Source organism: Rosa chinensis, chromosome 5, assembly GCF_002994745.2.
Source record: "Rosa chinensis cultivar Old Blush chromosome 5, RchiOBHm-V2, whole genome shotgun sequence".
In the NCBI taxonomy this organism is placed as follows: domain Eukaryota; kingdom Viridiplantae; phylum Streptophyta; class Magnoliopsida; order Rosales; family Rosaceae; genus Rosa; species Rosa chinensis.
The window spans coordinates 20208424-20266082 of record NC_037092.1 but is presented as its reverse complement, the minus strand read 5'-3'; the positions used below and the strand labels follow the sequence as shown (position 1 = coordinate 20266082).

The following is a 57659-nucleotide window of genomic DNA, read 5'->3' as shown; positions in this document are numbered from 1 at the left end:
TATATATTTTTTTTGTGTGGACAATACATGACATGTATAGCTAAAATGTTTCTAATTAACTACCAATTGGGATTTGATTTCTGATTAACAATAAATTGGAAAGTTTGACTACCATTTTGAAGTATCTTTGTGTATCGTTAGATTTAGTATCGAAAGCGGAAGGCCGGCCCTAGACGTAGGTCATTTAAGATATATGAGTTATATGTTGTTGTTGTGTTAGCCCAAGTTAGATTTTATTAAATCTGCAGTTAAGGATTTAAATAATCGAACTAAAAAAAACTTACCAATTACTGTATAAAATGTTTCGAAACCAAGAATGCAGATGTTTGACCTAAAGAAAACAAAAATGCAGATGTGAGTAATGTTAAACTGATGCATGCACCTTGCTTTGGTCCACTTATGGTTTGTTTTGTATGCCATTTTGTTTGCTGTTTTATTGATTATAATAATTTCTGGAATACTTAAACAAGTACGTGACTATAGAGGCTAGGGTTGACAACCCCATCCATAGTTTGCTTTAAAGCCGGTTTTGAAATCTACAAAGACGCTTCAATTCCAAAATTACCACTTGTATCAAATTACCACTTGTATCAGAATAATTAGTAGCGATTAGGTCATCTTAACATATGTATCGTACATAAAAACTCTTATGAACACCAAACCACCGGGATCCATGAATTTTTGGTCAAGGTGAACAAAGTTGAGCTCGAAATACTTTGGGTAGAGGGGAATATTTTTTTTTTTTGAGAAGTAGTAGAGGGGAATATTGATTAGTAGTACTCATTTCATTCTTGAGAAATTTTAGGGCAAAAGACCCACTCATTGTAAATTTTGAGTCATTTTATCAAACGGATTACTTGAGATAGAGTTTAAGAAGCAAACCAATGATGAAAAATCAAGTGCAAAGAGATAGAGTTATCTATCCACATGTTTGACAACTTGACAGAAAATACAGTATAAGCTAGGGGGAGTGTTGAGCGCTAATATAGAATGGACCAAGTGTCCGGCAAGACTATCTATTTTATGTTCTTTTTTTTAGGCAATCCATGTAGAAGCTCGTTGAGTATCATTAGGCCGCCTGGTTAAGAGAATCTATACCTAGATTCCTACAATTAGTTTAAGTGCAATATAGATTAGGTCATTATGCATCATGCTTAAACTTAATTAACGATAGAAACTTCTTTGACCCTCTTTGGCTTTGTTGAGATTGGAAGCGATATTATACACAAAAATCGGATAGAAACTATCCAAATTCCAACTGCTTAACGATTCAAGAAGGGAACCATGACAAAAGAAGGGACTCACTCAACTTAGCCACGTGATTTTGAAATTTTGACATAGATGACAATAATAATACATATAATATGGGTACCTAGCTAAAGTCTACGGACCAAAATATACCCATGAATCAATCATCAATGATCATTATAATTACCTGTAGAAGAGGGTATATAGAATTGACTATAACTCTTACTTTATATCTGTTTGGAAAGGACGAAATTGCCACTATGCATGCATTGTTGTATTACAAGAAATTATGCGGAAAGGATACAAGAAGCCGGAATTCCACTTCTAGAAGTTGCCATTCTAGAAAGTAGAAATGAAGTCCTCACACTTCTTCATGAATCATGATGAGTGCCCTAAGTAATGCCTCATTTCAAAGAAGCAGGAAGTGTGTAGTTTGATTATTATCTAAACACTTATTTGATTAGTCTTCTAATATGACTTTTACCGTGTTAGAAATGACTGGACATGAAAATCACACTTATTCATAACGGTCCTATATGATAAAATTTTAATGGTTGAAAATATCGATAATGATTTTGAAATTAATGAGTAGAGATATTTCCAATTAATAGATTTGGTCAAAAATATACATTACATGGAAAGATTTTCCATGTAATGTATATTTTTGAACAGTAAATATCCGTCATCTTTCCCATTGAGGATACAACAATAGGGTAAACAAAAATCACAACAAGGAAAGCTTAGAGACCCAATTGCCAAAAGCCATGACATGAAAGAAGGTGATGCACGCACCCAAAACCAAGCTCTACATAGATTCTGAAGGAAACGTGCTGAAATGCGTTATGGAGACATTGCTACTAACATCTTGGTGCTGATCAAAAGAGAAAAGGAAAAATCAAAAGTTCTATTTCCGGCATTTTACTGTCGTCAATGTAATAGAGAGTTCCTCTTCCGCGTGTTCTGGTGATTTGGGATAATGCGGAAATGAGGAGTTTTCTTCTGAAGTTTCTTCATTTAAAGCAGATGAGATTTTTTGTATTGTCATTTTCACAATTGGATTAATGAATGAAGTCTCTAATTTTCTAAAATAAAATATAAAAAGGAAGAAAGTCGGTAGTACGCATTTCTTTCAATATCGATCTTTGTCAAGATTTCCAAAATGTTTTTGTAGATATATTTGTACGTATTTTTAACTTCCTTCTTTTAACATGTGCTGTTTGCAAAAATTTTATATGCATGAAAGTATGTTTTAAAATTTGAGCCGTCCAATAAAATACCTTAGCCTCCTCAGCATATCCCTTTTATAAATAGATAAAAGAAATGCAACTACAGAAACAAGATATAACGCCTATTAAACATTACAGGGTTTTGGGTCTTCTGACTTTGCCATGGCAAAGGCAAAAGAGTGACTGACGTAGTGACGTTCATCTTGACTTCAAAGTTCAATAACCCTAGACACTTGACATATTTATGAATTACTTGCATTTCATTTCTCAAAGGAAGAATAAATCTAGAAGCACAGCTTAATTAATTAAAAGCCACCAGCTGTGGGAAATAATGAAGCATATTGGATCCTTCAGGACCAGGAATGGATCAAACAAATATCAATTAGATTTTTTTTTAATTCAGAATACATGTACATATATGGCATATATGGTATATACACACGCACAACAGTTTTATAATCATCATTAATTTCAATAATTGATTCTGCATCGATCTGTCGAGTGTGATTGACAGAGATGTATATATGAACAAAACAAAAACAAAAAGGGAAAAGAAAAAAATAAATGAACTGTCTAAATCATGTCAGTCTCATAATCCCTGATTAGAACTACAAGTACACGCTAGGGTTATAATACGTATTTATATTCCCAGATCACGGCCTACTCATCTCTTAATTACTTAAAGAGTCTCACGCAGTTCCTGAAAGGACTTGACGCTTCTGAGAGGGCAGCTGGGAAGACCAAGATGAGTTGGCTAGTTCAATTTATATCTAAAGTGCTTTTCCGTCTAGTTAAAGGGTCTAACCCTAGACCACAAAACTAGGAAGAACACAGAAGAAAAAGAATCTATCACGCATGTGTGTTCAGATTGTTGTTGTTGTTCTTTGAAATGCTGGCTACAAAGCATTCTCAATTAAATTTAACAACTCACTTTTCATGAGGAACGCAACAAGAAGGTCATTATGTACGTAAACTCACACTATTCTGCTAGTCATAGCCACAGCAAAAAAAACATATAACACTTGGTAACATAAATGTTTTTTGGTAAAAAATTTATAGTTGTGCTATTAACAGTGAGATTAGGTGAGATTATTTAGATAATGACTATTTTTGTCGTGTTCCGTGTTGATTTATGTTATTTCAATCTTATTAATAACATGCTTTTTAACAGGTCGTGACCATTTACCCAATTTCAGCTTAGAAATTGCTCATTTACTTCACTAAGAGTTTTTTAACCTCATTTACCCAATCTAACATTTATTGTCAGTTTTGCCCCTATTGATTAAATTGAAACTCATCGCTCTCTCTCCTCTCAGACTCTCTCTCTCTCTCTAGACGACGCCGAATCTCTCCCTCCCTCCCTCCCTCCAGCAGGACGCCCACGACACCGGCTCTTGCCATCTCTGCGTCGAAACTCATTGTCGTGCTCTCCGTGGCCAGGCTCGATGCTAAGCCAACGGTCCTCGTCGCTGAGAAGCTCGGCGAGGCCGGGCTAGACCTTCTGAAGGGGTCGACTACCGCCAATAGAATCGGGTATGTCTTTGATTTGCTTCTGTCTCTCTCGCCGGCGACTGATCATCACGGAAATCGCAACTTGATTGTATCTCTGGTCCCGGGCTGCAACCGGAGTCGTTGCAATCAGAGTCAAATCAGTGTGAAGGCAAATGGTCAACCGGAGTCGTTGCAAAATGACTGAAATTGTGGGCAAAATGGTCAATCGGAGTCGAGATTAATATGTTCTGGCCGTTTTCGAGATTTATCAATTTGACAACTGCAACCGGAGTCTTTGCAAAATGGCTAGTGAAGACATAGGTGCCCAAATCTTTTTTTTTTTTTTAAGTAATAGGGTAGAAGGAAAGAAGAAAAAAAGTTTGAATGTCTATTCGGAGGCTTGGGCTTCGTTGGCAGGGCTCATACGACGTCACTTTGTTGGACGGCGTCGTTTTGTTTTTTTTTTTTTTTGGTAAATTTGGCAGAAGGTTTATAAGAAAAGAAGAAAGAAGAATGAAAAAAAGTTTTATTGAGTAGTTATACATGTCTATTACGGGGCAGTAATAAGATTATTGGAGGCAATAATATTATTATTGGGAGGCAATAATATGAGTATTGGGGGGCAATAATATGCATATAAATTGATCAATTATGCATGTAGTGTATTCATTTTGGTTTTGGGAGTTTATGCAATTCACTGGAGGATAATAATATGATTATTGGGAGGCAATAATATGAGTATTGGGGGGCAATAATATGATTACTTGGGGGCAATAATATGGTTACTGTGTATTATTAGGGGGCAATAAATTCAGACGCCGGAATTCAGTCATCAGTGCGGTAACCAGATTCTGGATTCCTGTGATCGGTCGCTGGATTCCGGTCACCAGTCGCCGGAGTCCGCCACCGGAGTCAAGCAATGTCTCTAATGACTTCTTTCTCTAAGTGACAAAAAAGGAGAGGGCAAAATTTTCCCAAAAATAAATAAAAATGAATTAAAAAAAAACTTAAATGGGTATTAGAGAAATAATCTCATAGAGTGTTTGGGTAAGTGGGCAATCTCTGAGTGTGTTTGGGTAAATGGGCAATTTTTAAGCTAAAATTGAGTAAATTATCATTTCCCCGCTTTTCAACCCTAGGTCGGTATATAACTCGGTTGAAACCCAACCATTATTAGTAAAGTAAAGTATAGGGGTTGGTTCAACCCTGACTGAGTATACGAAAATTAGTTTTAGTGAAATATTAATAAATAAGAAAGAATCTTTTGAGCATAAGATGTTAAAGTTATTAATTATAAGATTGAAATAACACAAATCATGATCGATGATCCATGCAACTTAAAACTGTGTATTTGTTTTCAACCGTCAAACTAAATTGTCTCTCACACTCCCTTAAAAACTATCTCTTAAGTAAGCAGACCTCTATTTGATCTATTGTTGTTACAATAAGTTTCACAGTATTTATTGATCAATATTTAGATAGGACAAGTCTGAGATTATTTCTTAATGGAGATAAAAACTGAAAATCATACCTTAAAATATTCTCAACGGAGTTAAAGACGGAAAACCCTAATTAAAATATAGTAACAAGAGGCGGCATGACAAATGATTTTCGGATCCAAACGCTTTCATGATCCTTATTCCTAACCTGCTACATTAATTTGTCATATATCTGAACCTCACGATGCAAGGAGGAGTTTATCGAAGACTGCAAAATACATAATCAAAGGGACATTAGCCTTTGTTGGGTTTCCAGCTCATGAATCTTTCCTAAGACAATTGTCTTAGAGTATGAAAATTGTTTACCCAGTAGATTTTGGATTCCTAATGATGAATGGAGTTCCAATAAGGAAGGAAAATCCTTATTGATGTAGGATTACCTGTAATCCTTGTTGATTATAGAGAAGGAGAAGGCATAATTGCCTACCACCAATAGGAATAAGCAGGGCCGGCCTTGATGCTGGGCAGCGTTGGCGACCTCACAGGGCACAACAGAGAAGAGGGCCGGGGCACCATATTTTTTAAATAAGATTTAATTTATATATATATATATATATATATATATATAAGTAAAGATAAGTAAAGAACGTTTAAAAAAAAAACACAGATTTCTAGACGCAATCTGCATCTCTTCTTCTTCTTCCAACTGCACACACGACATCATTATTCCAGTGCCTCTTACTCTCTCCAAACCTTGAAATCAAGCAAATTCTCTTTAAATTGGTTTCATTGGTTATTCAATCCTTCAATTTCTTCTCATCATTTATCATCACCCACTCTTTCTCTTCTCTATGCTTCTGTTCTTCTACTGTGTTCATACGAATTCTTCGACATTCCATCAATGTAGGCTGAAGTATAAATCAAAATAGGTATTGGGTGTTTTTCAATTTTGATAGTGGGTTACTTGATTTTTAAGTTCTATTGATTTCTAACAACCTGCTAATTCGTTTTCAATTTTCAATATTAGGTGCAATTGGAAGTTGGAGTTGCAAGTCGATCTCTATCAGAAAAGGAAAAACAAGAAGGAACAAAGTTGATTCCATGTTTTATTGTTCTATGCAAGTATTTACATTCAAAGTTTAGTGGACTTATATTTGGCTTCTCATTAGAGATCTCAATTATTGAAGATTTTTTTTTTTCATTTCATTTTATTGATGAATATACAAGTTATGTTATTTTTCGCCCAGGGCCTTAAAAAACTTAGGACCGGCCCTGGGAATAAGTTTCCTAATAAGTGAAAAAAGCTGATATCCTTATGGCTATATAAGGAGGGGTTCTGCTCTTAGTTTTGCATCACAAAGACAGAGAGCAAAGTGTATTCGATTCTCGGAGTTAGAGAGTGAGAGAGGGCAAAGAAGAGAGAGATAGGAAGAGAAGAGAGAGTCCTTGTTTTCTTATTCTTTCTTGTTGTACCCATTATAAATACAGTGGAAGATCATTTTTCTGCCCGGTGGACGTAGGGGCAAAAGTTTTGCTAAACCACCTTAAATCTATGTTCTTGTGCTCGTATCTTTGTGGTTGTTTCTCTTAGTGTGCTGTGCTTATTTGTGGTTTTCAACTTCACATATTGACCGATTCTCAACAGCCTTCCCCGCTTGTGTCCAAAAGCACAATATCAACACAAATTTTTTTGACTAGCTAGCATAAGTGCAACATCAGCAGAAAATATGGAAGTAGCTGAATTAACTATGAAGAAAAAGAAAGCAGCCAGAAGGAATTTAACAATACGAAAAAGTCCACGCGTGTGGACGAAACACAGGGTCCCAGAAGCAACCAAGTTCGTTGGAGTATAACTATCCAGTACAGAAAACTTGTTCTACTTGTTAGGTTGCATAGTCAAACAGACAGAGATGGATCATTGATTCTGATCGATCCTGATTTGAAAATTGCATGGAATGTATAAGTCGGACTGACTTATCTCAGAGCCACGAAACCATGTCAGAATAAGAAGGACGACCAACCAGAATTATTGCCAACTAAAACTTGGCCAGGTAGCAACACAGCTTCAGCTTTGGTCATGAGCCATTCAAGTCCGGTAAAACAAAGACCCCCCTCAGACCCTTCATTTTGGTCAGAGTCTTCGGCTGCTTTGGTATGTGTAACTCTCTTGCTTTTAGGTTCGGCTTTAATTCTCCTAGAACTGCAGAGCATGCAGTGGACTCGAACCATTAGAGACGTATGAAAATTTTGACAAAAATTTCTGGTAGACCAAAATATTGATGATCGCGGGTAAATATTAATATTCAAAAACTACTTTTGAATGTATTTTAGATATGTTCAAATATTAGTAAGGTCAAGTTACAAGAATTTAAATCCACCGAGTACAACCTAGTATCAAGGAAAAATTGTTATAGCGCTCTTCAATCTTCAACCGTTGGATTTCAACAAAGGGAAAAAGAACAACCCTGGGTGATCAATTGGAATCCAAATGAGGTGAGCATTGAAGCTCTGGAGCACTGTAGTCTGTAGAACATGCCAGCCAGTGGTACAAGCATGCAGCATGGTTGAGTCAGACTTTGATACATAAATATCTATCACAATTATTTTTTATTTAATTCCAGTATCATATCATGAAGCAGGGCTGAACTAGAATTTAGAAACACTTGGCACGCCAGTGAAACAAATCATCGTATCATATTCAATTCAAGTATCATATTATTGAATTCAAAATAATTGCCCAGACAACTCCAAGCCAGAACAAGCCTACGATTTAAACCTACACGAAAATAATACAATGTATACGGACTTAGTGAGAACACACATGTATCATGTATAGTTGTATACTATCAAGTTCTTTGAGAGGTCTGTCAGTGGGAATCCAAATCCTTGTATACTACATAAATCCAAATCCTTGTATACTTGCATAAATCCAAATCCTTCTGTAACTACCTGTGATGATAGAACACTACATTACTTTTTAGATTGGCTGCTCCATTCACATGTTTTGACGCTAAACTATATTTGGATGTACATCTTGTCCTACTTGAAGCCACAAATCATCATCTTTGTCGTCACCATCCCACCCTACAATGCTTTTTTCGTATTTCAGCAGTATCCCAAACAAGATCTTTCCCTGCATTTCTCGGAAAGTGAATTTATATTAATTCTTGTTGATAATGATGAAATTAATTAGAATAACATCAGCATTATATAACTTTCATGGCAGACCTTGACTCTCCTATATGATGCTAGAGTCACCAAAGGTTCATTTGACTTCCGCACTTGTCCAGCTTCATGAACAATGTTGATCATCTGACAACGGTTGCATCCGCCCAAGGACTAGGGAAAAGAAAGAAAGAATCACCTCCGAAATCAGGAAAAGTAAAACATGTGCGCCCACACACAGAGTGAGCATATAGAAAACGATATGAAGTGTAAAATTTATCATTGGCTATAAAAGCTCAAGAACTTATTTAAGATTTGCACACTATCTGCCATGAAGCCATGTAGGCCAAATAACTATAAACTCACACCATCATCATCCAACATATCTGATAGAGTTGCCAACAAGTAAAAGTAGGCAGTCATTGGTAAAAGTAATCAGCGTTTTTATGTCAGTCCATGAACTTACTGTGAAATACATATTCCCAATTTTAAGGTTTCTCCATCCATCTTCAGCATATGGTTCACCACCAGATATGACAAGGTTGGGCCGAAATCTCATTGGACTGATTAGACCTCCTCCTGTTCCTTGAGCGCACTTTTGTACATCTGCTATCAATTATTGAGTTGCATAGACTTTCAATATATATATCGGGGGGAAAAAGATTCTTAATACAGAAAATGACAACTCAGTTGAAAGGAGCATAGGCATCAATTGTTCCTTATAAATGAAATAGAAGCATACACATCAATTATTATTATTATTATTAGAAAACTCTGATACATGTAGGTGACTTGGGACTTCGTTAGATAAGTTTGTGTCTTCAGCTAGCTATTGCTTGCTGGGATTCAAGTTTTAGCCTTAAAGAAGAAGTGTTCGACACCTGTTGACATACATTCACAGTGTATTGGATGGGCTTAACAAAGACTATGAGGTTTGATTATAATCAGGGAGGAGAGAAACAAAAAAAAGGAAACTGGTAACTTCTCTAGGATTCCAAGGGACACTTGTATTGCATTTGCATTCACAATAGGAGATAACCCAATACCATCAACTCAAAAAGGTTCAATGTTCCGCATCAAAAGTGCTATATTTAACTCATTATATGACTCAAACAGTACAATAGAAAAACATACTTGTTTTTATTCTGTCGTTGAGGTCAGATACGCTTTCCTCCGATATCAATAAGAACTGAGCTTCATTAGAAAAATTCAACACGCCCTCCATCCTTCTGCACATGTCCGTACTTTTGCTCTTATTCAAGCAAAGGTTGTAATTTGAACTAAAATGACGTAATAAGGTGCATGGGCGACCAATGGCATTGCTAAACCACATGTTGATTTCCTTTTCGTAAGCGTGTACTTCATATCTAAGCCAAAAAGAAAATACGATATAACCATGACAGCTATGTAACTGTTGTACAATGTACACGATAACAACAAAAAGAGAATGGTCTAAACAACTCCGTAACTAGATTGCATGGAAACCTCAACAGAACTTATTAAACATGTTTTGGTCCTGTACAGCAGATCTTGACGTTTGCTATAAATGCAAAAACTAGGCAATATCCACTTCAACAAAATTGGAAAACTTCAAATAGAAGAAACCAAGTAATTTGCTTTGATTCATAGATGACTTACACACTGCTAATTTCAACATATATCTACATCAATCTGTCTAACATCCAGTAAGCTCTGGTTATATATATATATATATATATATTTTTTTTTCTATTACATCATCATGGTTGGTGCTATTTATAACTGTAGAATAAATTTCCTATGGTATCTGTGAGTCTGTGACTTAAACCTGGCCAGACAAGCTGAATAACCATTCTATATCCCTCCTCCAAGTCTTTAGGTCCACGCAACATATCATAAACAAGGCCACTCTAGAAGTAAAGAGTAATAATATATAATTGAATGACAAGCAATTAAAGAAACCAAGTTTAATAATTTACCTCTGGCCATGTAAATTAATCTCTTCTCTCCCACCATTACATGAATTTAACATAAAGTTGATGGGCAGTCTCACTTGGCATCGGGGTGACTCAACAAACAATATTCCCTTATTGAGGTCAATAAAAGTACTTATGAAGCACATTTCAGGGACCTACAAAACGAAATTCAGAAGAGTTTAAAACTTCAATAATAATCATTTCGCACCATGATTAAATAATTGACCAGGACCCACAAGAATGAACTAAATAAACAAACTGGACTAGCACATCAAACCAAATTTACATCCATCTCCAATTCAGTTCTCCCTACAATGGATCAAATCAGTGAACATGGTAGCTTTATAACTAGCTTGCATTTTAAAAGCTGGACATGAAGACTGACACATGGAAATAAGTGGATCTACCACTGTAGTGTCTCCATTGGTCCATCAGTTTGTGTGTGTGTGCGCGCCAATCTAGTTTTGCATCAAAAAACTACTAAATTGGTAGTTCACCTTCTTTTGTGTAAGGATTTCACCACTTAGGCTTGTAAGAACCCATTCCCGATCATGACGCAGACCTGCTCAAATCACAGAAAAGATAATTCAAAATCCTGTTTCTAAAACTCATTCCTAAAAATTAACTGACTAGGCAAGTTGAATAAATTAAAATTAAGAAATATTAAATAATGGTACTTAATGCTATTAATCAAAGGAAAGGAAAAAAAAAAAAAGGTTCTTGTTATCTGATACAGCAAAGATTACCAGAACTGCTCAGAGGCCAACTTTCCACATTGAATCCTGCACATGATTTTATTGGGTAGATAGTAACAGACTTCAAAGAGTAACTTCCTGCCTCTAATCTGCTTTCAGGACCTACAATTTATTAAAATCAAAGAAAATAAGATTTCCTGAAAAGTGCCTGTGCGTGCAACCCATGTACACAGGAAGAGAAAAGTTCAGAGCAAAGAATCCCTGTGAAGCAAACTATTCCCTCTTTTATTTCTCAATATGTATTACTGTGCAGAAGAAACAGTAAAGAAATTTGGTTCAATAATGCATAGTTATTAGTACTCCCAGTTCTTTTCCTCCCATATTACCAAAAAGTGAATAGAAGGCACTCCAGGGATCTGTGAGGTAACAGAAATTATGATTGATACAAACAAAGAGAGAGCTCAAAAATTTGACTTCACAAGACACGATGGTAGGCAATTCAAAGTCAAATTTACACCATATCACACAAAAGCACAAAAGCAGTATATAAATTAACCTTATTCAGAAAGGGGATGAACCTTGCTTTATTTGATACCCATTTCCAGTCCCATTTGATAATGCTACAAAGGAACTTGTCACAAAATCAATAAATATCTGCATACCATCAAAATAAGAGAAAAGAAAATTAGAGGACTAGCACCAAAGGGCCAGTTTAGTTTTATTTTTTCTTTTCTTCTCTCTTTTGCTAAGTGTATGACAATATTTCTTCTCAAAAAAAAAAAAAAGAAGAAAAGTGAATGACAATAATATATCTCCATCTAAACATCGAATATGAAAGACAATTCTTAATTTTAATTTTACCGAAAAGAAACATGTTGTGGTGAGGTCTTCACGGTAGCTTATTCATAAGATTGGAAAGACATGTAGCATCACTATTTACTAAAATTTTGACTGAACCCTGTTTTTCAGTGTGGCTTAGAACATACCTTAACATCTTCAAATGTTGACATATAACCAAAGGATACTCTCACAGCTCCTGTAGGTTTTCCATGAATAATGTCATTATCATCCCAGCAAACATGGCCAGCCTGATAAAAATATTTCATAATCTCAGCAGAATCCCTACACATAAATGCCATATAGTGGAGCAGTCAAATTGTATAAGTCATTGACTAAATGAACAGTAAGAAGGACCTCAATGTTCGAAAGAAGTTCAGAGTGAGACAAGCCTAGATATTTAGCACATGCACCGGGATTGCAAAAGCATCCTGTCTACAATGAAAACAAGATACCAAAGGCAGAGTTCCATTAGTAACCTCTCTCTCCTTCAACCAGATTCTATATCAAAAATATCTAGGATATGCATGCAAAATGTGAAATAACAATAATTAATGTGTGTATATAAAACAGAAGAATAATTTTGAATAATTCAAACTAGAAGTCTGTTTTAGCGAGCTTGATGCAAAAAGGAAAAATATATATTCCACGGAGTTGAGACCCCAAGGAACTGCAAAGAGATGCTGGATGCAGTTGGTGGTAGATGAATGAAAATCTATAGGATACATGATCAAAGAACAACATCACAACATTATAAAAGTTTCACATAAAGTCCAGATATCTGTTGTACCAGAACTGAACACCGAATCACTCCTGCGGTTAAACACCAGTCCACCAGAATTCAAGTCTCAAGATATCCAGCAAGATATTTAAGAATAGCTATACCATACTTTCCCCCTTGAACATAACAAGCATAACCACCCTCCACAGCTAAGTTCAATAATGCACCACTCCCACCTTTTGTCTAATGCTAATACAGAAAATTATATGAAGAGGTCGTGACCACTGTTTACTTACTAGAATAAAGCTGGTCATCAACTTATTGAAATCCGAACTAATTTATTTTATTGGAGAAGTAATGTTAACTGGTAAGTTGTAACAACTTTTGTGGCTCAGGGTCACCTATCATTCGTAACTAGAGATAAAAAACTAATCCCATCTTGTCACTTCTTTCGGTAGGCCATATATTTTTTCATTGGCATGCAACAATAAAAGAATGACAGAAGTTCAACTGTACATATTAAGAAGAAGAAAATAATGCCTACAGAACATCTCTTGAATTTTACCCGTAACTGAATTCCAGATAAAGATGCCAGTTTTTCAACTTCACGGTATCCATACCAAGTGCCATCCGACCTTTTCAAGTTGAATGAGACTGTTGGACCAAATCCACGACATAATGCCTGATACAGAAAAGTTGCAAGATCAACCAAAGCGAGAAAACATAAAATAAAGAGATTATGTGGGTCCAATCAGCATTCCTTAATAAGTCATAATGTTGTGCAGAGTATCAGATAGGAAACCCAAACTGCTGAAGAATTGATACAGTATTATTACACTTCAACTGTAGGCCAAACAGACTTATTAAGTTAACTAGACTTGCTGGAAATAGAGAAGCTTTCTTATTACCAAACTAACCAAAGAAAAGGAACTCTACTTTTGGTTGACTGGCATAACTATGAGATGATGCATTCAATCACTTAATAAATGTTGCAGATTAACTAAACAAAAATAATAATACACACGCATTAAATTAGAAAGCTAACCTTTGACATGCCATAAAGTGTGCAAACCTTGGCTCCATTTTCATGCCTCAAAGCCAGGAGCTTCTTCCTTACATACAAGGCAAGTGATGCTGTATGCCTAAGATGTGACAAGGTCATGCATAGTTACAAGTTATCTCTAGGCAATGATGGTTTAAGTAAACTATGAAAATGAAGAAGTATGCAAGAGAGCTTTCTTTTTTGCACAATTTGATTTTCTTGACCTTGGAGGAAAATTATGAGCAAAAATGGAAGTCTACATGAAATGGGATCCACATGTGTCAAGCAGCCAAATATTACCTACCGAGATATGGCAGACACAGTCAGTGAATTCAGAATTTTGAACCCATGTTGAATAGATGCTATGCTCAGGTATGAAATGGTGCCATCCTCAAACAGCTCTTCCACACTTTTTCTTCTTTTAACGAAGTCGATGTCAGCAATTGAGGCAGCAACTGTACCTGTATCATTCTTACAATTATCAACTGCAGAACTATACCAACTACTAATAGCAAATTAGATATCTAAGTGCAAACCTCCACTGAAGTAAGTTTTCTTCAGTACTCTAGCAGCATCTGTGGAATTGAAAAGTGATATATAATATTAGAGAACCATATACCATATTTCGATATGGACGACACACTACAAAAACTTAGTGGAAATCAGAGGAAACAACAACATCTGTTTAAGTAACTACTTGTAATGACGTAAGACTAGTGGAATACAGTCTTCAAACAATTTCAAAATAACAAAAATGATATAAGCTTAACACAATCTTCAATTTTACCATATCACCTCCATTTAAGACAAACCGAACTGTATGCTAAATTTTCAACAATAGTCCATAGTATTAGCAAGTAGCAACAGTCTAGACTAAAGCGAATTACAAAGACTAAACAGTAAACACCAACCAAAAAAAAAAAAATCAAGAGAAAGCATTTTACAGATAATAAGGCAATACCATGTCAGCAATAATATAAGACTAGAGAAAACTACTAACACCACCATCATATAGTATAAGGAAATATCATTGGATGTTTACCATTTCGAGCAATGAGTGCGCCAAGTCCAGTTGGATAACCAAATAGCTTAACGAGAAACATGCAGAGAACAAAGCATCAGTGCAAAAGGTATCTATGTATAAAGACAAACTCCAAAAGGAAGCATCCAACTTACAATATATACCTTATAGAAAGATATAACAACAAAATCTGCCGGATAAAGTGATAAATCTGGTGGTTCTGTGGCATATCCTTTTGCAGCATCAATCAAGACCATCCAGCGGCCACTTTTTGGATAAGAAGAAATAACAGAACATATCAAATGCATATTCAAATGAATGAAGAGTTTTGCAAATGTAATTCCTCTTTACACCCAGATACATCAATATAAACAATAAAGCACACTCAAGTACATAGATCCTGCTGTCTCTCTAACACAGCCATATAAAGATTGATCATCAGCATAAATGAGGGTTTAACGGTCAGGTGGCTACAAAATTACGGAAATTCTGGAATACAGTAGTATGACTGTCATACTTGCAAAATGGAGAGCCTTCCATAATTCTTTTGGGATCTTCTTTGATTATCTTCACCAAGTCAAGGCTGAATCGTAATCCTGAGAAATTGCACTCTGACGGGAAAGCGAATAAGTTATATGCACCACCTGCAACAGGTAAAATATCAATATGCAACTTTCAGCAAGATGATCATGTATCACAAAACTTCACAAGTATGAGTATAATTTAAATTTAATTAACTTCTTTTAAAGCCCAGCATTTTCTACAGCAGCCTGCAGCCATAAAGACACTAACAACAACAATAACAGATAAAAGCATCAAAATACCATAAGCTTTATTCATTGTAATATATAGTTGGTCTTAAATCCTTAACTCTCAACAACTGAATTCTTCCAGATTCAGACAGATGAAAGTAAAAACAACAATAACCTATAATGACATCAAAATACCATAAGCTTTATTCATTGTAACATAAATTTAGTCTTCAATCCTTAACAAGAACTGAACTTTCATAAGAATAGGACAGATGAATGTAGAGTTCAACCATGCATTCACGATCCCTTCGTTTCAGATCCCCAAAAGAACCTCATCATTACAAATATCCCTGCATAAGCATTCATCAAACCCTTCTAGTTTATACCAATTGTCCTGAAAACCGCCATGGGGAAACCAATGGAACCAAGGGACTTCCCAACATTCATTAGAATAATTTAATAACTCAGAATAAATCCATAGCTCAGCCAAACAATCTGAACCTCCCTCCCCCTCACTGAACTCATGAAGATCAGTGTGCACGCAAATACATACATATACGTGCGCGTGCGCGTGTGTGTGTGTGACACAATTATAAAAGAATGCCACAAAATGCAATGAGATATGACTTCTAATAATTTATCCATCAAATATCAGATGTGTCCACTCATAATTACCTGTTGGTTCCTCCTCCATAGATCTAGCTTTATTTCTTCTCTGTACTTCGTGCTGCAAGACCCTCATGGATGGTGCACTACCACCTGATACTCCATGATGCACATGCTCTTCAATATCTATTGCAGAGGCTGCAGCGCCTTGACCAAGAGCATATCTAAATGAAATTAAGGGTTACACAAATATGGAATCACGAATCACAGAATTTTAAGGTGAAAGAGAAAAATAAAGAATATTGACTCAAATGCAGTCTCTCTCTCTCTGACTCAAATGCAGTCCCTCCCTCCCCTAAGATTTTGTTCTATACAATGGTATTTTGTGAGCTGCTCATCAACAATGGGTACGCAAGGAGACACAAAGCTTAGTTAATTCAACGTTTTTAGTCTGACCAGTGTCTTTGATTTTTGGGAAGTATCATGATCATCTACTAAGAAAGGTTTCAATTTTTAAGTTAAAAATTGAAACAAAAACTATCTGATGATTACTATCTGAAGAAGATGATGATGGAGTGAAGCATGGTAGGATACTCTCTAATCCCAAGGACACTGTTGTGATTCTCTGTCGTGTATGTAAAAGAGCTCTGAGAGCTCCAAGGAAAGGCCTCCCCTACAAGCTTCAGTGCGGCTGTTGCCCCAGAAGTGAATATGCAGCTGTATTCTTTTGGTGATGCTTTACAGTAGTCGAGGACCTATACGGAAGTGTAACACCAGAGGCTATTTAACATACTACTCAATACACGAACTTTGTTTCAAATCACTTTGAATAAAACCAAGAAGAAATTATCACAATGCAGCTTACTAGCAAATACCTATCCTAGCATCAAAAGCAGCAACAGATGACATATCATACCTGTTGGCGGGCTTCCCTTACAATGTCACTTGTGGCAGAACTGGTATCACTTTGACTATCTAACTTTTAAATTAAGGAACTTGACGAAACCAATCATGAGTCAAGAGCAATAACACAAACACCAACCATAAAGCATACAAATTCCAAATTCCATTCCAGAATCCCATTAAGAATCTAACAGAACAAAACCATTTACTTCACACGTAATAGGATACGTGGGTTTCCATACACACTGGCATTTAAATCCTTAAAGATTGCTTCCAGCTGCAACTCAGAGTACAAAGTAGCGCCAGCATGATCCAAGTACACATTTCCTGCATTTCCCAAGTGGGCCGAATCCAACAACGTCAATAACCAAAACCCAGTTTTCCCCAACTCAAAACCAAACCAGCAGAATTCAAAGACTGAAACTTTTCCAGCTCAATTTTTCTGGGGAAGCAATCAGAGAAGAAAAGGTGTGATTTTTAAGTTAATTAAGAAGAAGCGCACCATCTAATCGCTTAAACTCGGTTGCTCGGATTTCGTCGATGGATTTGGGGCCGTTGGGGTATCCATAGTGCTCCCCGAACTCTCTGAGAAACTCTTCCTTGCTTGCATCCATGTGTAATAGAGAAAGAAACAGGGTGAAAATGTAAAATGAAGCAGTGGCGTTATAGAGCTGTCTTGTTTCGACTTTCCACCGCCTTAAAACTGGTCCAACGATTCTATTTGGTCAAAACCCCTTACCATGCTACTGTATGACCAATCGTCTGGTTGATTTGTTTTTTTTACACCACAACAACAAACTCAAATTATAACAATTAGACAACTTTACACTTACAAAAGGAAGATTAATGCCAAGGTGTGTGGAAAATGTGGTACAAACTGGCCGCACTGGATGAAACCGACCAATAAATATGATTTGATTCATATTTTTTAGCTTTAAAAATTGAAGACTGGTTCGATGCCGGACCAAACCGTGTATGAACTGAGTTAGAGTGGTTTTTATTATGCTTTAGCAGCAATAATCCAGCAGATTGGTATGTTGTAAATATAATAGAAAAAGTTTTATATTTATATTTATACGCATACAACATATATATTATATATTCATTTGTCTGGTCTATTTTAAATAAAGTTCTAAATCTCCAATTATATCTTTCTTCACAAATGATATGATATTATATTGGATCCAAGGCCTAGAACCCTAGTATATAATCGCTACAATTTCTTTGATTCTCTCACATCACATCTCTCAATCTCTTATTCTCTACCGCCTTAGTGTATTGTCTCTCACCAAACCTTTGAGATTGACATAAGCTTTGATATTTTACCATTAATTTTTTATAAACCGTAAGTTGATATTATATAGGTTGAAACCGCCCAACGGACCGAATCAGACTATTTTTAATTGTACTGGATTGGATCAGGTTGAGCTTATTTTTCTTAATGATCAGTATCCAAAATGTCTAGACCGCTCACTTTATCATATAGATCGTTTGAAGTCGAAACTCATCCAACCCAATCCGTGTGCAGCCTTACTAATTAAATTTCATAATGCTCCAAGAAAGAAGAAGGATATGAATCAAGACTCTTGACAATCAAAATATTTCTAGTCAAAGAAAATAAGCTACAAAGGATAAAAGTCTAAACACGATCTGTTTTCGGTCATGTAACCTTCGAAAAAAAGCGGTACAGACCAATCTCTTTATTACATCAAAGGACCCAGCAATCTTTAGGCTGCATAATAGTCATCATAAGAAGCCAAAGCATTATAAGTTTATACAAATTGAAATAGATTCAATACTTTGACAAATCACAAAGCACAAAAGACATTCGATCGGATTAATACTAATCAATATATATGATATAGATCACTCCACTCGATCTCGTATATCAAGTCACTCGTGCAGCTAATTATTAATCTGGGCATAATCATGAGACTTCTTGCCCTCATGTGCATTGCCGAAAAAGTTGTTCATATAATCTCCAAAAACCATGTCACTGTAACGAGCCACTCCATCACGCGCCACCACCTCCGGCAGCGGCCCAATTATTTCTGTTGGATTTGGAATGGTAAATATCGGAACAGACACTCTTGATTGAGCGTTTGTAGTTCGAACTCTGTATTCGGCACTTTTATATCTCCCATTACCAAGTATCTAAGCAAAATAAAAACATAACAAAATCACATAACAGGGGGTTAGATTTTCACTATTACATAAAGGTAATGGTAATTAAGCAAATAAGCATGCACCAGAGTATGAATGTGTTGTAACCTATAATGTATCACCAATGTTGATGACCAAGGCTCCAGGGATAGGAGGGATCTCGATCCACTCTCCTTTCTTTCCAGCATTCATGTCTTCTTCAACCTTCACATACAAACCACCAATTCCATCTTGCAGTAAAACGGTTAAGGTGCCCATGTCCGAGTGACGCCCAACTCCGACAGTGAGCTCCGGATTAGGGCATGTTGGGTAAAAGTTCATGCTCACCATCTTTATTTTTTTTGGATATACCATGTTCACCATCTTTAACCCAACGAGTCCATCTAGTTTTGAGTCCTCAAGTGTCACTCCGAGCTTCTCAATCAAAGTTTTCACTATTTTCTTTACCATATGCATTGATTCTTTTAAGGTACTCAAGTGCAACTTCCCTGAAAATTTAGTTCATTCAATTGATAAGACAATAATATACTATTATAGATTAAAACTTCTTCTAAAAGAAATATAAATAAATGTAATTGATCTTTCATACCTTTTGGTTTCAGTTCAATTAGTTGGGTTTATTAAGCATTGGAACTTACTTGCACTCGTTAGGCCAGTGACTGAGAGCATCAGCATCACTGGAGTACACCATGCTAACATAGTCCTTCCACCCCAAAGCCTTCTCTTTCTCCGGCACAAAACTCGTTCCATACTTCACGTACGGGCTCGGGCTCACACCTTTCCGGTAAGCAGCTTTCTTCTCTGGCGCTTGCTCGAAGAAATTGTTTGCAGCATCTTTCAGAGACTCCAGCAACTCCACAGGCAGGCCATGCCGCCATGGTTCACAACTTGGAAGAACCCAAGAACCTCGGCAGCATTAACGATCTCATTAGCCACTTGTTCATGATCAACCGCATCAAGCTTAGACAGATCGATTGGTCTGAGGCTCTGAGCTCATTTAGTGAGCTTGCATTAAGCTTCAGTATACGCTCATGAGGTGGTTGTATGTATTGTTCAGGTACTTTGGATAGGCCTAAGTCCACCATGCCCTTCACGCCATTGCCATCCCTGACAAGTCCACTGGCGGATCAACATACTAACTGGGGCGGGCTCCAACCCGTTCGAAAATTTTGGGCCTAAAAAAAAAAAATGTATACTTGGGTATTGTCCAGCTGAAGCTCGTCCTAAACGCACTCCCAACTCCAGTCGTCCAATTCACTCGACTTCGACTAAGGGGCTAAGAGCGTATTCGATTCGCCAGTTCGTCGCCTCCTCCAGTCCTCCTCCTCTAAACTCTAGCAGAGCTCGGCTTCTCCACTTCAAGTCTCAGAGATCAAGACATCAACAATCCCAACTCCAGTCGGCAATCGTCCAATTCACTCGACTTCGACTAAGGGCGTATTCGATTCTCCAGTTCGTCGCCTCCTCTAAATTCTGGCAGAGCTCGGCTTCTCCACTTCAAGTCTCAGAGATCAAGACATCAACATCAATTTGGGGCAATGAATTCAATGTAAGATTTTGTTTAATTGAATCAATCCAATTTGGGGCAATTTATAGGGTTAGGATTGATATGAAATTCAATTTCGTAGGTTGTATTGGATTGAAGAATGAAGGTTGTCTCTTGGTCTGGAAATCTAGTATGCAGCTGTCAGGCCAATCCGTACGTTATATTCCCAACCAATTGGAGCGCGGTGCTTCACAAAGCTTCTGCGTTTTTTTTTTCAAAGTTCTTTTTTTTCTTCTTCATTTCAGGCCAACAAGCTTCTCGGATTGCTCCAACAGTGGTAGCTCTAAGTTTTCTAAGACCTAGTTTAAGTAATACCCATCGGGGTGTTCATATCAAGTCTTTAGGGTTTAGGAAGCACTTCGTATCAAGTCTTTGATGGAATTCTATGGGCAGAAAATCACTAATACGATGTTGATCAAGAAGACTCTCTGTACTTTCCCCGTCTCTGCATTGATGGTAGCCAAGAACTATCAGATTGATGTCAATGCTAGACGCATCACAAGATTTCATGAGCTTATTGGTGCCATGAATGTGGCTGAAAAGCACGATAACATACTTGTGAAGAACTATAACTCTAGACTCGTGGGAGCCAAGTTAATTCCAGAGTCTAATCATAGTCGTGCCCCTAAGAGAGGTCACAAGGAGCGAAACCCTAAGGATAGGGATAATTCTCGCCCTAAAGAGGAAGGAAACCGCCAAGATAGGCGTGCACGGAACCGTGGTGGTAAAGGTGTGAAGAGAGAGAGAGGCCAAGCCTCCGGTTATGGTGGTGACGCTACGAAGGAAAGAAACCGTCCCCAAAATGCTTCTAAAGCGCCTCGATCAAGGGAACCTGACCATAAAGATGCTTGTCTTAGATGTGGACTACCTAGACATTGGGCAAGGGCGTGTAAAGCATCCCAGAATGTTGCAAACGCATACAAGATGTATCGTGAAGCAAGGGAGGCAAATTACATGGAACAAGAAGATCAAGATGGCGATCTAGATCTAAGGCTGGAAGACTACAAGGATCAAGACCCAGAAACTGCGATTTTGATTAAGTCTTTTTATTTTCCAAGAGATGTAGGCAATTGCCATATTATTTTTGTAGTAGATGCCAATGGTTTGATCTTTCTTCAAAGTAGACGTACTCAATAAAAATGTGATGTCTAGGAAGGTTTTGAGATTAGTGGTACTCAAGAGAGTCTTGCTCCACCGACATCTCTCTACTCACCTAGTCACATTTGCGTTGGAATTACCGAAAGAAGTTAGACGACTCCCATTGTTTTGCATTAGCTATTTTTTGAATTAGATTTTCTCTAGTAAAAGAGACAATGATATAATTCCGTTGGCTTATTAATAAAAGTTGAGTTCTTTTCTTTATGACTCATTTTTAATTACGAGCTTTTCTTTTAAGAATGGATTCTGGAGAACTACAATATCTTGTGGATAGTGTGACTACGCACACCATTCTACGCCATAGGCAATTATTCTTAGAGATATTACCTACACATTCATCTGTGACTATGATGGCTGGGCCATCAGGTTTAGTTCAAGGACATGGAATGGCCCAATTCCTATTGTCAAATGGCACCTTGATTAAAGTAGCAGAAGCTGTCTACGCTCCTAAGGCAAATCAAACCTTATTGAGCTTTAAAGATATAACAGCCAACGGATTCCATGCGAAAACACTTACTGAGAACGGAAAAGAGTTCTTTTGCATTACCTCTAATGATTGCGGACGGAAGCGCATCTTAGAGAAGCTTATGTGTCAGTCTAATGGACTTTATGTCACTACAATTCGACCAATTAAATCCAATAATATCATAAGAGAAGATCTCTTGGATTCAGACACATATTGGCTTTGGCATGACCGATTAGGACATCCTGGTTATGATATGATGATCCGTATACTAAAGACTTCACACGGACATCCATTCTTCAGAGTGAGAAGAAGCAAGAATCGAAAATTGATTCCAGGACTTAGTAAGACAGCAGCCACCACAGCATCTAGCGCTGCAGCTGCCTTGGGACGCCATAAGGCAGCCCAAGTCCCTTGTGACAACGCCATAAATGGCGCTACCCATGGCCAGGACGCCATGGATGTTCCACCCCATGGTCAAGACGTCATGGATGCCACTTTCCATGGTTCCAACATTATGATGGGTGATGTAGTCACACATTTTGCTTCTAATAGCGCTACAGACGCTCAGGCCCAACCAAAATCCTCATTGGTTGTTTCTAAGGCCCCTAGCTCATTTTGCAAAGCCTGTTCCTTCGGGAAATTAGCACTGAGACAGTTCTACGCAAAGGATCCCAAAATACTTATTCTATTCTTACAGAGAATCCAAGGGGATATCTGTAGACCAATTCAACTATCATCCGGACCTTTTAAATATTTTATGGTATTGGTTGATGAGTCGACACGCTGGTCACATGTCGCACTGTTGTCCACTCTAAATGCTGCTTATGCTAAACTCCTCGCCCAGATTATCCGTCTACTGGCTCACTACCCTAACCACCCTATTAAGTCAATTTGACTTGATAATGTTGGGGAGTTTACATTGAAAACGTTCGATGACTATTGCATGTCACTGGGAATTGATGTAGAGCATCCAGTTCCCCATGTTCATACCTAAAATTGTCTCGCAAAAGCCACTATCAAATGACAACAAATGATAGCACGGACATTGGTGATGCGCACCAATCTCCCTGTTTCTGCTTGGGGATATGGATATGCAATATTGCATGCAGCGAGGCTAATTCGTATACGACCCACTGCAACCCAATCTTACTCTACGTTACAGCTAGTGACTGGGTACAAACCTGATATCTCGCACTTACGCATTTTTGGGTGTGCTATTTATGTGACTATTACGCCTCCACAGCGTACTAAGATGGGTCCACAACGACGAATGGGCATCTATGTTGGCTATGAATCTCCAACCATCGTCTGCTATCTTGAACCCTTGACAGGCGATCTCTTTACAGCTAGATTTGCGGATTATCATTTTGATGTGACAGTCTTCCCATCGTTAGGGGGAGATAGGAATACAGATGTTCAACAGGAACGACATGAATTGTCGTGGTCTGTCCCCACTATGTCTCATCTCGATCCCAGTACCGCACAGTCTGAACTTGAAGTACGAAGAATAATCGAGCTCCAGAACGTAGCAGACACTCTGCCTGATGCGTTTTCTGATGTTGCCAAAGTGACGAGATCACACATACCTACTGCAAACGTGCCTGCAAGGATCGATGTCCTGAATACTGGACATAACGCCACTCCTGTGACACCAGGAGATGGTGCCATTGCCCAGAATGGCAATGATGTGGCGTCTATGGCCGCAGGTCCCGCAAGGAAGCGCGGTAGACCAATTGATTTGAAGGATACTCGCCCTAGAAAGAGAACGAATGAGGCATAAACAAATCCTTTAATCATCAATACTCAAAATCTGTCCCATGAGAATGTTCCGAATTATGGTTATGTCCACGAGACATCATTGAGGGACGCCTCAATGTCAGAACCTATCCTTGAGAATGTAGAGATCTCTGTATATTACACTAGTGTATATGGGACGTGGGAAAGAAACTCCATCATCATTGATGATGTATTGGCGTATTCAGTGGCGCGTGAGATTATTAAGACCGATGACATCGAACCACGCTCCGTTGATGAATGCCAACGTAGAGCTGACTGGCCAAAATGGAAAGATGCGATCCAGGCAGAACTTGATTCTCTAGCGAAAAGAAAGGTATTTGGCAAAGTTATACCAATATCGCCCAACACCAAACCAGTTGGTCACAAATGGGTATTCGTTACAAAGCGTAATGAGATAAATGAGATTGTAAGGTACAAAGCTCGCCTTGTGGCTCAAGGCTTCTCACAACGCCCTAGAATCGACTACGAGGAGACCTATTCTCCCGTAATGGACGTCATAACTTTCCGCTCCCTTGTCAGTTTGGTAGTTTCAGAAAAAATAAATATGCAGCTTATGGATATGGTTACTGCGTATCTATATGGGGATCTAGATACAGAAATATACATGAAGGTTTCTGATGGACTTCAGTAACCCAAATCAAGTGGCTCTAAACCACGGAGTTCATTTGCGATTAGATTGAAATGCTCACTATATGGATTGAAACAATCCGAACGGATGTGGTATAACCGTCTAAGTGACTACTTGATTAGGAAAGGATATGTCAACAATGAACTATGCCCATGTGTGTTCATAAAAAGGACAAGTTCTGGATTTGTAATAGTAGCGGTTTATGTCGACAACATGAATATAATTGGCACCCTTAGAGAGTTGAGGGAAACCGTTGAACACTTGAAATCCGAGTTTGAGATGAAAGATCTTGGGAAAACACGGTTTTGCCTCGGTTTGGAACTTGAGCACCGTAGAGATGGTATCCTGATTCATCAATCAGCTTATACCCAAAAGATGCTTAGGCATTTCAACACTGACAAGATTAAGCCTTCAAGCACCCCAATGGTCGTCCATAGTCTTGATCCAAAGAAGGATCTATTTCGTCCAAAAGATGACGATGAAGAAGTGTTAGAGGCAGAAGTGCCCTACCTAAGTGTAATAGGCGCATTATTGTACTTAGCACAATGCACAAGACCGGACATCTCATTCGCTGTGAACTTGCTAGCTAGATATAGCTCTGCCCCAACACGACGTTATTAGACTGGTGTTAAAGATATCTTTCAATATCTAAGTGGTACGATTGATATGAGCTTGTTCTATCCCTACACATAGACGATGGATTCGGACCCATCAAGTGCCAGGGACGCCACACATGGTGTACTGCGTTCCCTCTCCCCACCCCAAAACGATATAAGTGTTTTGGAAGGTTTTGTTGATGCTGGGTACCTCTCTGACCTACATAAAGGTCGCTCCCAAACTGGTTATGTATTCACCATGGGAAAGATTGCGATATCTTGGAGGTATACAAAGCCGACCTTAGTCGCTACCTCTTCAAATCATGCAGAGATTATTACTCTTCACGAAGCAATTCGTGAATGTATATGGCTTCGATGCATAGTTACGCATGTTAGAAGCAATTGTGGTCTGAAGTCTACCACATATGAGCCAACGAGCATTTATGAGGATAATGATGCTTGCATTGAACAAATGAAGCAAGGCTACATCAAATGCGACAACACCAAGTACATATCGCCCAAATTCTTCTATAATCAGCAACAACAGAAGCACCTCAAGATCAAAGTAAACCAGGTTTGATCTGAGGACAATGTGGCAGACTTGTTTACCAAGTCATTGCCCAAATCCACGTTTGAGAGACATGTGGGAAGAATTGGCTTGCGGAAATTATCTGAACTCCCATGATTATAGTCATCAGGGGGAGGCGCATACATCAGGGGGAGATGTCTACATGTAAATCTCGAAACGTGAAGGGTGTGTTGTGCTCTTTTTCGCCTTCGATCGAGGTTATTTTTGTCCCACTGGGTTTTTGTTACTCGGCAAGGTTTTTAGCGAGGCAACAAGAGAAGCACCGCGTTTGGGCAACACAAGGGGGAGTGTTCAAGTAAATCTCTATTTTGTGTTTGGCCCAAAGTCTAGGTTACTTGACCTAGTGGTAATAGAGTTTAGAAGGATCTAGATATTCCTATTCAATGTATAATTACCTTTCCTGGTATGATTCAGATTCTATGCATTGTAATCCTTTATATAAAAATGCCCCTATTATCAATGAGAATACACAGCAATTTTCTCCCAATTTCTGATTCCTTAAAACAAAATGCACTTTTATTAATTCTTTTAAAAATTTCCGTCTTTTTTTTTTTTTTTGTCATGAACCAAACAGCCCCATTGTCTCTCCCTTTCTACGCGCACACAGTTGAACAAAAGCCTGAGGATTTGGCAAATTTTACCTACGTCTCTGAGGATTCCGTTTAGATATAAACACCGTCATTTATATACATATGTACAACCCCTTTGTCCACCCTACAATCCATTAGCCATTACAAGATTGAACTTCTTATATAACTAAATTACGAGTGAGCGCATTCCCATTCAATTTCAAACTTGAGCCATCGACCTTATTTGAACTAGGTCATTATTCATACTTCTGGTAATTTGTAGCTGAAAAAGCAAGGTTCAGGGCTTCTTGGAAGCTAGGTTTATTGTTCTAAGATACAGAGAGAACTAGAAAATCAGACAAATTAATGCCTCATTCTGTGCTTGCTTGAAGTACGTACGGTACTCTTGGAACACCATTAGGCATTAAATAAAAGAAAATTTAAGTACTATATCTCACTTTGATGTGAAAGCGTAACAGTGGCTGCATGTAGTGGCCTAGCCTAATAGTCTAATACTACTTACTCTATGCCATATGCTATATATGTCAGTCATCGAATAGTATTAGAATGAAAATTTCTAAGAGCAAGTTCACCCGTAGTCAAGAAATATCAAGGTCGAAAGGTGTTGACCAGTCAAGTAGTTGTTTACTACCACTGGACATGGGTTTCCACCTGTTTTTTTTTCTTGACCAGTCAAGAATGTTCATTTTTTTTTTCTTACCGTTTGATTGAATATATACACATATGAATTAGTTGCCATCAGATTTGAATGTTAATCAAAACAGACGGCTGAGATTACTTGATCATTGGCTACAAAATTCAAAATGCACCAACGGTCACAAGCCACGTCACCTGACAGCCTCCCACAATTGGAGCTACGCGCCAAAATATAATTAACCTTCAATTATGCCGCTACCCGACAAGAGTTAGAGTGCCTCCTTCTCTCCTCCGTCAGCGATGACATCACCCACGTTCAGTTTGGGCCGTGCTGGTAGCCGGCCAACCTTGGGCAAGAATATAGTCAGCCCGTTGCCTTTTTTCTTGGACGTGGTCAGGAAAATCCAACTCTTGGCTGGTTATCCTTGGCCCGGTGGAGGCTAGATTTTGGGTTTGGCTGGGCAACATACGTCATTTTTCACTACTGGCAGCTGGTCAAAACCACACCGGTGGACTTGCTCTAAGGTATTTGATTTCTCAAACCATGCACTTGATAAATGATAAAGGGAGGCAGGATATGAAGGACATGTTATTAGATATTTTATTAAATACTAGAAATTACAAACAAGTAAATAATCTCTACCCAGCGATGGTTAAATTAAGATAAACATTCCTTGATCCATCATATGATTTATTCGTTCCACGAATGCTTCTTTACATACTCTGCATCCGCAATATTATATAAGTATAGTCCATCCTCTTGAGCTTTCCATATGCAATGCACTCCACCACAATCGGGAAGAAAACTTTGATCGGTTCTAAATGCTACAAAGGTGACATAGTTGAGAGCATAAGTGAAATCGCAGGTGAAAAGTGTGGTACCTGCGAAGTTGAGCCTAAATCCAAATTCGTACTGCGCTTGATGAGGAAGACTACGAAGTCCGAGATCATCGTCTGCAGATTTACAAGGATAGTCGAGTTTCTGTTTATTGAGGTCGTTCACAATCCGCACAAAATACTTTTTACCGGGTCTAGGTGTCCACCAGTCACTCTCTCCACCCGGGGTCGGAGCAGTAGACTCCGGGCTCGCAAGACAAAATGTCTACCCAACAAAGAACAACATGAACGATGCTCTTGATCCCTTCATTTCTGATATGAGTCATACTTTTTTGAGAATAATGATACGAGTCTTACTTGCATGTATGTATTAGGATGAAAAGACTTTGATAGAGTCGATCGCATGCATTCCTTAGCATTTTATAGTAAAAGAGAAGGGCAGTGTTTATTGACGTAATCGGAAAAGTAACCATAACTTTACAAACAATAAACATAAAACAAGAAATCTGGAGTCCACCATAGATAAATTAGAAAATTCTCAATTTAATTAGTAATATGACAAATATAGGTTCTGCAGCCTCTTAAGGTTGCTTATATAGAAGAAGAAAAAAACCCTAGGGCGATTAACAATGAAACCCTAAAGTTCATAGGTTAAAACAAAACAAACAAAATCAAATTAAAAAACCGCAAATTTTAAAAAATTGTAAATTGCAGTTTTAAGGCCCAAAACAATCTCGAAAGCCCGAAAATGCCCACACGTCATGTCAAAGCAACGAGTTTTTGTTCTTGGAGTCGTTCCCTTTCCGAAAAGGTATTGCAATCACAATTCTGTCACCGAACGCCAGATTTGCAGCAAACCGGGTTTTCCCTTTTCATGATCGAACTATTCTTTGACCCTTGTCGCCATCCGTTCTACATCACTTATATAGCAAGGGCCTCACATGAAGTTTTGTTTCCATTAAATCTGGGTTTTGATAAAACGCAATGTTCGATTATACATATTGAATTTAACATAATCTCAAGATTAACGTATACTTTATTTTTATATCATCTTTTGAAAGATATATCTTTGTAAATTAATACATATTTCCACAAAAGGTACGGTCTTCACTTTTGGTTGAATATTTTTTTTCTTTCATTTCATTAGCATAGTGTCATGATTGACGTATCATAAATTTATGGATCATTTTATAAAAAAAATCGAACAAAATAGAAATGGTTAGTTGCTTTTTCAAAAAAAAAAAAATAGGGCCAGTACGGCTGCTTTTAAGCCTTAACCATTAATGAAACTAAAGAATACATGGGGGGAACATATTGCCTAAACCACAAATTACAATAAGCACTAAGAGAATCAGCCGGAATAATAACATGCGTCTCAACTAAGAATATGCATTCTAACATGCACTAATTCGTGAAGAGTGCTCTATAGGCTACTCTATTCACTATTTTGCTTTACAAATATGGTGACATAGCGGAAAGACAATGCTCACGCAGAGCCATAAATTACCACTACTATCAGTTTTCCCACTGTATTGCCACCGGAAAAACACTCTGGTAGCACTTGGTTTCATTCTGCCACTAGGAGGCTGCGACCATTTGACAAAGCAACAAAGCAAGGAACTCGCCGCCTACCTAGAGCAGACATGGCACGCAAGGTGCGCAAATAGGGACAATGCCCAAACCACCGAACCATAAGGTGGTCGAGATTTATTGAAAACAGAAAATAAATTACCATTGAAACAACAAAATAACTGAAAATAAAAAACCAAGCTGCCCAGATTGGGCCCAAATCTAGATTCCAGGCTCATGATCCGTCCAAGAATGTGAGGGAGGCCTGCCAGGCCCAGAAACGATCCGGCCTTCTCCCTCCTGTCGTACCGCTACCCACATCTAGCCATGTGCACCGTCGGACACTCCACACTGTCGCAGCACCACCTTCAGTAGCAAAACCCTCGCTTGATCGGAGCTGACGACCCCAAACAGCCACATACCAGATCGGATTGGGGTTAGACACCGCCTATCTGCTAAGATCAGTTCAATCTCCAACAACCCAGAGAAGGTCGATCTCCGATCAGATCCTCACACTACGAATCCCATCGCCACGCAAACCCCCGATCCTAATTCCCGTACTGTTTACCAGCGCCGGCTGACCGCTCTCTCCCTTCAAACCCGTCCAACACCTCCGATCCTGAAAGCACCGCTAGCCATCACAGCCTTCCTTCCTCATCCTTAGCACGGATGTCAGACTCAGAATCTCAACAAAAACCAACATAGCAGCCAAACAAAGCGCCAACAAACACGTCCCGTCTGACGACAACGTCGCTGAGACGTGCCGCTGGACGGAGAAGAAAAACTATACAGAGGGCTCTACCACTGAAGGAATTTTAGATCCTCACAACACCGAAATGGTTAGTTGTTCTAGTGCTTGAGAATTTAGACACGGTTCCATATTTCGAAGAAGTTTTATTTTTGCAAAGTCGTCGTCTCCACGGAACAATAAGCTAGATTGCACCCATAGGCCATAAGGCTCATTCTTGGGTTGCTTGCTGAGACGGGCCGGGTTTTAACTTTAGGCCCAACTTGTAAATTGGGCTCCATGGTGCTGGATAAATGAGGTGTTTGCGTAGTGGGGACTTCTGAGCATACATGGATTTGGAACTACTGCTGGCCGGCATGTGTCTACAACTCAGATCATACACCCGCACCGTACGTGGAGGTGCCACCGCACATGACGACGTGTTTACACAACAACTCGCCGCTTCAATGTGACCTCAACAGATAGACATTGTAGCTAGCTTATCAGGACCCTTCATAATTCACTTAGGGATGGATTTCTCTTCTGAAATCACATTTTGTTATTTGATATTCACTTTCCGATCACAGCCCTAATCAATGGCATTAGTGGACCTTCATCAAAAGGCGGAGGTCCAGTACTACTCAACTCAGCTGTCCTCACGCGGCAGTAGCTACGGTGGTGCAACCAAATGCTTGGCCGTAGGCGCAGTTGGCAGCACGCTCTTAGTCTTATCCGTATTAACTTCAACCGCCACGGTGATAGCCCTGATCATGGCCACGGATTTTGAATGGTTGTATAAGTACATATCTGGTTACACAGCGGCCAAGAAAATAAATTACGGGTACGGCCAAGACTTTTACCACCCAATTAAGTGATTTATCATGTTTTTGAGTAAGTTGGGGGAATTATGTGCGCCATTATGAAGCTATATATAATATAATTGTACGTTCTGGTATTTGTTAGGTTATTTCTTTGGTCTGATGGTTTCTGCATTATAACCTATCGTCCTGTTGTGAGACTTGGAAGTTGGAAGTGTTAAATGTAACCAACTACATATATATAGCTGGATTCCATGTCAGTGTGCCCAGTACATATATGTAAAACGAGCTCATGATCTTGTCAGAATGACCTATATATTTTCGGTGCCAAAAAATTACATAATTATATGTTTTCCAAGAAAAAGTGTCGGTTTTGACAAAAATTGGCTAAAACCATTATAGATTCCGAACCATCCCTCTCTATCTATATATATCAAAGACATCATATCAGTGACGTGCCTATAGCCTGGCCGTTTGTTTGCTACCTGAGAATTAATTATTACTGGGTGATATATATACATATGCATGACAGCAAACGAATGAAACGATATGAAAAAACCTGTCCCTCAAGAAAAGATAACAGAATGATCTTGTGAACTGATCTAACATAAGAATATCCGCAATTAGTCAGCATCGATCTTAATTTGATTAGTAAACTGTGGTTGGCAGGGAGTTATATCTAAAATAATTGGACATCAAAGTCTTTAAATGATGTTACGTACTTGTCTATAAATTGAAGTTTTATGTATCAATGGTTTCTCTATTTCCTTGAACTCGTTCGTTTCAAGCAGTAAAATACCCACTATTTAGACAGATCCATCAATTAGTAACTAAAAATACAAGTCATACAACTAATCACTCTTCTAACGAAAAAAGTACATCCTCTGAAACAAAATGCCACGTATAAACATATTGTGTGAAATTTGAATGCAAACGTTTTACATAACACAATTTGGTACGCATGCAGCAGTTTGGCCTTGTGGGTGTTTTGGGTTCAACGACAAACACGCAGACAATATTATAGGTACCGACCATGCAGCCAAATTAAGTTGAAGGCAAAAATACCCGCTATTCTCCTATTTCCATATTCATTGATTTCATCTGACCACTTTAATGTATACTCTGCTTTCAGTTGAGATTATTCCACACGTACATATAATCTAATGCAGTTAAGATATATTATCCTAACCGTATGTTCGTGTGCCACAAACTAACCACTAAATTAAGAAGTTAAATACACATGAGTTTTGCTCGAAAGGAAAATCCACCGAATAATGGAACTTGTACTTGAAAGTCAAGTGCACATAAGAATAGATAAATGCAAGTCAAATTTGTATATATCTTGCTAGATACATCTTACACAAGCTACCAGCGAAATGTCGTGTAGCTGGCAATTACCGATCAATACATATATACCTGTGCAATTACAGTCTACAGATCAATGTTCACAACTACCTGCTTAGTGTCATGAGTTTTTCATTTATAATTGCTTAGTGTCTTAAATTTTTCATTTATAATTAAGAAGTACATGATCAACTCAAAAAAGATTAATTGTTCTATGATCAATAAAAAAACACAGAAATCATATAATAGTGTTATGATCATCATTTGAATAGTGAAAATAGTAGCATGTGTTACTCATTATTGAATAATGATAGTCTAATTGATGGTCATGCATTAACGATAGTCTAATATTATCCTATAATATTATAGGATATGAAAAATAGCTAAAAATTGAAAGTTCATAAATTCTGTGATTCATTTTCAACTGTTAAAATTTATATGAAGAGTGACTCACACATAATCAACAAAATTCATTACGTCATAGATGAAAAAGAAATTGAATAAGTACCAAATAGTATAGACTATTAGACGTAGAATTTTATGTACACAAGATGATCCAAGTCTCCAAGATGAATAGCAAAAGATTCTCGTGTGTTCCCAGTGCTTAATCGTGCTAGACTCTTATACTCATAGTAGAGAACTCGTGTGGTCTAAATCTAAATATGTTCCTTCGTCTATAACAGACAAGTATAATACGTACGCCCATGTCAGGTATAGCTCTATTAGTAACTTTTATCTTGGAAACTAGTTATCCTATGTGTTAAAGTTCAATAAAAGCCAGCTTAAGTTTTCATGCCCTATAATGTTTCTCTTGACCATTCTTGTCTCATAATTAATTACTATACTAAAATGTACGTAACGTAGTACTAATAATAACAATATATTAGCATATATATATATTGTCCCCTGAAAAGAAAAGCTAGTTCATTGATCGTTCACATGGTGGGCTCGTACTTAGATTTGCACAAATATTTTCTTTACTTCTTAAATCTATAAATGCACCTGTGCTTTCACAAACGTCTAGTCCATAAATTATTACAAGAGTCTCATTAGCTCATAAGCGTTGCTCAATCAAGACTTTAGCACTAATTATTTGACAAAGTAATGCAATTTTATTTTAAGCACACGCAACTTTTAGTAGTGCAGGATAGCCATGGAACTAGATAATCAAAACCACTGTGTCAAAAGCACTCGCTCTCAATGATGTTACTTGCCCGCAACAAAAATCATTCCATATGGACCATATTGATCACATCACCAAGCATAAGATAACCTTTGGCAAAGAAATTTCCACTAATCAAAGTGTTAATTAGTTTTTGTATTGCACTTGCAAAATTTGATTCCCCATCTTGTCATTCATATCTTATCATTTTGGAATTTAGTATTAGGGTTTTTCTAGCTTTCTGTTTCACCACATAAAATCACTGTCTATGTGTATGTAAAGCTCCTGGCAGGATCTTACAATGGGTCACCAAGAAAATATGAGGCAAATTAATAAAATAAGTTAATTACTATAATATTAATTAGATATATAGGATATACATAGCTAGGGATATACGAACCTTATGAATCAAGTTATGCCGGCCCATCTACATACTATGTAACTAATCTAATTTCCTTTGACCTAATATGATAAAGAGTTTAAGACATCAAGATAAACTATAAACTACCTCGTGAATTACATGTTTGATTATCCATCGCTCACATTATGGATACGTTTAGCTTTAGGCACACGCAGAGGTATTAGTACCTGCATTCCTCCTCCTAAACCATGAAGTAAATGTCTTCTTAAATATTACTTCTTACTTTTAACCTTTTACAAAGAGACAAGTAGTACGTCCAACCTAATAAGCTTATGAGCTTTATATATATATATATATATATATATATATATATATATATATATATATAAGATGAATAATCTTATAAGATGACTATTGAGTTGCTGAATTTTTAAGAATGGTGATTGAAAAAGATGAAGAACACGTAGAACAGAGAGGAAAAACATTACTCGTTTTTTTTTTTTTTTTGAGAAAATTACTCGTATTTTATTGTTTCTGTTGTTGCTCTGATGAAACCAACGGGAAATTCTACGGTACATATATGTATGTATGTGATACACTCATTTACAGATCTGACAATAATTTTGTTGCCATTGTGGTAAATAGAGTTATTTTTTGGATAATTTTAGTTCTATTACAGGTAATTACTCCACATACGATATTTTTACAAGTTTATGAATAAACTGTTGTTGATGTAGTAACTTGGTTCAATTATATGTAAATGTGTAAAACAAATGTGATAACTTTGTTCTTAATGTTGTAAATTTGGTTAAACTAAATTGTAATTTTAGTTCAATTAGATGTAAATGAGTGTATGATAAACATTCAAGTACTCTAGACAACCCCGAAACCAACTACAATACATCAGTATTTATACCATCTATGACCAGACCACCTAAAATCTCCAACTCCTTCCCTAGATTACTGACGCGTCCCTTATATGTAGCTTCTGGAATTAGCTGAGGTATGCAATTAAGCATAAAAACTATCACTGATAACAATATGGGATAGTAACAGTATTATCAATCCTAACAGTGACATATAGAATTGATTTTTGAAAGTATACGTAATAAGTTCGGATGGCAACGGTACTTGTCGATCGGGAATGGACGTTGAGTATACATGACATGTCCATATATCCTTATCCTTGAATTCATTTTCCGTTTCGTCTCCACCTCTATAATGAACCAACTACCGTACATCAGTATTTATACTATCTATGACCAGCTGAAATTTCCAACTCCTTCACTAGATTACTGACGCGTCCCTTACTCCCTTATATGTAGCTTCTGGAATTAGCTGAGGTAAGCAATTAAGCAGAAAAACTATCAGCGATAACAATATGGGATAATAACAGTGTTATCCTAACACGAGTGACATAAAGAAATGATTTTTGAAAGTATATGTAATAAGTTGGGATGGCAACGGTACTTGTCGGGAATGGACGTTGAGTATACATGACATGTCCATATATCCTTATCCCTGAATTCATTTTCCGTTTCTTCTCCACCTCAATACTCGGTATTTTAATCGTGATTAGGTTAGGTTTGAACAGAGATGAAGATCATAGTATTGTCTCTTACTTGATTTCACATATTAAAATTGAAGGTTACATCAGTTGGATGCGTAGATTTAAAGCTATAACGTGCCGGGATAGCCAGCCATACCTGGGTTGGTTTGCCGACGCTGTTCTGACCAAATTATTTGGCCCTTTGCCGGATTGCTGGCCATCTTTGTAACCCAAAAGTGTGCTGATGAAGAAGTTGTAGCTTTTTTCTTTTTTTTTTTGGTCCTCAAGCTAATATAAGTAAAATTTAGGAACTTAGGACCTGTTGTTTAGTTGGAACTAGGCATTTATATGGCTCCACTTTGTATGTTTTTCTTTTTGTAACTTTTTCCTTTTGGTTCAATGAAATATTACTGACTGTGATAATGAAAAAATAAAGTTTCAATTAGTTTTAGTAAAGATTGCAACAGTATGCGTATTTCATACACTAGGTTACATAAACTGTTCGCGCGTACATGCAAAATTAGCTTTGTCCTTTGTTCTGTTTTCCTTTTGGATGAGCAAGGCTCTCATAAGTACGTACATCACATTTCTTTAAAATATGTAATTAAACAAAGGAAAGAAAAATAAACAATGAAAAGAGAAAATTAAGACGTCATCTTATGTTTTGGTCGGAGTTTTCAAGCTTTGACCTACATACTTTTTCCCTTCCCCGGCCGCCCTTCCAACAAGCTCATCAATTATTCAACCATCAGCAGTAGTTTGTCTTTGGCTTAGTTCTTAATTAATTTGGGGGTCTTCATTCTCCAGCTTTCACGCGTGTATTTAATAATCCAATCTATTAATCTACAATATCAATCAATCAGGATATATATATAATTATTAGGTTCTCCCTTGGGGTGAATGAGCATATTCACTTTCTATTGCGATTAATGCATTTTAACTTTATAGTTTTCTAATCCAACCATTCAAGTTGCATAACATCATACATAGATTAGCTTTGTAAAAAAATTAATCAAATTGAAGACTTTTAAAATGAAATACATAGATGGTTCATCATAATAGTAGTAAGTGTTGCTATAACCATCTACTTGTTTGATTCAATTAGATAATTAAACGATTTATGATTCGATTGATTTTTTTTACAGAGATGATCTTTAAAAGCTAATTTAAGATATGGACAGTTTGATGATAAATTTATTAAGTAAAAATACGTTAATCAACAATAGAGGTGAATATGCCGTTCACCCAAGAGGTAAACCTAAAAATTGTCCGATTAATAATATCCACCGCAGATTTGGTAAAGAGTCATATCTTGGAGTACTAAAAGCTTTGGTAAAAGTTTAAGAAAGAGAGCTAGCGGACACTAATTTTTTCTGATCATATATATGGAAACTTGTGGGCGATTAAACTTTAGTGGAAGTTCAATTCCTTACTAGCGCCAAATTTCCTCGTCTTTTTCCTTGGAGGGAGTAATCATTTTTCCAACCATTTTTCCTATTCTCAAAGCTTTAAGTCCATGAAACAAATAGATCTTTGTATTAAAATTAAGAGATGTGCTCTGGTCGCGTTCCAGAAACCCTAGAGCCGCCGCCATAAGCATTCATCCATGGATGCCTTTTTTGCCACCCAACCAACGGCCGGCCTACCATCCAAGATTATTAGTGTCCTTAGTCACCCCGACAAGTGGCTTCTTGCCTTGCTTCCCATGCCGATCGATTCGATCTTTTGGATTCGTTCTTCCTCTGTTGCAGCGTAGTTCTTATCTTGAACCACCACGTACCTCAATTGATTAGTCATAACTCATAAACATCCTGCAGCTTCGTGGTTCACCAATTAAGTTAAGTAAGTCAACTCGTGTACTAACTCGTCATGTTGCCAATGGAAATGTTTCAACTTGTTTGGTTGAATAACTTGAATCTTCTTTGGCTGCTCCAAATGAAATTGCTTGATTGTCTCTCCTGCCAAGAAAAAGAAGGTTAAAAAATATTGCGGTTATTAGGGCAAACTTAAGAAGGGGGAGGTTCTAAACGCAAACCGAAAGTTGTCAAGACTCTCCGAGGATAAAGGCTGAAAAAGAAAAAAAAGAGTTAAAAGTTGTTGGTTGAGAAGATTGTTGCCTCTTTTAAAATGAAGTCACGAACTATATCAGAATTCTGTATTTTAATGTTTTACCTTTATGGTGTGTTTGAATGAGAAAATTGTGAAATTTGTAGGAATTTATAAATGATGGAATCTATAACTTTATCAATCAAAATTTCTATTAATTGCAATTTCTATTCTTTGGTTGTATTTATTTAGAATTTATAACGTGTAATAAATTAAGAAAGTTTAAAACAAATAAAAAAATTAAATAGAAAAAAAAGCCTTGTTTGGAAATAAAAATTGCAAAGGAATTCGTAAAAGACACTTATTTTTGTAGAAATTTAAGTGATGTTGTAGAGAAACTGAATTTAAGAGGAATTTGCTGTGTGTTCTCATTGATAATAGGGGTCTCTTTATATAGAGGATTACAATGCATAGAATCTCAATCATACAAGGAAAGTAATTCTACATTGATTAGGATTCTAGATCCTTCTAATTAAATCCTATTACCACTAGGTCAAGTAACCTAGAGTTTGGGCTAAACACAAATTAGGTTTTCCTTGAACACTCCCCTTGTGTTGCCCAAACGCGGTGCTTCTCTCGTTGCCTCGTTAAAAACCTTGCCGAGTAACAAAAACCCAGTGGGACAAAAATAACCTCGGTCGAAGGGGAAAAAGAGCACAACACACCCTTCACGTTTCGAGGTGAACATGTAGACATCTCCCCTTGATGTCTGCACCTCCCCCTGATGACTACGATCATGGGAGTTCAGATAATTTCCACAAGCCAATTCTTGCCACATGTTTCTCGAACGTGGTTTTGGGCAATGACTTAGTAAACAAGTCTGCCTCACTGTCCTCAGATCGAACCTAGTTCACTTTGATCTCGAGGAGTGTCTGTTGTTGCTGATTATGCTTGCTGTTATCGCTATTGATGTAGCCTTGCCTCATTTGTTCAAAACAAGTAGCATTATCCTAAATGCTCGTAGGCTCATCTGTGGTAGACTTCAAACCACAATTGTTCAAACATGCGTAATTATGGATCCAATCCATATACATTCATGAACCACTTCGTGAAGAGCAATGATCTCTGCATTGTTTTAATAAAAAAAAGCGACTACGGTCTGTTCTGTAGACCTCCAAGATATCACGGTCTTTTCCCATGGTGAACACTTAACCAGTTTGGGAATGACCATTGTGTGGGTCAGAGAGATACCCAACATCAGCAAAACCTTCCAAAACACATGTCGTTTTGGGATGGGGATAGAGAACGCAGGCCAGCGTTGGCGGCGTTTCTGGTGTGTGATGGGTCCGAATCCATCATCTCTTTGTAGGGATAGAACAAGCCCATATCATTCATACATCTCAAGTATCGAAAGATATCTTTTACACCAATCCAATAGCGTCGCGTTGGCGCAGAGCTATATCTAGCTAACAAGTTCATAACATATGAGATGTCCAGTCTTGTGCATTGGGATAAGTACAATAATGCGCCTATTGTACTAAGTAAGGCACTTCTGCCTCTAGCACATCTTCGTCATCAACCTTTCAGCGAAGAGGATCCTTTTCAGGATCAAGACTACGAACGATCATGGGGGTGCTTGAAGGCTTGACCTTGTCAAAATGCCTAAGCATCTATCAACACGATGCTCAAGTTCCAAACAGAGACATAATCGTGTTCTCCCAAAATCCTTCATCTCAAACTCGGATTTCAAGTGTTCAGCGGTTTCCCTTAACTCTTTAAGGGCTTCTAATGAAGATCATGTCCAACATGAACCGCAATAGAATCCGAAACTTGTCATAGAAACGCGTGGGCATATCCTTTTCCAATCAAGTAGTCACTTTAGTGAGCGTTTCAACCTCTTTGTAAACGCGCTCCATGGTCCAGAGCCACTTGACTTGGGTAAATGAAGTTCGCCATGAACCTTCATGTATATTCCATATCTAGATCCCTATAGAGATACGTAGTGACCAAATTTGTAAACTGCATGTTCAGTTATTCGGAAACTACCAAACTGACAGGGTAGTGGAGTGCAATGACATCCATTACGAGAGAATATGTCTCATCGTAGTCGATTCCAGGGCGTTTTGTGAGAAACCTTGCCCCATAAGGCGAGATTACCATCTCTTTTTCTCACTTCGCTTTCTAACGAAGACCCATTAGTTAACAGGTTTTATATTAGGTGGTGTTGGCATCTCTAGCTCGAAAACCTTCCTCTTCGTTAGAGAATCCATCTTAACCTGGATCGCATCTTTCCATTTAGGCCAAAAACTCTCTACGTTGGCATTCATTCATCAACGGAGCGTGGTTCGATATCATCTAACTCAAAGACTCATGCGCAACAAAATACGCAACTACATCATCAATTCTGATGGAGTTTCTATCCCACGTCTCATGTACACTAGTGTAAGTTTCATAGAGCTCTTTATTCTCAGGAATAGGTTCTGACGTTGAGGCGTCCCCCAACGATAACCGTAACCCGGAAGATTCTCATGAGACGGATTTTGAGTGTCGATGATTCAAGGATTGGTTTGTGCCAATGTATCCTTCGAACCCACGGGCCTCCCACGCATCCTAGCTGGGGCCATGGCCTGTAACGCCAGAGTGCCACTTTCTTTGGCATTGGCGCCATGCCTACCTCCATGTAGGGTGGCGCTACGTCCTCTCGTAGGGACGTCCTTCCTTGCAGGCATGTTTGCAGCATATTTGTGTGATCTCGTCACTTTGACAGGGATCGAGATGAGACATAGTGGGGACAGGCCACGACAATCCCTATCGTTCCTGCTGAACATCCGTGTTCTTATCTCCCCCTAACGATGGGAAGACTGTCTCATCAAAGTGACAACCCGCAAATCTAGCGGTAAGGAGATCGCCTTGCAAGGGCATTAAGATGCGGACGATTGTTGGAGTCCCAAATCCAACGTAGTTGCCCATTCGTCTGTAAGGACCCATCATAGAGCGCTGTGGCGGCGCAATTGGCACAAAAATGGCTCACTCAAATGTGCGTAAGTACAAAAGACGTGTACCCAGTCACTAGCTGTAACGCAGAGGTACATTGAGTGGCATTAGGTCGTAGACGAATTAGCATAGCTGCATGCGATATTGCATCACCCCAAGCGGATGTAAGAAGATTGGTGCGCATTACCAATGTTCGGACTACCATCGTAGTCGTTTCCGCTAGACCAATTGGGTGTGTACATGGGAATGTGATGTCCAACATCAATCCCATTGCAATATCCATCGAAAGTCTTTCGATGTAAACTCTCTAGCATAGTCAAATCCAATTGACTAAATAGGATGATTCGGGGAGTGAGCCCGTTGTTGTATGATATGTGCTAGGAGTGTAGCATAAGCAGCATTACAAGTGGACAATGGCACAACACGTGACCAGTGTGTTTGCGTGTCAACCAACATAATGAGATATTTAAACGTCCGCAAGTTGGTTGAATCAATCCACAAAATCCCTACGGATTCTTTGTAAGAACAGAATGAGTAATGTCATATCCTTTGCATAGGACGGTCTCAGTCCTAATTTCCCTAAGGAACAGGCTTTAGTAAAACGAGCGATAGGCTTTAGCAGCAACCAATGAGAATTTTGGTTAGGCCTGAGCCTCTGAAACGCTATTTTGAAGCAAGTTGGTGATTACAATATCACCTGGGGCGCTATCACCATGATGAACGCTATCCATGGAGTCATGGATAGGGACTACGCCAGCCCTAGGCTAGTGGTGGACGGAGGTGGTGCCCTAGGCAGCAGCGTCGGTCACACTTAGTTTAGAAATCAACTTGTGATTCATGCTTCGTTTCGCTCGAAAGAAATGATGTCCATGTGAAGTCTTTTGTAGACGGATCATCATATCATGACTTGGATGATCTATCCTGTCGTGACAAAGCCAATATGTGTCTAAATCCAAGAGATCTTCTCTCATAACTTTATTGGATTTAATAGCTCGAATAGTGACATAAAGTCCACTAGAGAGACACATAAACATCTCTAAGATGCGTCTTTATTCGCAATCATTAGAGGTAATGCAAAGGAACTCATTTCCGTTCTCTACATGCATTTTTGCATGGAATTCGTTGGCTATTCATAGGTGTGATTTTCCCTATGAGCATAGAGAGCTTTTGCGACAATAATCAAGGTGCCTTTTGGCAAGGGGAACTTGGGCTATTCCATGTCCTTGAATGAATATTGATGACCTAGCCATTGTAGTCACAAAGTAATATGCTTAGAATCAAAATTGAGTCGTAATGAAAAGAACTCGAAATTTTATTCATAAGCCAATGGAGTACATCATTGTTTCTATGATCAAAGAAAATCTAATCCAATAAAAAGTAATATGGTAATCGCCTACAACTCTTGGAAAATAAAAAGACTTAATCAAAATCGCCAGTTTCTGGGTCTTGATCCTTGAAGTCTTCCACCCTTAGATCTAGATCGCCCTCTTGATCTTCTTGTGCCATGTAATTCGCTTCCCTTGCTTCACGATACATCTTGTATGCGTTTGCAACATTCTGGGGTGCGGTACATGTTTTGGCCCAATGTTCAGTTGATCCACATCGAAAACAAACATCATTATGGTCAGGCTCCCTTGATCGAGGCGCCATTGGGGCGCGATTTGGACGACCTATCCTCTTGGTGGCGTTACCACCATGGTCGGAGGCTCCGCCTCTCTCTCTCTTCACACGTTGACCTCCACGGTTCCGTGCACGCCTCTCTTGGCGATTTCCTTCCTCTTTAGGGCGAACATATGGACCAGAATGTCCAGAATTTTCCCTATCCTTAGGGTTTCGCTCCTTGCGTCCTCCATTGGGGGCGCGACTATAGTTAGACTCCGGAATAGGCTTAGTTCCCACGGGTCTAGCATTATAGTTCTTCACAAGAATATTATCGTGCTTTTCAGCTACGTTCATGGCGCCAATGAGCTCATGAAACTTTGTGATACGTCCTGCATTTACATCAATCCGATAATTCTTTGAAATCATCAGTGCAGAGACGGGGAAGGTAGAGAGAGTCTTCTCGATCAACATCGTATCAGTTATGGCTTGGCCACAAAACTCCATCAGAGACTTGATACGAAGAGCTTCCGAGTTATAATCAAGCACAGACTTGAAATCACAAAGGCGGAGGCTATGCCATCACACTTCTAAATCAGAAAGCAGGGAGTCACGAACGTTGCCAAATCGCTGCTCAAGTTCTACCCATAGCTTTCTTGGGTCTTCCTCATTGAGGTATTCATTTTGGAACGCGTTATTCATGTGCCTTGTCATGAGAATTATGGCTTTAGTTTGTTTTGCTTCGAAAGCAGTAGCTTGCTCAATGGAGAGCACGTTCTGACCAGGCTCTTGGATGGCTCCCATAAGTCCATCAGCCTTAAGATGTTGGCGCACATCTCGGACCCACTTATGGTATCCTGCGCCAGTTGTTTCTAGTGGAACGAAGTTCAACTTGTTCAGATTACTCATCCTGAAAAACAACACAAGATTAGGGTTAGTTTCGAAGCAAAAAGGCTACCACGAAAAACTATTTAATTTCTGAGCGTAGTCGCTTCCAAGAAATTAGGGATTTTCTTAGCGTAGTCGCTTCCAAGAAAATCCGATTCCAAGAGGGGTTTTGGATTAGATCGAAACGACGATGTATGTGGTCGATCGTTTTCTTCTCAACAAACTCTAAGTTTGGAGGACTCTACAAGCTCTAAGCTTGGAGTAAGTACGAACCCCCACAGTTCGGCTTTTGGTCTCCTCTATGAAGAAGAAAGGGGGGTAGAAGAAGGGAGGTTGCAAGTCCCCGAGAAAAGAAGAAAAGAAAGAAAAAAAAAAACTTTCAAAAACGGGAACTTTTAGAAAAGTTTACCTTGAAAAATAGCCCGAAATCTTGACCGGAAAAAGCTATTGTAGATGGTCGGAAAAAGGTCACCGGAGGTCGCTGGAAAAGTGGCCGAAAATTGGTGGCCGGCGGTGGTGGCCGGAGCTAGGCCGGGCTGTGCAGGGGCGCTGCAGGGGGTATGTGGAGGCTGTGCAGCAGCTGTGCGGAGGTTGTGCAGGGCGCTGCAGGGGCTGTCGGCAGATGTCGCAAGGGGGGTATGCAGGGGCTTCGACAGATGTCGACAGGTCTCGGCAGGTGCTTGCAGGGGCTTTCGGCAGATGTTGACAGCACTCGGCAGGTGCTTGCAGGGGCTGTCGACATGTCTCGGCAGGGCTCGCAGACGCTTCGGCAGATGCGCGCAGGCACTCGGCAGGTCTCGGCAGGGGCTCGGCAGCTACTCGGCAGATGCGCGCAGGTACTCGGTAGCACTCGGCAGGGGTTCGGCAGGGGCAGAGATCGGTCCTATTTTTCCAAAAGCCGGTTCAGGGGTTTTCCGGCCGGTTCCGGTGGTTCTGCCGCCGATTCTGGGCTCCTTGGGGTTAAGGCTTCGATATGTGGGGCGGTGGTTGCAGGATTTTGAGGGCTACGAAATTAGGGTTTCAGGGTTAGAGGCTCGTGCTGATAACGTGTTGTAGAGAAACTGAATTTGAGAGGAATTTGCTGTGTGTTCTCATTGATAATAGGGGCCTCTTTATATAGAGGATTACAATGCATAGAATCTCAATCATACAAGGAAAGTAATTCTACATTGATTAGGATTCTAGATCCTTCAAATTAAATCCTATTACCACTAGGTCAAGTAACCTAGAGTTTGGGCTAAACACAAATTAGGTTTTCCTTGAACAAGTGAGACATTCATGCAGTGAATTCCTTTGTTTTTTTTTTTCTTTAGAGAAATTTAAAATTTCTAATATGAGAATGCCAAACGAGGGAATTGGTTTATAGGAATTATGAAATCCTCACTTTCAATTAAATTTCATCATTTTTTAGATTTTTAGTTGTCTTTCTGTATTTCAGGTACATCACTAAAATATGAGTGTATTTTATATAATGACTCTTTCTGCCAACTTCCTAGGAGCGGATAATTATTATACTTTTTAGTGAACTATTAATTGGTAACATATTTTCTCAAAAAATATTAAAAATACATTGGTGAGCAGAGGAGCCTTTTTTTTGGAACGAAGATAATCTGCAACAACTTTTTACATATTTGCTCACATGAGGAATAGTTGCAAGAAATTGTGAAAAACAAATGCATCTCAACCACATGTATTAAATATAAAAGCAGAAACTATAACAACTTAAAACTGTGCATTTATTTCCAACCGTCAGATTCACTTGTCCCTCACAATCCCTTAAAAACTGTCCCTTAAGTGAGCAGACCTTCAACTTTTTATAGTTGCATTATTTTTCTATTAAACATGAATTAGTTCCGTATATTATATGTTTATATCCTATGAGGTTCACCAACTGTTGATGTTGGGCCTTTACGGTCTGTCAAGTGCCAGTCGTAATTCGGATCATGGTTCTACGGAATTGGTAACTATCTCGAGTTGGACGGGAGAAAGTGGCTTATGGATGAGGAATTGACTCATATTTGTTTGATGGGAAGTAGCTGTCTGTTCGTACTACAATTGCGTGCCTGGCGAATGGAGGGCTAGAAGATGATTTTTCCTCAGAAGACACGGAGTTGGTTTTTGTCTATGGGTTTGCTTTACAAAGCGGGCTCAAATTGACTTGTAATGAGTTTACATTGCTTAGATAAGAGTTTTGGTCTTTATCTCGCCATTTTTCTGTCTTTAAGTGTATGTTAGACTCTGGCTTTTTAGCTGGTCATCTAATGCAATGAACCTTTATTTTTTTTTTAAAAAAAAATGGACTAACTAATAATGAAAAAGGGGTAAACCTATGGTATATTAACATTTCTCATACATCAACTATTTTTACCACTTTAAGGACTCGTGTTACCACTTTGAGGACTAATATTACTATTTTGAGAACTCATGTGGTAACTAAGAAAATTTACCACTTTAAGGACTCATGTTACCACTTTGAGGACTAATATTACTATTTTGAGAACTCATTTTACCACTTTTAAGGCAATTGTATGGATGTTATACGTTAACACATTGTAAAATTTTCCATGAAGAAGATAGGAGGTTTACTAGATATAATGTAACTGTGTACTTTATTATGCTCAGAAGATTTAACCAATGCATTATTTTCATTAAAATAATTTGGTTCGTTTTTAATATTTGGAAGATGTAAGAATCGTCTACAATCATGCATGCTCTCAAAACCTATGAATGTTAAATATTAGTAGTGAAAGCTATAGACGCTAGTCATTGTTCTCGCTCATCTAATTGGTTTTTTAAACTATAGATGGAATCTGCTAGATCCAGTATCAAACTCTCATAATTTGTGAAAAAAAAAATGTCAAATTAATATTCCAGTAATGATAAATAAAAGCTAACCAGACGAGGATTAAGAGAAAAAGTTTTATGTTGAAAATAGGAGACAAAATATATTATTGATGCATGGTGGGACTAAGATCTTATCAAAAACGATGTTTTGTCCAACAAGATCTAGGACCTCTTCTTTAATGGGACCCTGCAAGATTTGCTTTTCATATACTACAATTCTCTATATAACCTCCACCATTCCTTCCCTCAAGCCCTCCCCCCCTCTCTCTGATAATTAAGACCCTGGAAGCAAATACATATCAATTTGCTTTTCATTTTTCCTATTTTCGTGAAAATAATAGTAATTAATCCCTTTATTTTTGGAATAATATTTTTTGTCCCCGGCTGGGAAAATGAAGGAGATCAGTGGTAGAAAACAAGGTGGAATGTCTCCATGCGCAGCATGCAAGCTTCTGAGAAGGAGGTGTGCGCAGGATTGTGTGTTTGCTCCTTATTTTCCAGCTGATGAGCCTCACAAGTTTGCAAGTGTGCACAAGGTTTTTGGTGCTAGCAATGTCAACAAGATGCTACAGGTTCAGCTCCTCTCTCTCTCTCCCCCCCCCCCCCCCCCCACCCCCCTCCCTCCCTCTCCGTTGGAGTTATTTTCAAAGAAGATAGGGTACGTCATGGCCGTTTTTGATACTCAAAAACTTTCTTAAATAAAAAGAAAAATTAGGGCAGTCAGTTAAGTACAGCTCCGGATCCATCCTGCAGGTTAACGTACACCATAAATGATCAATGCTGAAGGAGAGAGGTTAAGGCAAGTTGTTAGACAATTATAAATTCTCGAAGCTTATAGAAGTTGTTAGAAACACAAGTATGAAAACCAAAATATCACGATTATTAAACTCTGGTTGAAAAGCTGGATTAATTAAGTTGAGGAACTTGGTCCATGAAGTATATCAAGCCAATATTTAGTTAGATATATACTCTAACTGATCATACTAATCTTCATAGAAATTATTTGAGACTGCTTTTGAGGACCCCGTTGTAGTTTTCTTGGCTGTCAACTCAGAAATAAACGAAATGACTTGAGAGGGATATTGCAACATGTCTTTTTCCTGGTTAGTTTCTTGTTTTTGTCATCAGAACTGTTGTAGCACGCGGTGTGGGTTGAAGGGGATGGAGGGTTAAATATTTAGTAATATATCCAGAAAGCATAAAATATAAAAAGGTTAGTGTAATGGTTTTAATTAGGAGATAAAACAATGTTTGAGTAGTTGTTAACCGCAAAGCAACTCAATTATTGTGTGATATATGATCCAACGAGGAGGTAAAGCACTATGATTCTATTCAATTTTCTTTATTGTTTTTATATTTACAAGTTTTTATGTCTTATAATGATGAATCCCATGATCGATCTCCTTATAGCTAGCTAGCTTAGCAAAAAGCATGCATGCCTTAGTTTCCCCACAGGGGATCATAAAAGAAACAGAAAGCAAAAGTCATTCTAACAAACATGTAACTTAATTTGCAAAATCACAAGAGATGTTGCCATGCTTTGATGTTTGCCAGACTTTAAAAAGTCCAATCGTACTAGATAGGCTTTATTTTCTTTCATTCCAAAAGAAAGAAAGAAAGAGGAATATAATAGGATGATTTGCTTGTTTTTTAATTAGTAGTTGTACAGAATCCTATGTTCTATTGGTTTTTCCCAGGACCTAATGACCATGTTAAACTAGTTGCTGGTGTAGAAGCTGATAAGAAACCTTTTAGGTTTCCATGTTATTTCTTTCTTTTTGATCTTTTTCCAAGAATTTGATACTTCGTTAGTATTTTGGGAGGAATATATTTTAAAAAGTTAAAAAAGTGTGCTTCCATTTCCTTTTATTTCCACCTTTACTTCGGTTATAATGGTTAGATACAGTTGAAAAGCACCAGTCCTGGATAAAGACTTTTCCTTTTTGAAAATTAGCAAGAACAACTTTTTCTCAAACTAATGGTTCATTTGTCCATAAAGGAATTCCAAACCTTTTATACCAGTTACAGTTTTCAATTGCTTCGAGATCAAGTTATTACAAATGCTTAGATAAAGGAATTGAAGAGTTCGAGGAATTTAGCTCTAGTCTTCGTGTGTGTTTATCATCTTCACCTTTATGGTCATTTTAAATAGCTTTTTCTGAAGCTGAGGCTAAGGTTGTAGTCCTCAATGTACACTTTCTTGTAAACTTGCAAAAAGAAAGTCTGTTGTCTGCTGATGTATATTCTCTTTGCCTTTTGCTTTATAATTATGGATTACATTGATAAACACGTTTACATATAATAAGTCCAAAAAAAAAATGTTGATCCCAAGTAAGCAAGTAAAAGTTCTCCGACTAATTGTGCTAAATAATATTTCGAAGAAGCAGAAATTTTAATCACATAATCATGATGTCACAATGACATCTAGAAATTGATAGGACTAAAATCTGTGTTGATCTCTCTTTTTTCTTTTTCTTTTTTTAGTTTGAGGTTAATTGGGAAGTCTAAGCCACAATTCAAGTATTCAACTCATTGATAAAAAAGATCGTTACAGGCATGAACCTAGCTTAATTAATTACCTATAAGGAATAACATCCAAATGATATTACAAGTTTTTTTTTTTTTTTTTTTGAGTGTTTCTATTGGGACTTCTAAATCTGATCACTTGAGCTCACTTTATTATGAACTATTAAATGACATATATAACCTACTATAAAATAACTATTAAGAGCAATAATTATATCAAAAAAATGTATTGATTTTCACTAGACTTTCCAATTCAATAATATTAGATTGCATTCTCTATTATTTTCCTTATCTATTTTCATTTTTCAATTTCACTACATACTCATCAAAGCATTCATATTTATTAAAAAGAAAAAGAAAAAGCATTCATATATATTTAATAAGAATTAAAACAATGATTAAGATCATGTGACGTAAAAATGTATGATATACATGTTGAACGCATATTAGTGAGGGAAAACAAAATAAATCATATAATGACTTAAATCTAAGTCTATCCATTATATTTGCATAAAACAAAATATTAATTAGCTAGCAATTAAAAAAAACTAAACAAATATTTAAAGAATTAATCATGAGGTTCAGAAAGTAGAAAAAATAAAATAAACATTAAGAAAAAATGATTAATCTTCATTATTTTTTCACAGCTAAAACATAAAAAAAAAAAATTAAAAAAATCACAGAATAGTTTGTGTTATTTTTTTATTGATTGGAAATTAATTTTTAAAACTCAATACCTTGTGTTTGATTTTTTTTTTTTATTGAAAAAGAGATTTATGTCTAAGTGTTTTATTTTAAAGATAATAGTTTGTTTGCAAATTATATGAGTGAGGTTATTTGAGGAACTTTAGTGAGGTTTGATGAGTAAATTTAATATTTGAAAATTTGATAAGAGGTGTAAAAAGCATAGGATGTCAAGTAAGTAAATTTGGAGGTTCTAATAGACAAATCCTTTTGTTTTGAGACAAAATGAGTTGTGAATGGTGATACTACTGACGAAGTGGTGTTAGGTTAGTGGTTAGAGCACCCACTACCTACAATCGTGGTCATGGGTTTTGTCATGTACAAGATATTTATCGTTTTTAAAATACTTTTGAGAAATTTAGTAAATGCAGGACATTTTGGACTGAACCCTAGTTGTCTATTATTTGACATGCAGGAATTACCAGAGCACCAGCGCAGTGATGCAGTGAGTTCGATGGTGTACGAGGCAAACGCTCGAGTAAGAGACCCTGTGTACGGCTGTGTTGGTGCAATCTCATCTCTACAGCAACAGATCGACGTCCTCCAAACTCAACTGGCCATTGCACAAGCTGAGGTGGTGCACATGAAAATGAATCAATTGCCTTCTGCATCATCTCCCGCAGCCACATCAGAAAACACCTCTCCCATCTCAGTCAAGCAAATAATGCCTAATAATAATAATAATTCTCACCATCATTATCATCCTCATCAGACCACCAAATCCTTTTTTACAATGGACATGGTGGTAGATCAGGCCAATTCTTTGTGGTCATGCTAGCTATGCCCTATACCTCTGCATGCCTGCTCTTTGCTTTTTCTATTATTATATATTGTTATTCTCTAATTAATCAATTAATTAGTTAGTATCATGGGCTTGCTTTTTTAATGTCTGCCTCTTTCTTTCTTTCTTTCTTTTTTACTTTCATAGTGCATCCTGCATCTCTCTACTTGACCAGAGGTGATGATTGATTAACCATATGTAAATGTGATCAAAAATTAATGTAATTATAAGTTAATTATGATATTGGGATTATATATGACCTAGCTGCTTATGTTTTCTGCATTTCCAGCTGATAGATTTTTTTTTTTTTTTTTTTACATTACAAAAAACATTAGGAGGGTAAATACTAACTTGAGCTTCAAGTCCACCCAGTCTCACTATCGAGACATCTATACGTCAATTGCTTTCTGATCTACAAGTCTGTATTACTTACTTTGACTGGTTATTAAGCATGTAAATTTCTAATAACAGATCAAACTGGTTAAGTACACCAATGCCAAGCTTAACCATGTTGTTATATCAGAATATTGATAAAGAAGCCGTTGTATGATAAAGGTAATGGACTACGTCAGAGTAACAATTAACTAGTTCTGGGAAATCACTATACGTAATATAACCTTGCAGTTAGTCAAACAATGTTTAATTACATTACTAAACTTATGCATACATGTAAAATTGTCTTCTCTGATGGGATGAGTGTTGTTTATATTTGTGTGTGTGTGTGTATATATATATATGTAGTTTGCCTTTGTCCAGGGAATCGTGGTAGTATACTCACTCATCTGATTCAAATTAATTGAAGTATAGACGACTAAAGCCCTTTGTGTCATTGGCCAAACTATATATATATATATGTTAGTTAAACGACTATATATTTCATCGGCTGTCCCACTCCCTCTAATTATATATTAGTGTGAAAAGAACATCACAACTACATCTCCACAATTAGACTGAAAGATCGATGGCTCTTCGAAGATGTCCTTCACAATTTATATTGAAGGAGATCCCAAGCCCTTAATTCTTAATTGGTTGCTATTCTTTGCGTTCGTATGCAGTAATAGTCATTCTTGCAAAAAAAAACAGCAAATTTGAAATTCTTTTGGTCATCTGAATTATGTAGACAAATATTTTTCATAACATGAATATAAAATGAGACAATCAATTTTTAATTTAGCTAATCATTTAAAAAAAAACATGTGTCTTGCAAAGAGAACTAAAGACCAAACGACTTGTAAAAATAAGACTTGAGATTTTCTTGGAACCCTAGAGAGCGAACAAAAAAAGGGAGAGAGTGAACCCTCCGGCGGCACGCCCTTGCGGCGGTGGCGTTAGACGGGTTAGAGTGGACCCAGTGTCCAGTAACAATAAACCCAGTCGGAGAGGGGGCTGCGTGGTGGCTTGGATGTCCAGAACGCGAGGTTGTCTCGCCGGGGAAGCTCAGTGTGGATCAAGCTGGGATCGATCTCACAACGAGCAGGAGGTAGACGGTTGGTGGTGGCATTGCTTGGCGGTGCGAGGACGGATTCTAAGGGGCTAAGATCGGATCAGATGGATCATATTTGGTTTGGGTCTTTATGGCGGTGATGCTTGCTAGCAAGTTGGGGAGGATGAAGAGATGGACGGATTGCCTGAGTTTGCTTGGTGTGGCGGTTTGGCTGCCGGTCATTGGCCGGCGTGGCTTTGACTGAATGGTGGCAAGTTACCCATAGCAGTCTGTCCTATTGGACTAGGCTAAGTGGACTTTGGGCCTGGGTTTGGGCTCTGGGCCCAAACTCCTTTTATTTTATGTTTGACTACTTTTTCTTGTTATTAGTTAATTGTGGCTATATGCCGGCAATAAGCCCCTGCCATTCTAGGATAGGGCGACGTGGGCGTTGTCCTGGTATGCACATTCAGTGTGCCTTGTCTGGCCTAGCGAGGCGGCACGCTATTTGTTTGATCAAATGGGACGCAACCTCCTAGTGGCAGGATGAAATTGAGTGCCGTCAGATTTATTTCCATGCGGCAACATAGTGGGAAAGCTGTGCTATTTGTAATGATGCTTCTTCGTTATAGAGTTATCTTTCCGGTATGCCACCGCTTTCTCAAAGCAAATGGAGTAGCCTTTCGTTCACTCTTTGCTAATTGGTGCTTGTTAGAATACATAGATCTTATGGAGAGTCTTGGTATTATTTCAGGATGTTCTCTTTATGCTTATTGTAATTTGGGGTTCAAGCTCTATGTCCCCCCCCCTTGTATTATGCAATTTCATTAATCAAGGTTTGAGGGCAACCACACCAGCCCTATTTCAAAAAAATAAAAAGACCAAACAACTTTTATTATTTAATTATAAGCCGAAAAGAGAAGGTATAGTTTTAAGACCTCTCTAATTATGGCAAGTGTGTGTGTGTGTGTGTATATATATATTCTGTTATTCTGCTGAATACATTGATCATAGAATGTCCATGAAGATGAAGGTGAATAAGTGACTATATGGAAAGCTGAATGGACATATATGGAAACAAAAACAAAGGGAAGGATGGGTTTTATTTTTATTTTTTGGGCAATAGAATGAAAATGGGGTCTTCATGCAGATCTTCAAAAATTGGACGTGCTATTTCTTTCTTGAACAATCTGGGCCTCAAATGTGTGACTGCGAATTCTAGTCAGGGGTCAGTCCATAATTCCTGAAAGTTCTAAGAGACCAAAGATATGGTACTAGAAACCTTAGGTTCACCCACCACTTTTTTTTTGGTTGTCTCCAAAATCTCAACCCATAGAACAACTATTTCCCACTTTTCCTCTTCTTTTATCCCATTTTCTCTGTTTTTACTTTTTATATTTTTGTTGCCACTCTTCTTGTTCCAAAACCCTAAACTATGGTTTTTTCTTTCCATGTTTTATATTTGGTTAGGGTTTTCTTGTACTCATGTTAAAGTACCCTCAAAATGAGGTAAACAACTGCGCGGCGTTAACTCTTAAAAGCCCTAGTGAAAATAAAATCACTTAATGGTAAGATACACGTTCACTTTACAGAAAACCAATAGCACTGACCTCGGCTATTCTCACTAGACTCATTCTAGAAGGTTGTAATCTGATCATGTCGTTGTAATTCTTCTCCACTATTAAACTGCTTTCACTAGTCTTCTTGGATTGACAGGTACTGACCTCGATCGACCTTCAATCTCCTTGCACATCAGTGACTCCAACTGACCTTAAACTTTGATATGTAGAAAGTGATGAATGGCAAAAATGTATTTGACTCACAAAGCTTCTTCAGCAAGGAACAAGTAAACCCCCTTTCAAAAAAGGAAAAGAAAAAAAGGAACAAGTAACTTAATGATTCTATATGAAGCATATGGTTTTTTCAATACAAATGAAAAACTTCTCTAACTCTCAATGGATGCACGGAATTTTTTTCTCTTTAAAAGCGTATTGAATGAATGCATTTTCTGCCTATTTGTATATATTTTGTAGACTCCCCCTAAAACCTTAGAGAGTTAAGACTCCAATACCTAATTGACTCCTATTTGGAAATAATTTCCTAGAAGGTTGATTTGAGCGTTTTTCATTAGTTTATCGTGTAACAATCACGGTCGTCAAAGATAGGAAGTGTTTACATCTCGATTTATCGTACCTCAGGGATTACGAGCTAGCTAAGAATCTTATGGTTCTAGGTCACCAAAAATTAGTTGCGCAAAAAAAAAAAAAAAAGGCTAAGCAAGGCACTAAGCCTCATTTAAGCTCTATTTTGCATCATATATATATATATATATATATATATTCATTGATAGACAGCCTTGCACCAAGCAATGCCTAGATAGGGTCATGAAGCACACAAGAACACTTGGAATGCTCACTCCCACATGGATTTACAAAGAGATGGTAGAAAATGTATCACAATATTTTTGGGGTTTTTAATTGATAAATAAACTAACTAACTACGACATAAAAAGGAAGATAGAAGGATGGGATGCGTTGCATCAAGGGTCACCATGGAATTCAAGGTTCTCCACCCAAATCCAAAATTATATGGAATGGCAATGATTAATTAAGAAAATGCTTCAAGTGTTTTGTCGGATTTCCATTTAGCATTAAGAGGTCGAAAAGAAAGCTAAATTGATTTTCATAAAATAGTAGTCAAACCCTAAGCTAAGAGAAGAAGAAGAAGAAGAAGAAAAAAAAAATACTTAGGTTTTGGCTACCCTATCGTGGTTTATGTTTGCTCCATGATCTTCATTGGAAGCCCTTAAAGAGTTAAGGGAAACCGCTGAACAATATTGAAATCTGAGTTTGAGATGTAGGATCTTGGGAGAACACGATTTTGTCTCTGTTTGGAATTTGAGCACCGTGTTGATGGATACTTAGGCGTTTTGACAAGGTCAAGCCTTCAAGCATGCCTATGATCGTTCATAGTTTTGATCCTAAAAAGGATCCTCTTTGTCTGAAGGATGATGATGAAGATGTGCGAGGAGCAAATGTGCATTACTTAAGTATAATAGGCGCATTATTGTACTTAGCTCAATGCACAAGACCAGACATCTCACTTGCAGTGAACTTGTTAACTAGGTATAGCTCTACGCCAACGCGATGTCATTGGACTGATGTTAAATATATCTTTCGATATCTAAGTGGTACGATTGATATGAGTCTGTTCTATCCCTACAGAGAGATGATTGATTCGGACTCATCACATATCAGGGACGCCACTAACATTGGCATGCTTTCCCTATCCCCATCCCAATCCCAAAACGACATTAGTGTTTTGGAAGATTTTACTGATTCTGGGTATCTCTCTGACCCACACAATGGTCATTCTCAAACTGGTTATGTGTTCACCATGAGTAAGACTGCGATATCTTGGAGGTCTACACAATAGACCCTAGTCGCTACTTCTTTGCACCATATAGAGATTATTGCTCTTCGCGAAGCGGATCGTGAATGTATATGGATTGGATCCATTATTACGCATGTTCGAAGCAATTGTGATTTGAAGCCTACCACAGAGAGCCTATAAGCATTTATGAGGATAATGCTGCTTGCATCAAACAGATGTAGCAAGGCTACATCAAATGCAACAACACCAAGCATAATAAGCAACAACAGACTCTCTTCAAGATCAAAATGAACCAGGTTCGATCTGAGGACGGCAGACTTGTTCACTAAGTCATTGCCTAAATCCATTTTCGAGAAACATGTTGGTAGCATAATTTGTGGAAGTTATCCGAACTCCCATGACCGTAGTCATCAAGGGGAGATGCAGACATCAGGGGAAGATGTCTACATGTTTGGTCTAGAAACGTGAAGGGTGTGTTGTACTCTTTTTCTCCTTCGACCAAGTTTATTTTTGTCCCACTGGATTTTTGTTACTAGGCAAGGTTTTTTTAACGAGGCAATGAGAGGAGCACCACGTTTGGACGACACGAGGGGGAGTGTTTAAGGACATCTAGTTTGTGTGTCTGGCCCAAACTCTGATTACTTGTCTAAGTTGTAATAGGATTAGTTTTACTGATATCTACGGAGATATTTCAATCATTGTATGATTTAGTTACCTTGTAAGACGCAGATTCTTTACTTGTAATCCTCTTTATAAAAAAAATGCCCCTATTATCAATGAAAGTACAACTCAATTCCCTCTCAATTTCAATTTTCCTAAAACAAATACCAATTTCTTATTTTTCCAATTGAAGTTATCTCTCAATCATGAGTTTCTTCGTTTTAAGTAAGCATACCATCGGTATATGTTATATTGATTATCAGAACCCATACACTTACATAATTACAATGTCATGCATAAGGATGATCGATCAAAACCCATATATCAACACCAATACCTACCATATAAAAGAGTCTAACAAGGTGTGCACTCTATAATAGTTAGGCAGGTTGGGATTGAGGGAACAAAATAATTGCAAACTAGGAAAAAATTCACCAAGACAAGACATCTGTCCATCGACTTCTCTATTAAAGAACAAGTATGAGCATTTATTGGCTTCCTTATATCAATATCACAGTGCAATCTCTTCTTTCCTATCTAGTGCTGGACTTCGATACACTGACAGAATTGGGATATCGAAACCATTACCTTAGAATCTCCATATTGACTAGAGACAGAAAGATTAATATCAGGCTCGATCATAGTTAAGTTAGCATCTGTAGCTCACACTACATATCATTTGGCTCCAAGACTTCTTCATGAACTTGGTTTCAAATTCTGATTTTGTAGCTTAAATTTGGTCAACTTATATACATTATTCCTTAGAAATCCAATGGGACCTGATGATAAGCTTGCAGTTGTGCAATTGTGGCCTCTTGCTAATCTTGTGGGTCATCCATGGTGGCCTGGGTTGCCCATTATCACCGACATGTCTTTTTGGATCATATTGTGATTGAGCTTGAAGTCTGAACTTGATTTTCGAAACCCCACACCAACAGTTTATCAGCTTTACCATTCCATCTTCATCTAAAAAAAACAATTTCATCAATTTAATTTATTGCCATGAAAGCTGAAACCACTAATACTGCTATTTAACCTTCCATTCCCTTCAGTTTTAAGATCAGTGTACGTACGTACCTGATAGATTCATCAAGCTACCTTCAGCTTTTCTTGATCCCCTATTAAACCCAAGTATGATGCACTTCAGTATTAGTATTATACATATAGAGTACCTTTTTTTGGACTACTGATTGTCTAACATATATAGTATCAAAGTCTTGTTTACAGAATGTTTTGATCGAGTTCCATTTAATCCTTAATTATCTACTTTGTTGATTAATTTACAGAATGAAGTTGCACTCTCTCTCTCTCTCTCTCTCTCTCTCTGTGAAGGAAGCCGGTTTTGTAGAATAGCTGTAAATCTTATGTAATTATGATTCTTATTTATTTAGGTTATCATGTAATTATAGGAATGATTGTTTCCTATTAGGGTTAGACTACTCCTCTTGTCCTTGTATATATACCCCTTTGTGGGATGAATAGTATTATTATTGAAAACCCTAAAATCAAAGTATTCTTTTCTACTTGGTATCAGAGCCAGGTTCAATCCTTTGAACTTGCCTGCATCCTTTGAATCCTGAATCCTGAATCCTGAATCCTGAATCCTGAATCCTGAATCCCAAAGCACACCACAAACAGCTGCGTAGCACCACCATTAAAATCAAGCCATCCCTGAATTTTTGAAACCCTAGAAAAACCAAACCTGAAAAAAAAAAAAAACAAACAAACCCCAAATCCCTCAATGGTCGTTCAACGTCGACCAGGTCCTCCTCCAGGCTTCTCAGGTCCTTCTCCACGCCGTCCTCATGACAAACCAAACCCATACGCAAACAAAAAATGTGTTGTCTGTGGGGAAGTAGGTCATACCAAGGAGCGGTGCTATGAAGTGATTGGCTACCCTGATTGGTGGGACTTCACCAGGAAACCGCGAAAGAATTCGGGCAAGGCGACTATTGCTACTACAGAGGAAGAGCATCTCGACAATGCCTCCGCTAAGGTAGCGCAGTCAGCTATGAAGGGTAAGGCTACTTTGAATAATACATGGATAATTGATACAGGTGCATCTGATCATATGACCAATGACCCTAGTCTTGTGAAAAACCTTAGACGTTCCTCTCAAAATAG

The 57659-nt window shown here is 37.9% G+C and overlaps 3 protein-coding genes across 5 annotated transcripts; 1 reads left to right on the top strand and 2 right to left on the bottom strand.

The window, feature by feature from the left end:
* Positions 1-8079: 8079 nt before the first annotated feature.
* LOC112166909 (molybdenum cofactor sulfurase) lies at positions 8080-17811 on the bottom strand. 3 transcript variants are annotated; one of them, XM_024303844.2, is made up of 22 exons: positions 17604-17811; positions 17330-17428; positions 17115-17173; positions 16793-16953; positions 16268-16422; positions 15358-15484; positions 15005-15107; positions 14862-14907; positions 14356-14394; positions 14124-14280; positions 13823-13919; positions 13343-13459; positions 12414-12491; positions 12206-12307; positions 11798-11873; positions 11271-11381; positions 11022-11086; positions 10528-10679; positions 9704-9936; positions 9036-9178; positions 8633-8743; positions 8080-8537 (listed from the first exon to the last, which is right to left on the bottom strand). In XM_024303844.2, exons 1-22 carry the CDS (start codon positions 17713-17715, stop codon positions 8415-8417), a joined length of 2466 nt encoding a protein of 821 aa, XP_024159612.1. In that variant the 5' UTR covers positions 17716-17811; the 3' UTR covers positions 8080-8414. The 3 variants fall into 3 exon arrangements, with proteins under 3 accessions (XP_024159612.1, XP_024159613.1, XP_040362958.1); XM_024303845.2 differs by having other exon boundaries at positions 9036-9175; positions 17604-17810; XM_040507024.1 differs by having other exon boundaries at positions 17115-17177; positions 17604-17631.
* A 1170-nt stretch (positions 17812-18981) lies between these two features.
* Positions 18982-31175, bottom strand: LOC112203388 (scopoletin 8-hydroxylase). Its single transcript, XM_024344363.2, is given in 6 exon segments — positions 18982-19255; positions 19373-19747; positions 19899-20141; positions 20144-20266; positions 20269-20383; positions 31078-31175. Coding segments are annotated over 6 exon segments (1203 nt in total). The 3' UTR covers positions 18982-19006.
* A 15083-nt stretch (positions 31176-46258) lies between these two features.
* LOC112166889 (LOB domain-containing protein 4) lies at positions 46259-50147 on the top strand. Its single transcript, XM_024303818.2, has 2 exons — positions 46259-46580; positions 49694-50147. The coding sequence occupies exons 1-2, from the start codon at positions 46401-46403 to the stop codon at positions 50054-50056; spliced, it is 543 nt and encodes a 180-aa protein (XP_024159586.1). The 5' UTR covers positions 46259-46400; the 3' UTR covers positions 50057-50147.
* The last annotated feature ends 7512 nt before the right edge of the window (positions 50148-57659 follow it).

Coding starts and splice junctions, on each gene's coding strand:
- LOC112166909 (XM_024303844.2), bottom strand. CDS start 17,715: ATGGATGCAAGCAAGGAAGAGTTTCTCAGAGAGTTCGGGGAGCACTAT. Junction 15,485..16,267: donor TATGGAGGAGGAACCAACAG/GTAATTATGAGT, acceptor TACCTGTTGCAG/GTGGTGCATATAACTTATTC. Junction 9,179..9,703: donor CAACGACAGAATAAAAACAA/GTATGTTTTTCT, acceptor AATAATTGATAG/CAGATGTACAAAAGTGCGCT.
- LOC112166889 (XM_024303818.2), top strand. CDS start 46,401: ATGAAGGAGATCAGTGGTAGAAAACAAGGTGGAATGTCTCCATGCGCA. Junction 46,581..49,693: donor ATGTCAACAAGATGCTACAG/GTTCAGCTCCTC, acceptor TTTGACATGCAG/GAATTACCAGAGCACCAGCG.